Raw genomic sequence first — 61,965 nt, 5'->3', positions numbered from 1 at the left:
CATGGAGCTAAAAAGACAGCAGCAGAAGGCTACGTGCCCCAGCTTTGCCACAAAAGTGATGAAGCTTTTCAAAAGAAGTAGCAACAAAGTAGCTCCAGCCTGTAGTGTCCCAGTGAAGTGATCCAACCTGAGCATCCTCAACACCCCTGCCTCAAAGGAAACAGAAGCGCCCTGCCATCATTGGGATGTTTTCTACAGTGGCCAGGGTTCTCAGCAAGCCCTTCACCTCCTCCAACAGCAGTGAATCACAGGAGGACTAACTCCTACATCCAGCCTTTCCTCAAGAACCTTTCTTTTTTTTTTTTTTTTTTTTTTTCTGTACCAATTGTCTTATTATTAACTATCCCTGGTAACCTCGCATAAATGCCATCTGTAGTTTATCAAGATGAATGCACAGTCTTAAAAAGGATCTGTAAGTTTGGTCCAATCACTTGACAAAGTTGAGCTGAAGCTTATGTTTTAGCTCTACTTTGTCAAATGAATGTTATGTCCTGAAATGGCCACTGGGTTGGGTTGAAAAAAACAAAACACACACATACATCCTTTAAGGGTGAGGGCAGCATGGTCGCTCAGGGTTTCCACACAGAAAAAACATTGATGATTCCCGTAGAGGCCTCGGCTATCTCTGTGTGGAGGCAGCATGTTCTCCTTATGTTGACAGTGGGTTTTCTCCAGTTTCTCAGATTCCCTCCCACATTTCAAGAACATGCAGCTAAATTGGAAAAAAAATCCAAGCATGTGCATTTTGCCGGGGCTTTAGTAAATGCTGATAATAAATACTCATGTAAATAAAATGCTAAAAATCGAATGGACTGTTGTGACATCTATTTTGTCATCTTCATGTCAACTCTTTCTACTACAGGTTACTGTGAAAAGATTAAATGTTAATTTTAAAAATATATAATGTAGATATAGGTGAGGAAACTCTTATGCTACTCTATAGTAACTATTGCATCAGTTCCATACGATACTGATTCTGTCAGTGTCATTGCCATAGATAACAAAGAATCTATTCAGAAAAAGAAGCACACATACACTGCTCCGGCACAACCAGCAATTTACATAAAGAGTACTGTGATGTTTTGAAAAAAGAGTTTCTCGGTTTCTTTTCACTGTTTGACTAGCAACAGTCAACAGATGTAGACTGTTGCTATAAACCTGGCATTGGTCTCCTCTCTCATGCAGCATTCTCCTCTCCTTCTGCTATCTCCGCAGTCTGTTTTGCAAGGTCACAGTGAATGCCCAGTCGAATGTGATTAGGCCTGTCAGTTTAACTACTTTTTGTTAGACAATATTGTCCCTGGAATAACTGCGATGATATTATGCCACTAATAATGAGGGTACACCCTTTCAAAGAGCAATGGACTTTAAATTCTTAAGAATATTCAGACATTGAAATGCAAAAAAATGTATAAAACATAGAAAAAAACAGGCAGTATTATATGATAATGGATATAATCTTAACCATTTTTGCTGAGCGCAAAAAGTTAACCTTGTAATTATTGTGACAGGCCTAATTGTGACTGGTTTAAAAAAAAACACTGACAGTGTTGTGGTGATAGGTCTGGCTATGTGAGACTACTGTATGACTGTATGAGTGTCACATGCATGGCTCCGATTTGGCCAACACGTTTGAACTCTCAGCTTTTTAATTTATTACCTCGTCTAAGGAGGTTGTTTTCAGTTTGCTTAGTTTTTTGTCAGCAGGATAACAGAAAAACTTACAGACCAATTTTTATAAAACTTGCTGCAAAGATAAAGCATGATCAGAGGAATAATCCATAAAATTCTGGAGGAGATCCAAATTACAAGGCAGATACACAAATTATGTTTCACTTAACATTGTGAGGTAAGGCATGGCCTTGTCGGAGGTCAGTGCTCTCTGAAAGCCCTTTAGATTTATTATGTAACAAGAATTATTTTGTAATAAACACAGCATTTTCAACACATATATACAGTACATCATGTGCATACGAGAAACACCAGGCTGATCTTGTGGAATAGTGTTGTGCAGATCTGTGTATAAAAATCATCTAATTTTACTCCACAGCCTGCACCAATAAATTGCAGAGAAAATAGCATTCAGTAATGACGATTTCACAGCACCTTTTCATTGGTATTCTATTATTAGGATTGTGTCAATTTTATTCAGTCAATCTGTCCACCAATTCCTCTCCTATATTTGGGATTTGGAAGTCTAACAAGTGTCATTTTAAGTCAAGTAAAGCCATGCAAGATCAAAGGCATTTCTTTTTTTTTTAAGCAGACTGTCCTGATCTTCATTTTGTTTCAGATGACATACAGCCACATTTGCAGAATGCAGTTCTAAAACACTTTGATGAATTTGATGTTTCTGAACATTTACCCTAATAGCACTCTTCCTCTTTTCAGTGTCTGCTCAGAATGTCTGTCCTATAGTAATTATGCCTATATATAGTTTCTCAGCAATTGTTTTGGCAGACCTCAGACATCAAACTTCACAGAAGTTCCATTTTGAACAAGAGATGGTAGTAAAATTTGACACCTATATACATCATCTAAAAGGTCAGGAGAAACTGGATTTAAACAGTTTCGACTATTTTTGTTCAAACCAGATGAAGAGGGACACACAATTTGACCTTGCAATTAGTAGCGCAGTTTTACAGAAATAGTTTTATGTGACTTCTCTTTAAGTAAGTCACAAGGGTGGCCAATGGATGTATCAACTGTGTGTGTTTGTGTCTGTGTATAGGACTGGAGAGGGGGCTTACATCAACTGATTTTGACCTGAATATATTCTTTCAGCACAATCAGTGCAGATCACTACCCTCAGGCTTGCAAAGAGCTCTAGCTGTGTATAATTTTCAAAAAGAGTCATTCCTTAATGAACCGATCAGCAATATTCTCTTTCACATTCATCCCGCTCAGTGAATTACAATCATCTCTGGCCTCTGAATGTTTCTGTTGAAACTCTTGTGCTTGTGTTTCTTCCAGTACACATCAATGGTAGTTTCAAAGCTGTAATTTTTGACTGGTAGAGGGGGAAAAAGTAGTCGAAAACAAACTCACAGCAACAAGCCCCAGTATGTCTAGTTATCAAGTCCTTATGGATAATGTACTAAATTACTGCCTGATATTATTAACACATCAAACTGAAATGCAGCAACATGAACAACCCACTGCAGTCCTCTGTCTGGCTGACTGCTGAGAAGAAAATCTACCGGTAGTCATTGAGGCTTGTTGGATGTGTGACTTTTTTCACCAGCCTCTCTTTCACTGCAGCTCTCCACTAGTTCACTCTGGACAGGTACTGTATGTCTTATTTAAAGGGAACTCAACCACACACACCAGAAACAATGAGCTGAAAGTGGCTTGTACAGCTGCAGAATGGGCAGCGACAGTGGCAGTACCAGAAACATTTTCACATTAGAGTTAGCCACTTCTTTCACAATTAAAATTTAAAAATAATTAAACTGTTACATATTCAAGGTAAGATGATAATGGTTCCCACCAGATATTCCCAGCTAGTCTATGGACATTAATTTTACATTTTATTATGATTCAGTCTACTTCTCTCTTGCCATTTATAGGCTCTGAACAGCCAATCATAGCGACAGACAACATATAGTAGAGCAGCCTCCCCATGTGGATCTACAGCAGGTAGCCCATATGGCTACTAATTATAGTTTGCCATTGAACATTTCAGTGTGTCCAATTCAGGATGGGATGGGTACTTCACTACTGACCTTTCTGTAGATCTGAGAGGCATCAGCTGTGAATAGCAGTAACAATGCCCTCAGTGACATTACCATTGTGATGTGAACAACATTTCACAGATCATGGAGCAGGCCTGTCAAGCTGGGATCACTGCTACTGAGAAATGATAGACGCCAAACTCTTGTCTTTACAACTTCCTGTGCCGTAAGCCCACTGGCTTTTATTAACAATAAGAGATCTTTTATTGAAAAGTTTGAGCTTGCAAATGATCTTGCTTCTCCAAATTAAACCCATAAAATCTGCTCTCTCTCTCTCTCTCTCTCCTGCTTTGCTCTCTGGTTGCTGTGTGTTATAATGGTGGGGCTGCTCTCAAACCCAAACACCTGAAGGTGGGGGGAGATAGCACCGCCATGTTGACCATATGGCCAGCTTATTATGCACTGGCAGAGCATCTTAATGAGAGTCCACAACCTGACAGAGACATTCGTTTAAGCCCACACTATACACATACACATCAACACAAATGCACGCACACACTGGCGCATTAACATGAAGGCCCATTGCTTCATAGATGCAAACATACACAAACATACCATCACTCATGAAGTAGCTACACAAACAAAAAATATTGTATAGAGCCTGTTTCCTTTCACACATACACACAACTGAAAACAGTGAAAAGTCATTGAAGCAATAGGCATCTGCAAAAATCAAAGCCCTGTACTGACACCCAGTGGCAACAGTCACACACTAAATTTGTAACTGACAATTGGCAAACAAAGTCAGCACTAAACTAAGCTTTGTGTTGTTCTTGTGTAAGAGATATCGTTAGTGCGTTATTACATGTTAGAATGGTATACATCCCAGAAGAAAAACCTGAAACCTGACCATGTTTATCAAAAGTGGCATAAATGTTGAACGCTATGGCAAACGAGCATGTTTATATTAAGTGTGAACCCATAAAACTGTGTTTAGGTTAAAGCAACAACAACGGAGTACTGGTTCCCATGGTGCCGGTTAAGTCATAAGCTTTACAACCAGAGTGAGATAAAGAAAAGATAAAACGTGCCATCTCATGCTTCCATTGGGCCTTTGCACATCTACCAATATAAAAACATTTCATACATAACACTACTATACAAAGCTCAATCCACAGCACTATACTAGACATCTAGGAGCCGTATATAAGGATGGGACTATATCAACAGGATTCTTATACTGATGTATAAAAATAATAAAAAGCAAGCATTGTTTATGTATGACCCCCCAAAATCAACACCAACTCTTTTGCCCAAGGTTATCTTTATTACAGAACACTAAGATAAGTCTTGTCCTAAGTTAATTAAAGAGAGGGAGAGGGAGAGAGAGTGTGTGTGTGTATGTGTGTGTGCGTGCGTGTGTGTGCGTGTGTGTGCGTGCGTGTGTGTGCGCGCGCGCATGGGCGTCAGTGTAAGCGAACCTTGTACCTTTTTAGTGCCACACATAAAAACTGAATATGTAACTTGTAATTTTTTTGCTGAAACTGATTTGTCACACCACACACACGCACACAGTCATCTGGGGGCACCTGGATCTGACCGTCAATATGGGCGTGTCTATCATAGGTTAGTGATAAGTCATGAAGACAAAAACATGAGCACAGACTAGCAGACAGATTGACAGAGACATCGACACAGTTGGTTTCGAGTCCACTCGACAATTAGAAACTTTTCAAAATAGGAACTATACCTTTTTCATCCTCTGCGGATGAAAGTTTGCTTATATTTAAGTTTGGAGGAGATTTGGAGTCTGAGGTGAACTGAAGGTAAAGAGAGAAAGTAGCAAATGGTGGATTTCTCAAGACTTGAGGATAAAGATCTAATCAGCAGAAGAGTCAAAAAATATCAAGGTAAAATTTCTCATTTTCCATATATTTAAATTAGATCAATGCTGAGCATAATTTAAAGAAATTCTATCCATTGTCTTGTGTTAATGTTTCACTTAATATTATACCATAGAAATCCGTCCTAAAAAAACTTTTCTTCTTTGACACACAGACTTCACATTGGCCATCTTGAGGAGTTGAGCAGACAAGCATGGATGAAGTCAAAGGAAGATTACGCAAAGTACAGGGAAGACACGGGTAAAAACCAACCTACACTAAATGTTACTTTTTTAAGTTCATCACATTTCATTTGTGCTGTATTTGGGGTGGTGACTGATGTAATAGTTGAGAGACAGAGGATCATGATGATCATAAGAAAGTCGCTTAAGAAAGCAGCCTTCTGAGTACTTTTGCGTCGTATCAGTGCAAAATCCACATAGAAAAGATTTATTTTAATTCTAGCTCAAAATCCATTATATCGCCTGCCATATCGGTAATTAGTGAACTTTTCCACCCTAAATTTGATATCTGTATCAAAGAAATCACATCAGTCAGGCCCTAATTTTTAGTAGACTTAACATTAGTTCTGTGATGTGGAAACATGATAGCTTGTTGTAGGAATAATCTGTGGTAATATTCATAAAAACAATTACATTTTTTAATAGGCATACAACACAAATTTCTGTATTGCTATTTGCGGGGAAGTAAGCAGGACTTACAGAGGAAGTTGATCCCTGTCATTTACAACAAAGACAGCGTTGTATTAAAGCAATTTTGTACACCTGAATTACTAATGACTTAACAATTAAATCATTATCAAAATAGTTAAATTTCTATAATAGCTAAAGCTGATTAATTTTCTGTGGATCACCTCATCATAAGGTTTAAATACCAAAACGTAATGTATCCTGTACTGTACAAATCTAGTAAAAACTGATGAGGATGAATGACATTTAATGTTTGACATTTAACTGAATATCTAAGTGAAAATAATATACTATTACAAATGTTACCGCATGATTTCATACAAATACAGATACTGTTGGTAGGCTATATGTTCTAGGTACATTATCCGTTCATAATGTACACAAATTATGTGTTCAGATTTGTTTACATGAAGTTTACTTGCCAGTCCACACATGACTTAGATTAAGTATTCTCGGACAAGTAGGAGAAATATTGTTCAAATATTATCTGTTTTTATACAAATAATGTCATCAGAGCATTTGTAAATTTATGATAGTTTGTGCTAAAATGTAGGCTACTTTTGATGATATTATCTTCAAAATAAAAAAGTCCTTGACTTGAGGGCATAACAATGCAATTTAAAAAATATATATATATTATGCAGTGTTGACATGTCAAAAAAACAGTTCACCCTGGTCGACTGTTGCAACAAGATCAGGAACTGAGTGTCCACGGTCCCATTGACACATTCAGACAACTGAATACAGAGTTGGAGGCAGGACCCCATTTATTCCTATGAAAATTACATCTATGTGACCCATAGAGCAACAGACTATCGACTTCTGCCGACTTAACCAGCTACTTCTGGTTGAGCACTCTGCTAACTACAACATTAAATGATTTAAACTTATGGCTCCCCTACGTTTTCAAAATGTTAATGGACCAAATAAAAATAATTCTGACAAAACAAGTCATGTTACCATGGTTGTGATATTAAAAACAATGTATTTAGTCAGAAATGACCAAAGAGTTTGTCCAGATAGCCCAATATAGGAATAGCTGTATTGTATTGCCATAATTTGTGAACATTAATTGTAGAGAAGAAGTAAAAAATACTATTTGGCTTCAATATGTATTTAACTACTGGAAGGGAAAGAAAATTCACAGTGAATCTATTTCCTCATTTATTTAAGGACAGCACAAGTCATCCATTAACTAACAAAGATTACAGTACCAAAATGTATGCCATAAAGTTTTTAAGTTGTGACTGGATGTATTGGATTAGAAAGAAATACAGTCTTCACACCACTCAGCTTTAAACTAGGCAGCAATTCTACTTCCTATCTGTAGGCACACAATCAAAATATATTAACCTCTTCATCATTGTTAGGAGGATAATTATTAGTGAGGTAGATATTGGTAATGGATATTATCATTAAATTGTACGCACAGTGATATATCATGAAGTATTGTATTACCAGCTTTTCACTGATATAATTTACAGTTTGAGGAAACAGTTAATTTCCCTTGTGCACCGCTGTGCTTCTCTTTATTGCAGTGGCTGATATCATCCCCGCGGATACAGACTGCTGTTAGGGGAGTGCTGCTCCATTTAAAATGTTAAATACGTACTACAGTTGTAATCACATTCTGCATGTTGGTATCTCCGAGGTCAAAATACTCTGCTATCCTCTGTAAGAATAGGAGAAGATTTCAAAGGAAAACCACTTACATTTAACAACCAGTCATGATTTAAAAAACTCTGAACAACAAATACTTAGGTATTATTTGTTAAGTCTGAAATACTTAATATTACTACTTAATATTTATCATTATCGGCCAGGTAGAAAAATAACAGTATCTGGGATGATAAATAATAACCATTAACCCCTTTAAGTTGTAATGGTCAGCCAACATGCGCAGCTGACGTATTTCCTCCAGAGGCTATAATAGTCTCTTAATGCTACAGACAAGATATTAGGGATGTAAATCACAATATGATATTAGATCGATTCACTGGATCGATATGAGACGATATCATATGCCCATTTAACACAAACTGTTACATTTACATCAACTCACAATAAAAACTTAAATATGATTTTACCATTTTATTTCTGAGCTCTTCCAGATATTTAAATGAAAATCATCCATTCTTTTTAATACAAAGAATAAAAATAGACCTTCTGCCAAACTGCATTTAAGTGCAAATGTTTTTATTGGTAAACTTAAAGAGCCGGTGATAATCATTCAATTATGAACATAGACCATTCCCAATATAGAACCCATCTGTGTGCTCAGTTTACTTCTCAAAACAAAAGAGGGAGACTGTCAAAATAAAACCGTGTATTAAAGACGGCAATATGAATCAATGTTTGGGCATTGCGTCGATGCAGTTCAATGACAGATTAATCGATACATCAATCTATATCGACCTCTTACAGCATCATTAAACTTTACAAACGTAAACTTTGGGCAAGGGTATGATTGATATTATGATCTTATATAAACTTTATGATACTGATAATTAAATGGAAAAAACTGCCTTTCCTTCAGCTTTTTCGCAAAAACGTAATTTAGATATATTCACTCTTCTATCAAATCAGCAGTGTTTGTGGCTATTTATGTAATGAGTACTTATTTATATGCCTCATTAAAGAAAACAGCGTGTCACTGTGTACACGTGGCTGAGGAAATACTGCAGAGCAGGTTGTTTCACCTGGACTTGCTGGTATTTTTGATAGTTGCCATAGCAATATCAAAGGTCACAAAGTGTTATCAATTCAAGGGAAGAGAAACCACACCCAGATAATAGTTCTGTACTTGACATTAATCAGCCAGCAGTGGTGGATGGCTCATATGGCTGACAGAAACTCAAACGTCAACTCAAATTGTACCAAATGATGAACCTTGACCCTCTGAGGAAATGTATATTTTTTGATAGACTAATAAAATAATCATAATTATCTATTGAACCTTCTCAAGATGTTACCAACATCCAGCTCCACACCCTGATCATGACCTGCATCCAATCATTAAAACTATGACCCTTATACAATAAAAAACATTTATTAGCTACCTTGTGACAGGCCAATGCACCCTCTTGTTAATAACTTATCCCATATGTCAAACACTTATTCACTGCCACATTCACAGTCACTTTTCTTCTGAAACTCTGACCTCTACTTTTAGGGCATTAAACTACTGTAGGACATTCAGCAAACTACACAACATAATGTTTTCTCATAAAGTTTCACATAGATGCAAACTGGTTCCTAAAAACACGTTTCAAACTCGAGCATAAGTCTATAATTCAATGGCTGTTACTAGCGTTCTGCCATCTCCATCAATTGAGTTGACTCTGGCCTTAATCATAGAATAACTGTGATCATTCAATGTATGTGTGTTCATGTGTGTGTCTCAGGGATACATGGGATCCATTCCAGCTGAACCCAATAGGATCTGAGAAGGAAAGCAAGAGAATATGTTTCCAACTGGCCCAGTACCTGGTGGCTGTTATTGTGGGGTTAGCCGTGTTGACCAGTGCTGTTATCGCTAAGGTAGGATTATCTGTCTGTCTGTTTGTCTATTTATGAAGTTATTCATTTATTTATCATTGGAGTTGAGGCACAGAGGACAGAGATTCCTGGCACTTAATGTGAAGCCTCAAACTAAAAATATTGGCTGCAGAGAAGCATTTTTTTTGTCACTGTCATTTGTTTTCAGTGCAGTAAAGTCCATGTACTGGTAATATAAGGAAGACTGGGATTTACTGGCAAACCTTTCCTGATTACTTTTAAGAACATGTCATTTCTTCATTGTCATCATTATCGCACACAGCAATAAGGAAGTTCATCAGGTTCATTCATTCATAATTTTCATGAAAGTGCTTTGAATTGCTTTTGATCACTTGTAACAGTATTGCTGGCTCGGTGACTTCTTTCGTTGGTTTTCTTTGATAAGTGCACTGTCAGTACTGCTCTTTCTTTTTCTGCATAGTCATGATGTCTACTGCTGTATGCGAATTACAGAATAATATTCAAATGCCTGTTTTATACATGTTCATTCTGCCATCAGTGTTTAAAGCTGTTCCTCTGTTTAGAATTTTGGAATTAGAAATAGTTATTGCAAGATTCCACCGCACCTGAACAAAAGCAACCAATCAGAGCCATGTAGTCTCTAACAAGGCTGTCAATCGTGTCAATGATGGCTTGTGAACCGCAGTCAAACTGTCAAACTAGGCAGCTCTGGTGAAATATACCACATGTTAAATATTTTAGTGTGTTCTTAAATACTAAAATGACAAAGTTGACTGCCAAAATGGAAACAGTCAAGCAAATTTTCTCAGCAGAGAGGAGAGTTAGACAGCTGCAGGAGTACGGTAGTTCTCACTACATCAAATTCTGGCTTTTTTTGCTAACTACAGCTACAACTGTATCAATTCCTGTAGCCTACATCTGAAGGGTGTTTTTCTTGGGAAATAGGGCTGTCAGAGCCATTTGCCATTAACCACAAAGCTGAAGGAAATGTTTCTTTTTCCCTGTGGAGACAAAAAATCTGTACGGTAAACTTTGATAGTTTACAAAAACGTATATCTTATGTGTCTCTGCCTGCCTGTCCATAAAGTAACATGAACATTAGTGCCTTTTATGGCAGGGCGGGGCGTAGAATCCTTGATCCCTTTGTACCCAGCTCTGTCTGGTTGTTATTGTATGTGTATCTCTGTCTCCCTCTTTGCAGATGTCATCTTCATTTTCTCTCTATCAATCTTTGCAGTATGTACATGTGTTTGCATTGTCTTCATCTCCGCTTCTGCCTCTATTCCTTTTCAGTTTCTCATCTTCCTCCTTTGGCCTCATCTTTCTTTCTCTGGATGATGAATTGCAGGACTATGATCAGTCATAAAACAATGCATTCACTGCCTACTGTTTATCACGGTCTACTGTTTATGCCTTCAAAGTAAATTGATTATTGCTCAACCTGATTAACTTCCTTATTGGTGTGAGCATAAATGACGACAATAAAGCAATGACATATTCTTAAAGGTAATCAGGAAAGGTTTGCCGGTAAATACCAGTGTTTTTTATATTACCAGTACATGGACTTTACTGTCACTGCACTGAAAAGAAATGACAGTGACAAAGTCAAATGCACTCTTTAAGGTGTCCCTCTAAAATCTCAATTAAAAAAAAAAAAGAAAGAAAAAAACGTGTAAATGCAAATTGTACATTTACTTTTGGCCATATGTGTCATCAGTCCAAACTCTCTAGGTTTCTTTAACATACTCTTGTTCTCTTTTCAATCAGGGCTCTCTCTTAGTGTTGTCAACGTTGTCCAGTCCATACTCCATGCGCGACCCAAAAGAAAGACAGTTCTACATGCTGATGTTGGTTTTCTGCCTTGTCTGTCCCAACTTCCTGGTGTTCCTAAAATCACTATGGAAGTGTGCCTTCAAGAGCTTTGTACAACCCAACATGAAAACCATGGCATCGGTACGTTTTTTCTTTTCATTTATGTATTCAGCTTCTCAGATTATACATTTCTATGAGGTAGACAATTTAGGTAATACTGTAAAATGGGTCTGCATTGTCACTCAGCTTTATATATATATATATATATATATATATATATTATCTTACAGGTGTGTGTGTGTGTGTGTGTGTGTGTGTGTGTGTGTGTGTGTGTGTGTGTGTAATTAGCAGATCTTGATCATAGTATGCCAATGGGCATGTTGTCACAGTGTTTCCCCTACAATTATATTAGATCACAAGAGAAGTAATTTAAGGTTACCTGTCCTATAGAACAGGTATATAATTTGTCATTTTATTAAACAAACTAAATAGCATTATGTTATTTATCTTATTTACAAGATGCCCCCCCCCCCCCCCCCCCCCCCCCCCCCACCACCACCACCAAAGAGCTGTAAATCTAGGGGAAACACTGTGTCATGTCTCAAGATACACTTAAATCTATGCACTTATCATACACATTGAGATTCATACTTGTAGTTCTCAAAATAAGTGCACACATAGGAAAAGATACTAATTTGATTTCATAATTTTTAAGGTAATCCATGCTTTCACCCACCCTAAAGCCAACAGAAATGCTGCAGATATGTTCACTTGATCATGTGTGTCTTTGCGTCTTTTCCAGATTTGTGCCATTGAGTGTCTGGTGTCTCTTGGTACTTCAATCCTGGTGCTAATCGTTATGCCTCAGTTTGACGTGTTGACGAATCTCTTCATCAGCGGCGGAGTCTGTATTGTGTCTGCCATTCTGCAGATAGTATACAGACTGCAGAGAGACAAATGGAGAATCCTGTTCCCAATCTGCTCCCTCATTCTCACAGTTGCTGGTAACTCTCTTTTTCTGTTTACTATTCACAATACTGACTCTCTGCCTGCCTTTCTCGCACAAAAAAAAATAGCCTTTGAAACTCTGTCAGCTTGAAGATTATTTTTTGTTTAACAGCCATGTTAACATGTCTTTCCAAGTTCTACATTAGAACTAGGAAGGGGGTAAAGCGGTAAGAGGACAACAATCTGTTATCATCTTCCTCCTACAGAACATGTTATGCTGATTGTTTTTGCTCTGTTGTCTGTCTATTGTTTTGAACAAATTTCTGTTATAGTGTGCATTTTCAGGTTTTGACTGAACTGAGGTGCCTCTAATTATCTGTCAAGTCAGCTCTTTTCACTTTTTTATCCATTTTTGTGTTTTCCAATGCAATGTCTAGTTCAGTAAACCTGCCAGCCTCATTATGACAACTGTCTCAGATGGATTATGTAGGATTTACTAACTGGCATGACAACACTGACAAGTTCTGATCTGAGCATTCAAATACAAACTGCAGGTAACAAGCTTCAGGAAAAACACTTCAGCAGCTCACAGCTTTAGAAAACATGTTTGAAGACTGACTTTTAGCAGCATGTGAACATTTTCTTTTATTACCATATGCACAAAAATGTGGTTAGGTCCAGGCAACAATTTGGTTAAAGTTGGGGAAAGATTTTGGGTTTAATTGAATGTTAAGAAACACGTTTTCTTTCCAGACCTAAACCAATTGTCAGTTTTCTTCAAAGTGTATTTGCTGCATTTGTAAATTGTTGTTTATAAATCTGACTGATCAGAAATTTAAACTTTTTTAATTTATTTTATTGTCAACTTCAATATTGCATAAAGTTTTTAGCTTACACACAAACTCACTGACATGATGAGACCAACAGAGCTACTAACTGCTGAACTACTTAACTCACTGATTAACTGTCAAATTAACAGGTTACTGCCTCCTGGCGACCGACTACTATGTTCGTGTAACATCACATGTGGATCGACAGGAAGGCGACTGCTATTACTACATTGGAATTGGAATTTTCTCTTCACTTCTCATTTCCCTGTGCTGGTGGGAAAATCCACTACAAGCTACTCATCGCATGCAGGTATGTTTTTCTATTGCTCTGTATTCACTGCCCCAACCTCTAAATTAGAGAAATACTACTTTTTTTTTTCATTTTTTATAAATCAGACAACAAACTGCAATTTATCCTACCAATTCATCCCACTGTAGACTACAAATTAATGATTCATAAGCTCCCACTAACCCCTAGGCTTAAAAAAGAAAGTTATTGTAATTGATGCAACTTAATTTTGTATGTCTGTACTGCCCTCGTGGTATTTTTTGTCAAATGTTTTTTCATGCATTCTGATAGAGCTTCAGCTGGATGTCGAAAGTGTTTCATTTGTAATATATAAATATATTGACTTAACATAATCAGTGAGACTCTTCCTGTCTCTTTCTTTCCCCCTGCAGGAAACGCTGTCAGAATTGGAAGGTTTCAGGGACTTTGTGTTTGTCATCAGCAGTATTCTGAGGATAATAGTGATAGGTAATTATCTGCCATCAATGTCTCCATCAAAATACAAAACTCCCAAAAAAAACATGCTGACAAAATAACACAAGCTCTTGAAATGTATTATCACCACCAACATCATTGTGTTTTGCCAATCTTTCTCGTCATCTCATTTCCAACATTCACACTGGAAAACAAACAGATTTCTGTGATGTTCGAGGTGCAGATGGATTGCGGAGGATGTTTTCCAGCTGTGATGAAGTCTTCAATTGTTGTTTTCAATTTTGTAAAGCTATGCTTTCTATTCTGCGCAACACACCACTTTTATCCCTCTATATATAAAAGCCTGATTTCCATATATTTACTTGAATCTCACTGTCTCACTGTTCTAACTACATCAGTATACTCGATTTCACAAAGAAATATACATACATACATACATACATACATACATACGTGTGTATATATATATATATATATATATATATATATATATATATAATGTGTAACTTCATTAGATTATTTCTTTTAAATCAGTGATATATAGTGATATATCGTATTCTGTTGTAGGAGGGGTATACCTGCTCTACCATGTGTTTTTTGAGAAATCTATCGTCTGGTCGGAGTTTAACCTGACGAATGCTGACTGGGAATTACTGCAAATAGGACTGGTGCTGTTTTTCTTACAGGTAGGTATAAGAAAGACAGAAAAAGTAAACAATCAAAACAGTTAGAGAGGCGGAGACATGCTGTAGGTACATGGGCTCTATGAGTCATGGTATCTCACTGTGCTCCCCTTGGGGAATATTCACTAAGGATTTGAAGCCTGTCCTTAGGTGCTAAATGGTCAAAATGTTTGTCTATATCCACTGAAGTAAAATTAAAGACAAGCTGCACTACATGAAAATGTGTGTTTGAGCTCATGCAATAAAGATTATTTAATTAGGTGAAGGAAGAACTTAATGCAATGCAGACAGACCACTGTGGCAGACATCTCAGAAAACAGGTGTAAAACCTCTGACACTGTTTTGGGGGACACACTGAGGGAGCAATGCAACAGCCTGTTATTTTTTAACATGATTTTCCCCGTTTTACTTGCTGTAATTACCTCCTGATTTAATATTTTTCTCACAGTAGGTTCAGTCTAGATTGAAGCACGTAATTAAACACTTATTAATCAGGTCTGTTAGATGTACTTCCTGCTCTACATTTGAGTAGTTCTTTAGTTTTAGTTTATTAAAGTTTTAAACACATTTGACTCTTAAACACATTGATCCTTTATAATTCCAGCATGTTTAACTCGATCAGTAATCAGAATCAGATCTTACTACCATTCATTTACATATGTAGTTTAAAGTAACTTGTTCATTGAAAAATATTATTTTGCATCCCTGACAGTAATTTGCAGTTGGCTTTATTAATGTTTAACCTTGCCTCCTGTCAGGCTTTCTGCTCAGCAGCCTGCCACTGGTTTGGTGTGGTCGCCTGTAAAATTCACGCAGTCAGGATGAGTTTTGCACTTCCAGTATGTTCCACGGGACCTGTAGTGCTACTGTTGGGAATAATACTTTTCCTGACAGAGGTAGACAGATTGGATGGAGCTCAACATGGGAGCATCACAGGTGACTTTAATATTCTAAGATACTGTGCATTGTTTGTACTCTGTTTAAGTGTACTTTTGTTTAGTCCAAGTTAGTTTAATTTAGTTATTTTAGTCATGCATCAGAAACCTTCTCAGACATCTGTGAATTGTGAGAAATCTTTGGCTACAAGTTTCTCAAAATTCTATAATTTATACTGAATTCTCTATGTAATAAAAGCATGAGACATCATTTCATTTATTACCAGTATTCTAAAAAATGTACCTATGTTTCCATTACAGAGTTCTGTGAAAGCTTGGCAGGCTTGAGTCACAAGAACACTACCCCTGTCGTTTTACTAGAATTAACAAGGAGCATTTGTCGAACTTCTCTCAACAGGTACATTTGTGTGTGTGTGTTCGTGCTAGGTTTACTTTGTGTGAATGTGAGCCATTGTGCTCCCTGCAATTTATGCAGCCTTGGTGGAATATAAATGTGCTTAATGTGTAATTTGATTGACAGCTACTACTTGCAATGGCCTTTTTCAATGCTGGCACTGGAGGGAGTATGTATGTGGTCAGGCTTCGTCACGTGTACCTACTACGTATGGAAGATCAAGGTATCAATACACACACACACACACACACACGTGCATACACGCACACACACACACACGAATGTCACATGACCGTTATTATCTTTGCCAAGCTACTGACCTGGTTTTTATTAGTGTAGTATGAGCAAGGGAAGAACCCATTAAATTTTTTAAACATATTTTTTAAAATTCACATTTTAAGATAGGAAATTTATGCTGCAATCGTTTCTATGAACAATATCCTGATCATATTTCATATTTCATCTGACTGTTTTCTTTGTTCTTTCTTGTGAAACAAATACTGGAAACAGTCTTGTTGAAACACTCATTTTCATAATTAAATTGAATATAAATACAATATGACTTCTGAGCACTGGAAATGGGACCATCCAAGGAACACATGAATGCACCATTAGCCTTGGAGGAGGTCTGTGTGGATTTCTACTTTCCTTTGTGTAGCTTATTGTGTTGAAAAGTTTAAATTTAAAAAGGTCTACAGCAACATCCTGCTCCAGAAGCAATGGACAACAAACCTATAAATGTTGATCAGCCAGAGAACAGTTTTCAGTGGAACTACTATTTTATCAAAAAGAAGAATCCCAGTCAAAAACTTCAAGGTCTAGCAAATCTATGTCTGGAAAGAGAGGCTGCTTTTAAAGTTTTTGAATGTAATTTTAAAGTCTATGAGCACCAGAAACAAAATCCTAATCACATCATTGTATTTGAGTAGCAGTATACATTGTGGACATCAAAACCGAAATTCCACCAAAACTATATGCATGGCTAGATACAAATAAATCAGTGTGGATTTTTTTTATTTGTAATTTGGATAAAGAGACCCCTTATAAAATGGGTTCTGTGTTAACTGCAAGGAATAATTCTATTTTATAGCCTACTGCCAGAGTCAAACTTAAAATCACAACAATACACGGCACATTTTACTGGTTATTTTCATCAACCGAGATCAGATAGAAAGACACAAACCTAAATGCCTCAATGTTTCTGTGTCTCAGGTCCAGCGTATCGAGAGAACCTCTCAGCTGTTTGTTCGTCGACTCTATGAATCTGCCTTCATTGACCTGTCTCTGTTACTCAACACCAAGATGAAGCTGCCAGGAGCCAAAAACCAAGAAAAGTGAGAGGGGTCTGAGGAAATTTTCCCTGATTATTTAGATTTGTATTGTCATTTAATTATGGTCATATTTTAAGCAGGTACATGGGAAACAAAAAATCTGTGATGATGATTAAGAATCAACAAAACGTGGCACATGGCTGATATTAGCACCACAAACCTTTAACAGTTTTCTAGACAGCAGACGCTCATAGTGTTAAAGATTTCAGCTGAACACCTCTCCCTTCCCTTCTCTGCCCCCCTCTCCTCTACAGCCATGATGACATCCAGAACTGTGTGATATATCTTTGTGCCACCATGTGGCATGAGACCTATGATGAAATGCTGAAAATCCTCACCTCCATGTTCAGGTTAGACACACTTCAATGGATTTGAATTATTTTTATTATTGACTTTTATGCTTTGAAATTGGTACAAAAGAAGAAAATGCTAATAATAGGCTTTTGCAGTATTGTTACAGTTGTTTGCTCTTGTTTTAGGTTGGACCGCTATCGAGGTGATCCAAAGGAGGAACATAATGACTGTTTTGACTTTGAGTGTCACATTTATGTAGATGATGCCTACATGACTGAAAAGGGCACAGAAAAGAGGCTGGTTAACTCTTATGTTACTGACTTGATCCATGTTGTCATAGAGGTTTATAGGTGAGATTATCCATCAAGCCGCTAACTATCGTTACGTTTATCTATCCATCCATCCATTCACCTTACCAAACATCAATTCATCCATTCATTTAGGGTGTTTACAAACAAAGAACCAGATGATGTGTCAATCATTGAGGCTCCCTACGGCGGCAGGCTAATGTGTGTTATGCCAGAAGGCAACATGCTGTATATTCACCTAAAAGACAAAGGACTCATCAGGAACAAGAAAAGATGGTCCCAGGTATGGTGTAATAGCCGCTTTTTTTCCAAGTTAAAACTGTAAATGATGCTAAAGGAAATCTTTATTTCTACAATGGTTCTTTTAAAAGGCACAATGAGTAGAATTTTCCTAAAAAGCAATGTATAGAATTTCATCATGTCTCAGATGAATCTGATTCTGGATATTCACACTACATTACTCTAAATTACTTTCAGATTATGTATATGTACTATCTACTTGGTTGGAAGGGATACATCGTCAAGAACCCTCAGAAGATCCAAGTAAGATTTTTCTGCACTTTGTCTGAAAATGTACATGTTAGTATACGTATGACAGTTTGTCTATACTGTAAAAATATATATATTTATACTCAAATCTATTGAATATCTATGCTGTTTTGTCCAGCACCAGATTAACCCAAGGAGAGAAAGTATGATCTCCCTCTCTGGAGAGATTTATCTGTTGCCTCAGTATGACAATGACCAGAAGAGAAAATTCATCTCAGATGACAACACTTACATCCTGGCTCTGGATGGAGACACAGACTTCCAACCTAAAGCTGTGATTCTGCTTGTGGACAGGTCAGAACAACTGTTTTTCAGTCATTGTTTTGCAATTACCTTTTTAAACACAGTGTAATTAAAAACCAAATTTTTTGACAGGTTGAGGATGTATGACAATGTAGGTGCAGCGTGTGGTAGAATCCATCCAACTGGTATGGGTAAGTAGACATTGTTTTGGCCTCTATAGCAGACGGTATTGTAGTTTGATCAAACAAGGTTCAAGTTGGCTTCAAGACTAAGATGTTGATTTTACTTTAAATTGCTTATTCTGCACAGCTTGCATGTAGAGTCAGTTCAGAGAAACCACGATGGCAAGAGCCGGGGCTATGTAGAAGCTTTCACTCCATTAGTAGGGCAGAGCAAAATATTTACAAGACTGAATTTCTTAACTGATTGTACCTCCATATTTTTCATCCGTACCTTGCAAATATTATTCATAATTTCAGAGTTTTGTTTCTCAGGTGGGACTTCCTTACATGGTATAGTCACTAATTGGAAAGGTTTATTTTTGTGGCATTAATCTAAAATATTTCCCATTTAAACAGTCCTGGTTCAGTTTTGAGCATTGGTGCTATCTGGGTGTATTTTGCATCCTCCTTATACAGCAAAAAATAAGTCAAGTAATTTGCCAGAAGTAGGACTGGAGATGGCCTGGTTAACTATCTGTCTGCACGCGATGGACTGTTACTGTCAGCATATACCCAAAGTACAACTGGCATAGACTCTAAATTCTAACGTTTTTATCTCCATAAACAGATTCTACATATGTACGTATGCTGAATCTGTTGGCAACGGGACCATAGTTTGGAAACCAATCATGTTTTAGTTGGCTTTAGGTGATTACAGTAACAATCTGTGTGGAAAGCAAAAGAGGCACAATGCATTGGTTAAAACACAATCTTGGAACCCATCGCCTATCAATTTAGCTTTTTAGTAGATTAGCTAACCTAGTTTTAACTGGCTATTTGTACAACGATGCAGTTGTAGACTTGTAGACACCATCTCTCAACTCTAACTCCATTCTTATGTCTCAAGTTGCAAATCGGACTGTTAAAAATGTCCATTGCACAGAATTCTTGTCTTGGATATTAATTTTCTGGAGAACTGCTGGCTACATGGGAACCCCAGACATATCAGCCCCTGCCCCAAAAGGCTAAATTAGCATCACACTGATAGCCAACAGGTTACCAGATTGCCCTCAATATGACTAATTTAAAAGGGAGCATTTGTACATTTTCACTGCTGAAGATTGTCCCTTATTTATCTCATCTTTTCCTTCCTTTTTTCATTTTTCTTTATTTCTTACTATCAATCTATCCATCACCCTGCCTGCCCTTCATCCCAGGTCCCATGGTGTGGTACCAAAAGTTTGAGTATGCAGTTGGCCACTGGCTACAGAAGACAGCAGAGCATGTGTTTGGCTCTGTGCTGTGCAGTCCAGGATGTTTCAGTCTTTTTAGAGGATCTGCCATAATGGATGACCATGTATTGAAGAGATATACAACAACTGCAACCAGAGCTTCTGAATATGTGCAATATGATCAAGGTCGGTTGGAAAGTGCATTTTAGTTTTAGTCTCTTTAACTTTTCTTTTGGACTGTTTAGATCCATTTCGCACATTTATTTTTTGTCTTGTGATTCCCAGGGGAGGATCGTTGGCTGTGTACTTTGCTACTGCAACAAGGGTGGCGTGTCGAATACAATGCTGCATCAGATGCATACACCAACTCACCACAAGAGTTCAAAGAGTTTTACAACCAGAGGAGACGATGGGGACCATCGACACTGGCAAATACACTGGACCTTCTGAGCAGGTTAGTGTTATTTATTTTTAATTGTGGACCCAGATTTTTTGTAACTTAATTAAATTTAAATTTGCTATCTTAAGGTGTTTTGTGATGTAGAATTGAGTATTAATTTAGAAAAAAACAAAAGTTTCCCAGTGTGAGCAGTAGACATCTTGTTTTGGTACTGTATTTGCAAATCGTTCTATATATATATGTTTTTCATGGCATCCCAGCTTTTTTGGAATCTGGGTTGTAAACCCTTATCAGCAGTTAATATATGACACATTGTACATTGTATTAATGTAAACATTTCTCTGTTTTTTGCAGTGGTTCAGAGACGGTGAAGAGAAACATTTCCATCTCTAGGCTTTACATCTTTTACCAGATGTTCACTGTTGGTTCCTCAATCCTTGGTCCGGCCTCTGTGACTCTGATGGTGGCAGGTACAGTAGATTAACTACTATTTCAAGCCCCCTTGCATCAAAGTCCATCTACTTACATCCAGGGTTTCCCTTTAATTACCTAGAGTGGGGCCGCAAGACTCTAATCTGTCCCGCCAGACTCTCATGTGCTGCACTAACGTCACATTTCAAGTTACTGAAAGTATATTTACAAGATTCATAATATAAAGTTATTTTGCGTTGTGTTGCCGTTGCCTCAGCCGTCAGTTAGTCAAAACCCCAACCCTCACCTCCCCATCCTCCTCCGAGGTATGCGCGCACATTCACACACTTAGACGCGCACTGAATTTACTGAGCTGCCCTCCCCACTTCTCAGCTTCAAAACAGAGAAACGTACCTCCCTGTCTGTATCAGTCCCATCCCCACATGATCTCTCCGTGTGTTTGTGCCTGTGTGCAAGCCGAACTAAATACTAGCAACCTGTCCGGGCCAGTTAGAGGTCCAAACACACTGTTGCATTATGCCGTTCGGTAGCCGTGAGTTAACATTAGCTAACAATTAAAGTTGTTTTAATCACCAAAAGCTCATCTGTGATGAATTACATCCTGTCGCTAGTCACATGCAGCTTTCAAAATAAGAGCACAGTGTTAAACAGAATCCACCACAGAATTGACAAGACGTCTGTCAAAATAAGATGCCTTAAATAAAACATAAAAGAACCCTTATTCTTGATTAAAATAATTCTTAAAATATGCAATCATTAAGATTAGTGTATATGATGGAATAGTAGTATTAGAATGTGTGAGAGGCACTACATTTGGGCTTTTATGGAAAAAGAATTCTCCAGGGGGACATGCCCCTGGACCCCCCAAGCCAGCTATTTTTCCACACTGGCTGGTTATTCCATATCCTAGTGGAAAGCATCTTGACGGCAATTAAAAATGTCACATTAGCATAACAATAAAGATTCTATAATACAGTATCTCCCGACTGTGAAAAATGTTATGTGAGGTGTTTGCTCTCATTTAGCTCTCAAAGTGCACAAGATTGATGCATTTTACTTTTGTATCAAATTTTCACCTGCCCAGACTCTCATAAAATCCTGTGGGAAACACTGTATATCTGCTTTTTATTTATTCCCCTCCTCTCTCTCTCTCTCTCTCTCTCCCTGCCAGGTGCTTTCCAGTTTGTTCTCAAAATTGCTGGTACACTTTCCATTATCATCGCATGCATCCCTCCTGTGTTCTACATCATCATCTGTTTTGTAACAAAGAGTAATACCCAAATAACCATCGCTGCCATTATGAGCGTTCTGTACGCATTCCTCATGACCGCATCCTTCTTTTCTATCATCGGTGGGTGAAAACACTTAAGGAGTTAGGTTACTGTTTGAATTATTTGTCAAATTATGATTGAGTAAATGTATATAAAACCCATAAATGCACATACACTCACCATGTTCTCTTTATTAGGTGACATGGTGGTTCAGGGCACATTCCTAACACCCACTGGCGTGTTTTTGGTGTCTATGACAATAATGTATGCAGTGACAGCTTTACTACACCCAGAAGAGTGTGGTATGCTTATATTACATTATTATAAACATTACTTTCACTTTTTTATGTACTCTTGAGTTCATCGTTTTATGTTGTTATGTTGTTGTTTTATGTTATGTTACCTTATGCTAATAGCTTTACATTCTGTTATATTATGTCTTGTCCTCCAGGGATGATCATCTATGGTCTGATGTATTTCATCTGCATCCCCAGTGGATACCTCCTATTGACCATCTACTCACTGGTTAACATGAACAATGTGTCCTGGGGCACAAGGGAATCCAGCAAGTAATGCACAGATCCTTTTTATTGCACTGATCCTTTTCATTTTACTGATTTTATTATTAGAATGAGTGGTGGTTATTTCAGCAGCAAACTATAATTTTCATTATTGATTCATGTTTTTATCACTCAATTCTCTTCTATTACAAATGTAATCATCCATTAATCTAAACCCTATGTACTAGTTGATTACATGACTTCCGATTTTTGCACTAATGATGTTAGTTGTAACAGTAAAGCAAAGTACCATTTATTTTGGACCAAAAAGTGATTTCTGAAAAAATGTCCTTTTAGCAAACCAACTAAAAACAGCAAAGAAAATGTGATTCTGTACAATTATGTAGAATTTAAGTTGCTTATCCGGTCCGGGTAATTATGGGAGCAGGCTATTGTTGACCAGTGATTCAGTTAGCCAACAGAAGTTTGTGACAGCAGGGAGTTGATCTGCATTCCCATTAATAGCTCACTGTATTTTTCTATATTTTCATTTATGTTGAGTTTTCATCAGTATGTTTCTTCTAACTGTCCATCTTTATATGTGTCTGTCAGGGGAGAAGGAGAAGTGAAGAAAAACCACAATCTTCTGTGTGACAAAAACTGCAGACTATGCTGCTGGGATGTGAAGTTACAGGTACTGTTACTAAACTTCTACTGACAAGCCTTTCAGTGGATGAATAGACATATTCATTAATTTTATCCTGTTGCAGGTGACACAGGAAACCGAGAATCTGATGCTTCAACAGATCACAGGCCAGATGTCAGCGCAAGCCACTCCCGTTCCAATCACCAGTCAGGACTCAACAACTCAACAGGCAGATGCAAAGACGGAGCCTCAAGCCAAAGTCAATACAAACGAAGAGGACACTGTGGAAGAAGAAAAGAAACCTCAAACTGACAAACGCAAAGGGAATGTGGCAAAAGACAGTGACTATACTTCCATTAGCAGGTATTTATTTTTATTTTTGTTTCTCTCTTCGGCTTATCAAAATCTATTTGGTCACTAAATATTTCAGTCAATCCATCAGACACCTGTATTACCATTTAGTTAATCAGGTGTTCAGTTATTTTTAACACACCGGTGCATGCAAAATCACCACTATACTGCTGACTTAAATAGAGATTACCCTCAGTGTTTGTGGGACAAATGCACATACACTGTAGTTGTGAAATCCATACTACCCAACATTAATACAAATGTGTGTGTGCCTGTGTGCAGTGATGACAGTAACAAGACAAAGACATCATCACAGAGTGTATATGACAAAGATGACGCTGGGGATGAGGATGATGATGACTCACGATTTCCTGACCATGACGGAACAGATGAGGCTCGTGTCAGTGGTGAGGAGCACCTTACTGTTAATATTAGTTAGTGTAATCAAGGGTGGGCGATATGGCAAAATCTTCCATCACACCGTATATAATTTTATGGAAGTGGTATATATCATGATGCAGTAAATTAAATGAAGAAATTATTTAAATAACATACCATACTTCCTTATTTTATTCATTGACTTGGAACATCCATAGGCTACCAACCTACAGGTTTTTTAATTCTTGAAACCGATATTGCCTTTTCTCCCTCCATTTACATGCTAAAAATGACACAATGATAACAAATGTTACACAAGTCTGAATTTAAACAAAAAAAGAAACATTTATTAACAAAACATATTAACAGTTGGATAGCAAACAATGTGTATGTTGTTATAGGCCTCGAGGTGGTGGCGCCTCAGATGAGTCAACACATTTAGTGTGTTTTTCGTGTTTTGATATATAATTTGTAGTCGCGGGACGAAATTGTGTCCGGAAGAGGAAGAAGAAAAAATCCACAGTATATATATCTATATATATAGATATATATATCTATATATATATATAATTTCGTCCTGCTACTACAAATTATATATCAAAACGTGCGGTTTGATCAGGATCGGTGTGCTATTACTTTTCTCTACGGAATCTGAATTTTTCGTGACGTAAGTCACGAAAAACTGCCCAAAATTTTACATTGAATGGGAATATGGGAATGGGAAATGTATGGGGATACAAGTGAATGGGACGGACGAAAAAAAATTAGCAAAAAAGAACAATAATTTGAGATTTTCAAACATCTACTTCTCCGGCATAATTTCCATGCCCGTTTAAACTTTAAACAGTAGACACAAGTCTTGTGTATCAGTGTATTAATCCACATTTCGATAGGTCATATAGTTTTTTTATCAATCCCTGTTCAATGACCATGATCATTTTTGGAGAAATTCTGAGATTATAATGGGTGTGTATTGCATGGAGTATATGGAGTATGAGTATAGAGGGAGCGATAAAACTGTCAAAAAATACATTTGAACACTGCGCTCCAGGCCGCAAATTCCACTCTACAGAAATAATTTATCCATAGAAACGTAGGAAATTTTGTCTTCTCACTCACAATCCTCTGGTAAAGATGTCAGAGTTATAGTTTGGGCGTAGGACGCACAGATGCGCCACCAACACACACCAACAGCCTCATTGACAGCCATATTAAAAACGTAGGAAGATTTCTGTAAAAAAGCATATTTAACAGTTTTTCAAATCACTCTTACAAAGCTATTTCTTAATTTTTCTTCACAAAAAACATATATAGTTACAGATAAGAAATTTTCTAGTTATTATTTTACGACTGTACACTGTACAGTATACAGTATCAAATGCCATATCACCTGACCCTACCTGTAATTCATGCATATGATTATGTAGATTTCAGTATGTATAATTATACTTTACATAACATAACACGTGTGTGTGTGTGTGTGTGTGTGTGTGTGTGTGTGTACGTGTGTGCGTGTGTGTGTGTGTGTGTGTGTGTGTGTAGACTGGGTATTGCCAGTCAAAGAGGAGTTTTTGAAGAAACTGACTTATGCCAACATGAAGAGAAATCTTGAACAACAAATACGGTAAATATTTCAAACATTTTACAGACAAATGCACATTTTGATTTGTTCTTAATCACCAGGCTTTCCTCAGAATTTTCCACAATACGGCAATGGCAATGTTTGCAAAAAAATAAAACGTAAATACCACAACAAAATGTGTCTGCTGCCAGCAACAACTTTGTAATGCAATGTAGACATAATTGGCTGTCTGCAAAACAACAGTATGTTTAGTAACTTTAAGTAAAATTGAAGGCTTGTATGAGGACACCTACATGACCTGTTTGTTTTTCCAACACTTGTTAAACTGAAACACTGGACACACAGTAACACTGTTGTGTCAACTAAAACTGTACAATTGCAATTGTATCATTACAGAATTGTTTTATTTTTGTGCCTTTTCGTCCTCAGATACTCACTCCGTAACAGAGATGATGATGATGTGTGTGAGGAGTTGGTCTCAATGTTAAAAGACACTCTTAATGCAGAGCTATGCGATGTGGGGCCTGAAGATGTCCTGTCAGAAACCGATCTGGAGGAGCTACAATGTACACTGGAAACTCAGGTAATATAATACTAAAAAGAACAAGAATACCACAAAAACAATTGATGTGGTTAAAAACAAAGAAATAGTACTAATGCATCTGAAAATAGAACGCTATCGTTAGCTTTTGTTTTTTTCCTCTTCCAAACTACCCATCAACCTCTAATTTTCTTCTTCTTTTTTTACATTTTCAGCAATATGTGTTCTCACATATCCATTATGAATAAAATATACCATTTTATGATATTACATTGGAACAAATGTTTCAGAGGATTTTAATTTTAACAAACAACTTCGAAGAGGAGGAACAAAAAGAGGAACAACTAAATCACTGAATAAAATTGACTTTCTCCATCTTCCAGGCTCGGCATATCCTTAAAACCAGTCACATGGAGAAAAAATTAGAAAAGACAGTAACCAGAGCAATCCAGAAAACACTTACTGCCCCGCAAGTGCAAAAACTTGAAGAGGTAAGATGCTGATTCAGCCCCTGGTTCTACGGTAAGCAACTACTGGACAACAGCTAGCAACTCAGTGTCAGCTGGGGAGCTATTAAATATTTTCTTTCAACAGACAAAGAAATAACAACTCAGACACTAATAGTTCATACCGGATAGGTCTGAGAGGGTAAGGTGACAAAACCAGGTATATTGATGTTTTGGCAGCTTTACTTTTTGAATTATTTCATGCAACAAGGTGGAACAATGAAATAAAAAAGTAATATAATAATTATCTGAAATATTATGTCATCTTTTTGATGGACTCAGTCAGATAAAAATCGATACTGCCTTTTTAGCCATTAAGTTGGACATGTGATTTAGTTCCACTTTTGGGTGATTTTAAATAAATCCTAAAAATGATTGTGTGCATGGATTTGTGTGTCTTTAGAGTGAGCACGACTTCTGGAACAAGTTAATCGAACGCTACTTGACCCCTATTTCTGAGAGTCAAGAACATAAGGACGCAGTCAACAGAGAACTAAAGTCACTACGCAACAAGGTCAGCTGTCTGCTTTTCTGTTTATGCAAAAGTGTCTCTTTTTTGTGAATGTGGCATGAATCCTGTGTCATATAGGACTTATATTGTGTTAGGACTGTTTATTTTCTAATAATTCATTACAATATTAGTCTGTATTGGTAGCCAGCTTAAACTCGTTCTACCACATATACAGCCCCAAATTCAATCCTCACATATAACACATTAACGTTGCTTTAAATATTTAAATGTCCACTCCTCTGAACTAAAACAAACAGTTGTCCTCTCTCTCTCCACTTCGAGGATGACCTACTGGAACACTGACGTCAATTAAGTCGTCGACACGCAGTGTTGAGCCGTGCCATTACATTTTTCTTACCCTTTTTTATGGCTACCCCAGACAAAGAGGGAAGAGCAGTGCCGGTGTCAATATCAATATTTGAGCTTTTAAAAATCTGACAACGATGCTGGATGCTTTCAATTTTTTTTGTAAACATTACCATTTATGATGAATGTTTGGCTATCAAAACATTGCATGATCTAGTGATTGTGACATTTTACATTTGAAATACAATTGGTCATTGCAGTCTTGAACAACGTGAACAACCTACAGTATGTAATGACACTTTCTAATTGTGGCATTTTGAGTGCAAGCCCTGACTTGTCAGTCAGTCTGCTCTCATTATAATTTACAAGTTTTTATACTGTATTACTTAGAAAACATCCATAGGTGACCCTTTTTTGGCATAGGAATGAAAATAAGCAACTGGGATGTTGTAGGTCTTTCAGGGAGGATAATCCTAAAATTTGAGTCCATTTTGTATGCACACACCCATTAACATTGCAGGCACTGCATGCTATTAATTATAAGTATGAAAACCTAATTGTAAGCATTACATTTTCCTTCCCTTCTCACAGGCGGTATTCCTGTATTTCATCCTCAACGTGCTATGGGTGGTGGCTACCTTTTTCCTACAGGCCATTGGAAATGATGTCATCAGCATCAAGATCCCTAAATACTTTCCAAACGGAACTGAATCTGGAGAAATCCTCAAGGTTAGGACAGTCTCAGATGCATGTACTGCAGAGACAGATAGAATAAAAGTACCCCTGTAACTCCTGCTAAAAGTAATCACCATTCAATTTGTGTTCACAGGTGGAGCCTCTCAGTTTGATGTTTCTGTTGTCTTTTGCCGTTCTTCTCCTTGTCCAGTTTCTGGCCATGTTGTATCACAGGTACACATAAACATTTTGTCCATGTGCCCACACCCACTGTATTCTCATTACTTCACAATCAGTGAAGTGTAATATCAGACTTTCAGCACAATTTTTCTACTTGTGTTTCATCTAAGTAATTCTCTGTTTGCAGAGTCTACACTCTGATCCATGTGGTTTCCTATCGCAGCACAGAGAAAGACTACAAACCGAAAAGACCTGTAAGCAACAACATTCAAACATACGCACGCATACACATAAAACTGCAGCGAATTTTCTTGTCTTGTCAGGTACAGTTCTGACAGAGGTTTGATGATATGAAGGAACAAGCCACTTGGACCCTTCAATATAACAAAGAAAGAGATCCAAATTGCCCATAGCTTGCCATCATGAAAACAGAAGAAAGAAAAAGCATAATGTACACAAAAATCTAAACCATAATTTACTTAAACACAAATGACAGCTAGTTCAGACACAACATTATAATATATATGCCACACTACACCACATTCTGCAGGTTTTTTTCAATGTGATGATAACATGAGGACAACTCTTGTTTCAATTAGAATACAATAATACATGCATGACATAATGACGGTAAACGATTTATCTATCTAAAAGCACCCAGAGTTCACACCAAATGGAATGAATCCCTTTAAGCAGAGACAATGCAGACAATAACATTGATACATAAATGTTCACAATTAAACAATTTTAATTTATCACGGTGAAAAAAATATATATATAACGGCGTTAAATATCGGCCATCGCATGCCATGCTTGCGAAATCAAGGAATCTGCCATTTAAAAAAACATATCTATCTGACCACCTTTACAAACTGTCAAGAGTCACAGCCTCACAGGTGAAACATAACTGAAATGTCAACAACAACAAATGGCAATTGTAAGGTAATTTGTGCAGTGTGCACACATTAAACACAACAATAACGTAACAGTACTGTTACTGTACAGCAATAAAGGTATGATAATTCAGACAGCACAGAGCGAGGAGGGGAGAGGAGGAGAGGAGAGTTTGTATCAGCTACCGGTGCTGCTGTCCTCCATGGTGACACAGATGCCAGATAGACATACTTCCCCAATGTAGTAATGTAGGCTTAGGCTACTTCTTGTCAGTGGTGGAAAAAGTATTCAGATACCTTACTTAAGTAAAAGTACTGATACAACACTGTGAAATTACTCCACTACAAGTAAAAGTCCTGCATTCAAAACTTACTGAAGTAAAAGTACAGAAGTATCAGCATCAATATGTACTTAAAGTATCAAAAGTAAAAGTACGTCTTATGCAGAATGACCCCACTTGGATTGTTTTATATATTCTAAAAATATATTGTTGGGTTATTATTTTTGATGCATTTATGTACGGACCGCTTTAATTTTCCCAAGGTAGGGCTCATTTTTACTACTTAATATACTCTTATGATGTTCAATTTAAAACATGTTAACATGTTAGCAAACATTTCATATGAATCATGTTTTTATGTAAAATCTTGAACTGAAAAGTAACTAAAACTGGCAGCTAAATATAGTGGAGTAAAAAGTACAATATTTGCCTCAAAATGTAGTGAAGTAGAAGTATAAAGTAACATAAAATGGAAATACTCAAGTAAAGTACAAATATCTCAAAATTGTACTTAAGTATAGTACTTGAGTAAATGTACTTTGTTACATTCCACCACTGCTTCTTGTCTAATATATATTTGAGTGTCCAAGTCTTCCCTGTCATATGTTCCGTCTTCGTCCTCCTTATTTGTCCAGGTTTAGGTCCAGTTTTGCAGTCGGTTTGAGCAGTTTAATTTTAAGCGGTTAACGTTAGCTAACTTAAGTAACGTTAACGCTAGTCTACAAAAACACGTAAGCTGGCTAGCAAGTTAACGTTGCTGATATTATTGCTGCTGGAAAAGTTCCTAACTAACGTTACCGAGTTTGTTTCAGTTGAACGAACTGGCGAACTTTCTCGACTTTATTTACATTGAACGAATACACAGATAGTTGCTTCTTTTCACCATTTATACGGCGTGAAGCTACGAACCACGGGATGTCAACGTCAACTCCACCTGTGTTTTCAGGTGCAATACCATCTGTCACCACAAAGGCTATTTGACGTTTGCCAAAAGTTGTAATCCAGGTGGCGCTGTTTTGCTCTGGAAAAAACGGGTATAGATTTACAATATACCATGGAAACCTGAGAATATAAAGTGAAAAGCTGACAATTGAGAATGACACTGATTATGAGATTTTAAAAATATTAAACATTGATACATTATCAAATTAATCCCAATCAGGTTTATACGTTATGCAGATCCATAATTTAATCCAGTGGTCTCCAACCCAAGGTGCAGGCCCCCTCCCAAAGGTCACAATAAAAACATTTTATTTTTTATTTTTTTTTTTTTAATCTAACTCTTAAAAGTAAATACAGCTGTCATTGTTGTAGTGGAGTTAAAACTATAATATGTAGCACTGAAATATAGCATATGCAAAACACAACAGACACAGCATGAGATGTACACATAAATCGATCAAGTACCAATCATGTGCCCAACTCTACACAATATAGGCACACACAGTGGTTAGTAATTAAACTGGTGGCTAACTGCAGGTGAAGGCTAACCACAACAGTCTTCGTTTAGGCAATGACACTCATACAAACAACCTCAAACCTTTTTTTGATACACTTCTGACATTGCAGTCTAGGTAAAATCATTTCAGCTTCCACTCATTTTTTTTTTTTGCCTTCCTTTCACCTAGGAGGAAGATGAAGACTACTCAGTAATAGAAAACCACTCTGCCAATGGACTTGTCATTACCAGTGAAGATCTGTAGGACAACCAGCTGTAACCAGTGAAAGCCAGCGACCAGCAAACCACACAGCAGTGCTCTTACCACCTGCTAGTAAAATACTTATTTTTACAGCTTTCCCATGTCTAGTGAGATTTTAATTGATTATAACATAATCAATCAGCTTTATTGGACAATTTCTAATGAAGAATAATGAACACGTAAACTCAGTTTTTTACACAATGTGACTTCTGGCAGGACTGTTCTTATTATCAAGTGTTTTATTTTAATCGATTTGCTCTTAAGACTTGTATTTATTGTATCTATGGTGTGGTTGAATGCATTTGGACTAATTGAGTGTTCTTATATGAATTTAGGGTCTAAAGATAGCATTATTGTACAGACTCCACATCAGAATGTACAATCAATTATGCAGTTTAAAACTAATTTTTAAAAGCCTTGTAGAAGATACACTTCATTATCAGAAAGTTTACAGAAATCTGTGTAACTTGGTGATTTCTTTTTGTTCTTATGTCCACATCAAAAACATTAAGAATCATAATGAGCTAGATATAGGTGGAGGCAAACCCTGTTCATTTGCCCAAATTCATATGAGCTCCTTGTCAATTCAGTAAAAAAATACACTTTAATGCGTTGCTCCCAGGAAAGAGTGCCAGTCAAGATTATTAAATGCGATATTTGCACGTTAATACTTTAAAACATTTTATTCTTAAACCTTGTATTTTATGTATTTCTATGGATTGTTTCTGGTTTCATTTATTCTGCATTTTCTTTTTAATATTGTGTCAAGATTGTAGCAGTGTAATGATGTAAAGAGAATTTTCTAAGATTAATGTCAACTCCCTGGAAAATTGATAAGTATAAATCTGTGGTCAATATCTTTGTGTTGTAAAGGGAAGATATAACTACATGTCAGAAATAAAGATATCCCACAGGCAATAATCTTTTCATCACATTAAACTGCTCTGCGAGTAACACGAATACTTTGTCCTTTAACTGGATACAAAATATTTTCTTCTTCTAAATGTTGGACATAAATGTCTTAAATTTCATTTCTATGGCCAAAAGGTGACAAAAATAATTCTGTCTGGTGTGCTTTCCTGACAGTCTCAAGTATTACACTAAATTGAGTAATCCATTCATGCACTTATGTCTATCTTTTTAAAAGGCCAGGTGGTTAAAATTTAAGTACCAAGAAGCAGTCCACATTGATATTTATAGTTCAAAACATTCATGCTTTTACATATGCTTATTTCACATACCTTTAAAAAGAAGAAACACAACCTGAGTTGACCTTTTTTTAATGAATAAGTCTTTTCATTCAAATGAATGGAAGAAGTAGATACAGTTATTAAATAGAGGCAATTGCAAAGCAATCATCCAATACATCTTTGGGGAGAGAGGTTTCAGCTGAGGGTAAGGCAGCAATCTGACACTGAGCACAACTGTAAAGGTTAACACCCATTTCATGGCAGAAACACAGCACCTCCCACATGACAGTGTCTGCAGTACAGTGCACCTCCGTGGTTCTACAAACTTGCATGTTTACAAGTTGTTAGGCCAGAGTAAGGTCCCTTATATTTTGGACTAAGGCTCAATTCTGATTGCTGTTACCATTCCCCAAACACTAAGTACAAAAAGATTAACACTTTACCCAAAACTCAATTGATGACACATAATTCATTCAATCATGTCACATCTTCATATAATGCCTATATTTTACTTGAAGTTGACTTGTTCCTTTGCCATTCAAGACATATGAATAGCGCACTAATTCATGTAGTAAAAATGTCATTTCATGAGTTTTAATTATCGTGTCACCTAAAAGAAGCACACATAAGGCCTCACAAGATGGCTGCCAGTGTTCCTAAATATACTGTTCAGAAAGTTTTCAGAAAGTCTGAAAACAAGTAGGAATAGCTACTTGGAAATAAATTTAAAAATCTGATAAAATGAAATTTTTACTTTATTTCCAGAGAGGGGACGTTGGTCATTTAATGTTCTGTATATGAACGTTATGAATATTTGAAGGTTACAATTCAGTTTGTGCCATGATGAATTTGCACTGATCCCCTTCACTGACAGCCAGGACAAACCCTGCCAGCCCAGATGAGTGACAGTCCGTGTTATCAGTCCAGAGGTTGCCACTTCAATAATCGAAAGCTTGACTGAAGTTGCGTTTATGTCCTCCTCTGTTGTTGCCGTAGCCTCCACCACCGCCGCCACTCCGGAATCCGTTACTGCGACCGCCGTTTCCCCCAAAACTCCTCCCTCGTCCCCCTCTGAAGCCTCCTCCTCGATTACCTCCAAACCCTCTGTCACGGTTATTGAACTGCTTCTCTTCCAGCTCTGGGAGCTCTGTAGCCACGGATATCTGCCAGCGGCGGCCATCCTTCCAGCCGTCCTGTAGTAGGATAAGGTGGGGTGAGAAGGACATTAGCAGGACGACCACAGTCTGTCAAAAATATTCATGTTTTCCTCTGGCCTATTTATCTTCACTAATTTAAGCATACACAGTCCACCACACATATTGAGCAAATGGAAGTATTCACAGTTTTTCTCACCTGAACCTCCTTGACTTTGTCAGCTGGGACATCAAAACAAACTCCCTGTTAGAAACACAATAAAGGAAAGATGGTGAGTGTCTGTCTCACTCCGTTTCTGAGAGGAGTCAGTCTATGTGCCATCAGAATCAGAGACACAGCAGGCATGGTCACACCTACTGGAAGGTTTCACACATTTACTTTTTGCTAACAGATGCTTTGCCGTTTACTCACTGTGGATAATTAGTTGTGTACTATGTTTAGTGTGCCTGTAGTAGATGAATCCACACTTAAACTAAACAATACTGTCAAAGAAATGACATACACATAATTGCTTTTCTTAATTGGTCTTTTCGGTTACCACCTGGTTTGCCCATTTACTTTTTCATTTTGCTGTCTGTTACTTTCCATTATGAGGGCCTGTGGGGGCCTTTTGTGGCAAAAAAATCGTAATTACAGATCTAAGAAAAGTACTCTTTGGCTGTTATCTGACCCAACTGTTTGTAGCCTACCTCCCTGCTCAATTTATAACTGTATACACCAAATTAGGTATACTTTTCCTAGTACAGCGATTACTCAGACCCCTAGTCTAACAAGCAGTGGCCACAGTGGCTTCTATACTAAAACACACCTTGGTTTTTAATTGAATAAACAGGAAATGTAACAAATACAATTCTTTAAATTGGATGTTAACCGCAGCAGCAACTCAATATTGTAAATACCATGTTTACATACCGTTTTGCCTTTGAGGAAGGTCATTCTTTGAATGTGGTTCTCGAACTCTTCTCCAAGCTGTTCCTTGATGGCTCTCCAGGCGTAACCCAGATTATGCATCTCCTGAGAACACACCATCTGCATAGTGGTGTAACCCTGCGAAAACAAACAGAAACAATAAATTAGTGGAATTATGGCTATACACCGCTTCAATTTAAGCACAACAAATTGGTGATGGAAGCTAAATTGAGGACAAGCAGAATATTTGTATGGAAGTAACAGGAAAACAGGTCACATGTGTGTCTGGTTGTGACGGCTGTATGGCTGCTGTTAATTTACTGTATGAGTTTGTGTGTATATAACTGTTTTGTGTGCCGTCTTTAGGTTTTCTTCAGTTTTTTTGGGAGTGCATTTGTATGTACTTACAGCATCAGAGTTGAGCAGAGACCGCTGCTCCAGACTTGTGGCTCCAGAAATATGTGCCAGGGCAGCAGCTAGTGCTTCTACGGCTCCTCTCTCCTCAATCAGCTTCTCAGCTGACGCTTTGAAGTACGCGATGGCTGTAGTTGGAACAGAATCCAGAAACCTGGACACAACACAGAAACAACATCATCCCAATCTGCCACAAAATTCGTTACTGTAAGAAAATTAGTTTCACATTAAGGTATCGAGATTCTGGAGAACATTTTTTAGCAGGTTGCCCAATTATTAACAGTAGTCATTATTAACCAAAAGATGTGGCTGACAGTCCAAAGGTTTAAATAGTAATCAATGACAGTAGTTTCATACTTCTAAAAACATTAATAGATATGGCTGCACCTGGCTCGTACTCTACAGAATGACCTACCTGACAGCATCTTTGCTTGATGACTTGATGATGTCATTGGCGGTGGGAACGCCAACTCGTCTGAATGTGATACCCTGGAAGCATACCAAATAAAATTCATTTAGGTTGATACTCATATACAAAAGGTGCCATTTTACACAGTATTTCCAACTACGTGAAAAAATCTCTAATGAAACACTCTCACTCCTTTTCTGTCTTCACTATCTTTAATTTTCCCTTTCTTCTTGCCCATGTTCTTCTTGCATCCCATGTGTAGCACAGATGTGACTGAAAGCATTGTTTCTCCATCCCCCTCCCCCAAAAGAGTTCATAAAAGACACGTACCGCTTTGTTTTCTACGTAGCGCAGCTGGTCTTCCTCTTTTCTCTGGTAGAAACAGATGCAGACTCCAGTTCGGCCTGCTCGGCCCGTACGTCCTGAACGATGGATATATGACTCCACATCCTGACACCAACCACAGTAACAGAAACATTTTCAGAGAGGATAAAAGGTGACAGGCCTTTATCTTTCATATTTTATGGAACATTGTTAATAGCTGCAATTAACACTCAATTCATCCAGTAACTAATTCTTAATTTATCATTAATCAACTGAAGCGCATAATTGTACTGCAGCTGTTTTCCATTTTCAATTCAACCAAATTTATAAATACACTGTCCTATGTGAATGGAATCTGCACATATTTATAAATCGACATTACAAAGAAATGGCACATCTGATAAAAGCAAATGTATACTCAAGTTGTGAAATTCACATCACATCACACCTTTGGTGGAGAACTCTGGACCACCAGGTCGACTTCAGGGATGTCTAATCCACGGGCTGCAACGTTAGTGGCAACCAGAACCTCAAAAGCTCCATTCCTGAAGCCCTTCAGCGTCGTCTCTCTCTGTTTCTGAGGAATATCACCATGGAGGGACTGGGCACTCTGATAAACAAAACAAAAAAAAAATCTGAAATTACTTCTTTATTCAGCACCGTTTCTAGAGGTAAGGCAACAGCACTGGTGGGCAAATTAATAAAAATGTCAGCTGTTCGCTTCACAAATTCAAAAGGTCTAATTGCGTTATTATGGATCCCACTGCAGTTCACAACCAGACCCGCCCTGTGACACTAGGATTGGTCAGCACGGTGCTTTACATCCTGTGTAACAGAGTGTCATGTCGCCGCATTGGGTCTTCTCGTCATCTTTGGAAGAAGCAAGCAAAATGCAGCCGTAGCGTATGTAAGAAGTTGTTTATTAAAGGATATTTCACTTAATCAGGCAATTAAACCTACATGAGACCTTGCGTAATTATAAGTTTACCCTAACCCTGAACTTAGTCCGAAAGTTAACATTACCCATTAGTTTTGCTTAATAACTGATCAAAATCCTTTACCATTCCCACCAAAGTTAACAAAACAAATGTTTCTCTGCCATGCAGCGGGGAGTCCAACCCACGGCCCCGTGTTTGACGGCCCCATGACTTTCAACCTGAGCTAACCAGACAGTTGAAAAACTAACCCCCCATACACTTTTTAATGTTAACCACAAGACCTTTGAGCCACAAGGAGGTAAGGCATGGGTTTTGCAGAACGGGTCTTGCCGTGAAGTGCAGTGGGATCCATAGTAACGCAGTGTAATGTTCTGAAAATGTATGAATGAAACTATTAAGTCTTTGAATGAGTGTGTGTCTACCTGTTTGATGGATGCATTCATGGAAAGTTCGTTGACGTCTTTCTTTGTCTCACAGAAGACGATGGTTCTGCCGTGGCTGCCGCTGTAAACCTGGATCACGTCCCCGATCACGGCCGCACGCTGGGACCAGTGGCACGCTATGGCCAGATGCTTGAGTGGTAAGGAGAGACAGAGGGAAACAGAAGGAGAAGGAAACAAATCAGCGAGAAGAGAGACATTTTCATTAATACAGCTGGCTGAGTTAAACTTAATTACAATTCCACTGGTGTTGATGATGATAAATACTGCAATTTTATTGCAAATGAAGGCTTGGTAAATTGCACCCATCACCAATTTCACCTCTGCCAACTGGTTCTCTCTCTTTCGAACACGAACATGAACACACACACTCTCACTCTCACACACACACACACACACACACACACTTACTTCAACAGTTGTTGCAGCTTTCTGTGTTTTCTTGCCAATCAGATCAACATGTTTGCAGTCTGGTCTCATGTACTTCTTGGCAACATCGTAGACCCAGGGGGGGCAGGTGGCCGAAAACAGAAGAGTCTGTGGGTTGGACTCGGATTCTGGAGAGGAGCACACACAAACACATTTAATTTTATACCAGCCTTTTATCCACTTTAACATACAGTATATGACACATAAACCAAAACACTACACCTTTTACACATACATACACACAGATACAAAACAATAACAAACCAAAAGATCATCATGAAACACATGCACAGATTTACTTTACCTTTCTGATATGATGTAGATAAAATCTCTTCAACCTGTTCTGCAAAACCCATGTCCAACATTTGGTCCACTTCGTCCAGAACAACGTGTTTCAGTTTAGAGAGGTCCAGTTTGTTGTTCTGGAGATGGTCTTTGATGCGACCAGGGGTGCCAATCAATATATCGATACCATTGCGGATAGCATCCACTAGACAGGAGGAGTGGAGAGTCTTATTAGTACGGATATGAAGTATGTTTAAATTGCACACAGAAACCACATTAAAAAAATCCAAATGAAAACTTTTGGATGCATTTAAGAAGTCCTGTCATGCATTTCCTATATATTTAAACAGCTAACCTGAAAAGTACCATTTCAGATTTACTGCAAAGAAGATATCTGTGTTTTTGCACAAGACTTACGCTGTGGGTTGTATGAGCTGCCTCCATAGAAACAGGCGAGAGACAGTTTCTTGCAGATGTCTTTGAAGTCCTTTGCGACCTGGATGGCTAGCTCTCTGGTTGGAGTCAACACCAGGACCTACAGACAGACAGGAACAACACTCAGTCATGAGAACAAACGGATACTGGGACCAATTCTGCTTTTCATTGATCGGTGGGAAAGTGTACAGTATGTGCGCACCTTGGGAGCTCTGCCTCTGGCGAACTGCACTGTTTCCTTCTGGAGCTTCTCCACCAAAGGGATGGCAAATGAGAAAGTCTTTCCTGTTCCTGTTCGGGCTTGGGCAATTACATCCTCTCCATCATACACCGGGTTAAATGTCTTCACCTGAATGTCAAACAGGTAAGAGACGCCCCGAGCTGATAGAGTGATAGGAGAGAGAGAGAGAGGAGGGGAAGAAAGTGGGATGACAGGACAGGGAGAAAGAGAGAAACACATGATTATTTGTTATTTAGCATCCAGCAGCACCAAAGCTCAGGTAACACTCCAAAGTGCACTTTCACTACAAATACAGTCCCATCTTACATGAACGAATGCACTTATCTCAGCTCATAGTGGTGATCAAATGGGATTCAGATTCAAATGTTCATTATTTTAATGAACACATGGTGTACCTTATAATACTTTTCCACAGCAGACAAAAAATGTCCATCAATATTAAAAATCATGTGTTTTCAATTAAAAAAAAAAACACATATGTTATAAAGTGAAGTTAATCTGATATGTTAAAACACAGACTATGCACACTTTTTTTCCCCCTGCAGAGCAGCAAATGTTACATTTTGAACATGTACCAGTACACCTCTGGTCCACAGTGGTAAAAACTAAGGCATGAAAATGTATGATGTTTACCTTTAAGTTTATTAATGGTGACTTCAGAGATCCTGAAGTTAGAGAAGGCCCCTTCTTTCTGCTCCGGTGTCTCCTCCTGAACACATAAAAAGAGTCGGACTATAAATCAAATGGTAGAATTCAATTTTGCATAATGTTTGCACAATTGCACAATTCAAAAATGTTGAAAACATATTGAGTAGTGAAAGTAGTGGCTTTTCAGTTCTTTTGTGGTTGTTTTGTTATTTGACATTTTATAAAAGTTCTAATATCTTCTGGGAGCTACCCATTGTTGTAAAACAAAAAAAAAAGAAAGAAAAGAAAGAAAATGTATTCCTATTCTACAAGTTACGAGAACAGTTGAGCTTAAGGTCAAAGAATCTCATAAAGTAGTTATCTTACAGAATTATAACTGTTATCATACAGTAAATAAAAACACAAACTCTGCACTTTGAACTGAACACAATCAGTCTGCAAGTCGTACCGTTTCTTTTTCGCTGTCGCTGCTAGCAGAGTCTTCACTTGACTGGGCGGGTGTCTGGATGGGTGTCTGAACAGGGGTGTTTGGGGTGGAATGTCCGTTGGTTTCTGCCTCTGCAATTGCTTTCTTTTGCTTCTTCTTTTTTTTCTATATTCAAAAAAGAGTTAAGTGTTATAGAAGGCGCAGGACAAATCATCCAATGCTTACGAAACAACTTGATGGAAAATAAATATAGTTTGTTATCCATTAAGCTCCAACACTGGATCTTTTAGGTAAGGAAATCTAGCCAACACAGCACTGACCTCTGTATCTCCTTCAGCGTTCTTCTTCATCTTCTTTGGTGTTTCAACACCGTTACTGTTGCCGTTCATGTCTGTTGCCTCATTTGTGTGGCCGTTCACTTGGTCCACTGCCAGCTTGTCTTTTTTCTTTTTCTTCTTTGGTGCTGGAGGTTCACAGTCTGGGTCGTCCTGTTCTTCCTGGTCCTCCAACTGCTTCTTCTTCTTCAGCTTCTTGCCCTCCTTGGTCTTTTTTAAAAACATTTTAGAAGAAACAAGGTGGTTATGTACGGTATCATTTCAGATAGGCGGATTATAACAAAGCTCAGAAGCTTGTTTCACTCCTGTCTCAGTGCATTGTGTTGGAGCTAGTCTCAGATGTTACTGGTATTACAGAAAGCATGTTATTCACTTTGACAGTTTTGCAACTAAACTATGTGATTGGCACATTAGTGGAAAAAGAGGAGGTTTATGGAGATAAATGGCGATCCACACTAGACTGACATAGGACATGTCCACCAGATACCACATAATGTAATAAAATGAATACCTTAATCGAATGTATATCATTATCCCATCACATTGCTGTTTTAATTAAAAAAATATAAAACTTTAAATAGCACCTTTAAAAACAGAGTTTACACAGTGCTTTGAGAGACAAGACAAAAGAGGAATATCCAGATGGCAATATAACAAAGAAAAACCAAACAGTAAGGCCAAAAAAAAGCCAAAATTAATATTGCCTTATAGTTAAGACAAAAGATACAATTTTACATAAATATGAACCACAAGGTTAATACACAAGTTAACACTGAGGGTAAACTACACCAATAAGGTATGCACAACCAAAGATACATGAATGGTATTGCTTTTGATCTACAAAACACTACCTATTAAAACACTACGCTACTACTTTAAACACTAATAAGTATTTTTATTCCTCCAGTCTTCTGTTTTTTTATTTATTTTTTTACCTTTGACACTACATAGAGTACACAATAAATCAAATACATATTAACAGTTTAGCATCAAAGTTCATTCTTGAAGAACTTTAACAAAACAATTCTTACTAAAGCCCCCCTTACTGCAAGTGATGTTTTGTGGAAAAAACACCAATAATCAACAATAATAATCATTAGCAGCAGGCGAGTTAAATGACTATTTTTTTGTTTTGAATACTTGACTAACAGCTGTAGGGCCCAGCTGTATACACGTCATCAGGTCGCGCCCACAGCGCAGATACACACGCACGTCAGCAGCATGTTAAAAGTTTTCCACGTTGTCTTGCAGTTTATCCACGTGATCTATAGATCAGCTCACTAACACATGGGCACGCCATGTGACTTTCAGCTAGGCTAACTTCACAGCGTGTGCTAACATTAACTTATCAGTTAGTGTCGTTCGCTTTATTAATTCATACCGCTTTAGATTTCGCTGTGTTAATAACATTTCACCGTTAGAGCCGCTAAATAACCCTGTCTTATGTCGTTTTCCTAACAGTTAGCTGACTGGTTAGCCGAGGGTTAGCTTGTTCAGCACATGTTGTCAAACATGGAGCAGCCGGGACGGGACGTGGCTCGCTGCTACACGGTTATTTCTGTCTGTCCGCGGAGACAGGACACATGCCGCTCACCTTCAGGGTCGCCACCTCCACAACAGTGTCCACGTCGTCTTCCATAGCTTGATCTTCGGCTTCAAAGATGATTTTTGTCGGCATTTCTCTTCCTGATGGATCCCCTCAATGTAGACACGCAGGCTAACCCACGGGCACGCGGATGGAAAGGAACGCGCAAAGTAGCGCGGCTGGCGATGGAGCGTGTTCACGAGCCAGACATAGAACTAGAAGTGATAGAAGAAAGTTCAAGTAGTATTTTATACAGTCTATGAAGATGACGCTTTGTGGGCATTTGAACATTGCCAGAACAGATAGACAATAATTGCAGTCGGGGAATCACATGAAGTAAATCCATATCGTTTTATATAATATAAATAATTATAGTTTTCTTGGCTGCAATTTCGTAAATGAGCCAAAAATGGTATGCATTTGGTAAAGTGAAATTAAATAAACCAAATCTGTCTATTTTAGTTTCTATAGATGAACTTAAAGGCAAATTTTGGTATCTTCATATACATTTTAGCATAGTTAATAATAAAATATTTTGTTTTTCAAAAATAGTTAATCCTGCTATGCCTCTCATGAAAATGAGAATTGTCAAAACAAAAAAGATCAGATTGGGGCTGATGAATGTCCACCAAACCACCTTAAAAATATTTCACTTTTCCATTTGATGAACTCAACATAGCAGAAACCCCACTGCCTTTTGGCATTCCTATATATTCACCTTAAATGCCTAAAAGAAACCTATCAAAAAAAGTAAATTGAAAGCTGTTCTTGCAGATATTACTTTGGAGTAAATATGTAGTTTTCATCCCATTTGAAAGGTAACACTCTGGAGTGTATTCCCCGAGAGTCATAACTGGCTAACTATGAGTGCTACTGTTTTTGAGTGATGGTTGTTGGTTGGAACACACATGCATAAACTGTTCGAAAAGTTGTCTATTTAAATCCCACCCTTAAAGCTGTGTACCGTTGTGTTCGAAAGTGTATTGGCTATACAAAACGCCAGTCATCAGCTCACTGGGCTGTGAGTGGTTCATGCCATACATGACCAAAGGTAGGCGGGTACCTTCTCTCAACCCGGAGTCTCATTGGCTATTGTAGGTCTATTAAAGGGCTCTGGCTAATACGACACACTAGTTGCACTAAATCAGGAGGCAGGGAAGGAGCGTAGATCGAACCTTCCTATTGGTTACGATGATAACTATGCATCTCCGCACAGGAGAGGACTTTGTTTTTTTTTATGTATTTAAGGTGTATATAATGTATTTTATTATTTATGTATATGTCTTATTTTTATTCTTTATTCAGTTTTTTTTAATATCTTTGTAAACTCCCCTGTCTGTATCTTGAGCTGCTGTGACAACTAAATATCCCAACTGCGGGATAACTAAAGTCTTATCTTATTTTATCTTATGTTTATAACGTTGTAATAAGACCCAAATGTCCCGCAGGCATTAGTTTCAACATGGTCATTATGATAACTTCCCAGAAAATGGTCCCGTTCTTTAAGTAATTTGAAGTACACGTACAGTTTGTAAGTGAGAGGCCTTTTCATGCCATTTGATGATCTTTTGCAATTGCAGCCATTGGTTTTCAAGAATGTGTCTGCTTGTCTTTACACCAAAAGTCCAAATGAATTTAAATTAAATTGTTAATGTTTTTTACTAAACATATCTGCACTGTAAATCATATATTCTGTGTGCTTTAAGAAAGAAAATAGTTTTTTTTTGCAAAACCCTATTTCAAAAAGAGATATGAATGACTTCACATTGTCCCTCCTTAAAGCATTTAAAGGGTGATTCTGAACTAAATCACCAAAGTCACATAATTACACAAACAAACTGCCTGATCTCGGCAGCCATAGAGCCATTCTGTTGGGTAAAATTACTGTTTTTCTCAATGTAGTCTGGTTTCTTTGAGACATCACACAACTGCCAAAAGTGTGTACAGCTGGAAGATGAAGTGGCTAAACTAGATTTTTTCTAAATATAGAGAAATTTAAGCTAAACCTATTTTCATGTAGAGTATATAAACTGTACATTTTCATTAAACATGAACAAATGCAATTTGGTCATTTACAGTGGATTGCAAAAGTATTCATACCCCTTGGATGTTTCACCCTTTTGTTGCTTTTACACATGAAATCATGGTCGATATAATTTGGCCTTTTTAAAAAGAATTTGCAAAAAAACCCTCTTTAATATCAAAGTGAAAACAGATTTTTACAAAATAGTATAAATGAATTAAAAATCTATAAGTTAAAATAAATGATTGCATAAGTATTCATACCCTTTAAAATAAGTGAACTAATTCAACAAAGTTCCAGCTAGTTGATGCAGCAGAGTCTCAGTTAGTGTAATGGAGATCACCTGAGTGCAGCTGATGTGTGTCAAGTGATCGTTGTATAAAAAAACATGTGTCTGGGAGGTCCAGTCTCTGGTTCATCACTATTCCTGCTACAATTGTACCATGAAGACAAAAGAACACTTCTAGTAACTCAGAGAAAAGATCATTGAACAGTATAAGTCAGGAGATGACTACAAAAAAAAAAATTAAACTCACTGGACATCACAAAGAGTTCAGTTAAACCATCATTAAGAAATGGAAGCAGTATGGACCTTGTTTAAATCTGCCTAGAGCTGGCCGTCCTCACAACCTGAGTGACCTGACAAAAAGAAGACCCTAACCCGAACGCTTCCAGGGCCTGCTGCTAAGAAGTGTCCCAAGAGCATGATGCTGCCACCACCATGCTTCACGCTGGAGATGGTGCGTTTGTGGTGATGTGCAGTGTTTGGTGTTCGTCAAACATAGCGTCTAGTCTGATAGCCAAAAAGGTCAGTTTTTGTCTCATCAGACTGTAGAACCTTCTTCCAGTTGACCCTGGAGTCTCCCACATGCATTTGGGCAAATTCCAGGCGAGATTTCATGAGCTTGTTTTCTCTCCCATACAGCTCCGGCTGGTGAAGAACCAGGGCAACAGTTGTTGTATGTATAGTCTCTCCTATCTGAGCCACCGAAGCTTATAACTCCCGCAGAGTGGTCCAAGGTGTCTTGGTGACTTCCCTCTCCAGTCTTCTTCTTGTTAGGTCACTCAGATTGTGAGGACGGCCATCTCTAGGCAGATTTAAACCATACTGCGTTACTCTGAGTTACTAGAAGTGTTCTTTTGTCTTCATGGTACTATTGTAGCAGGAATAGTGATGAACCAGAGACTGGACCTCCCAGACACATGTTTTTTTATACAACGATCACTTGACACACATCAACTGCACTCAGGTGATCTCCATTACACTAACTGAGACTCTGCTGCATCAACTAGCTGGAACTTTGTTGAATTAGTTCAGTTATTTTAAAGGGTATGAATACTTATGCAATCATTTATTTTAACTTATAGATTTTTAATTCATTTATACTATTTTGTAAAAATCTGTTTTCACTTTGATATTAAAGAGGGTTCTTTTGCAAATTCTTTTTAAAAAGGCCAAATTATATCGACCATGATTTCATGTGTAAAAGCAACAAAAGGGTGAAATATCCAAGGGGGCTGAATACTTTTGCAAGCCACTGTATTTGTGATGAGATTTAATGCTCATGGCTGAATTGCTGAGACACCCTTTAGGCTGATATATTGACCTGCTGAGCTCATAACTTTCCATAGCATAGAAACACTAATTAGATGTAACTGAACCAGTTCAAAATCCACATGTTGTTTTACCTGCCAATAAGATGCAGAAAAGGATGTCCTGTTCAAATATCACTATATGAACCCCACCTCTCTCTCTTTAAAGTGACCCTCTGTTCTTTCTTTATGCTCAGCACAACTTCACCTGAGCAGTAAAAGGTTATGTACATACCTGAAGTACTGCCAGTGTTAGTCTACAGTGGAAATGTCCATCCAACCAATGCTTTTAGTTTAGTATTGTTTCTGTTATGTTGTATTGCTAGTTTTTTAATAGTGTTGCAGTTATAGATAGTGTTTAAATGATCTAGACAGTTAAAATGTTGTACTACATTTCCAGGATCCACATTTTTTCCATTCTCGCCTGTCTTCTCGTCGTCTTTGGGTAAGACTTTTACCTTTTTTTTTTTTCTTTACCACACTACAGCTTATTATCAAGGGGATAAAAGTAAAAAAAAAAAAACTTTACTCATTTTGGGATTAGATTTTACTGAGAAAGGTTAACATCTGCATTCATTTACACATTACATCTGCAAGGTTTATTATAAAGGGAATAAAAGCTGAACACAAACTATACAAGACAAAAATGACAATATTTTAAAGCTGGTTTTAGCCCAACTTTATGCTAAAATGTATCTAAAATTTCAAAAAATACACAAGCCCCTTGTTCATGCAACTCGTGGCTATTTTATTCATACATTATTCAACTAGTGCATGCAATCCAATCATTGATTAATTATCATCACTAACTTGCTATTGTGCTGTTTACTGTTATAAACCCAATTTCATCTCAGGGACAATGATGATTGAACTAAATCCAGTTAAAAGTTATATCCCTGTATACCTCTATAGTATGCAGTATATTTCTTTCAGTCATCACTTATGACCCACTAGAAGTGTGTTGCAGTGTCTGTATCTGCAAAGATCCTGCCCTATGCCTCTTTCCTTTTGATTTTACTGTGTTTGAGGTCTAGTGTGTACTGCATCCTGCACCCATGGCTAACTCACTATCTGATCTGCATTCTTCTCATTTTTTGGGGCAAGAGTGAGTCATAAATATACAAATATATAATGAATACAGCATCGGTTAAACTAAAAAATACGCACAAACAACTACAACAAAATTGGATTATAATTATTATTATGGACCTGTATCATTTGGGAAGTTACTACCATTGTATTTCTTTTTTACTGGCTGTCTCTGGTTAACTCGTCTGTTTACATTCACAGGGCCATCTATAACTATATAGCACATAGCAGCATCCCATCCTTGAGGTAAGGAGTATCAGTTTAAATGCATGTAAATGAACTAGCAACTCAAGAAAGAAAGCTTTTAATAACCCTGAGTGCAGGTACTACCTAATCCTGTCCTGTCAACAGCCCCTAGATGTTTCAGACTGTAGGAAGTTTATGAAACCGTACACTTTTGTCATATAACATTTTATTATTTAAATCCTATCATATTATAAATAAATGTTGTGTGTTTCCCTTTTAAGCTTTTGTCCAGATGTCCGCTGGAGGATTGATGACCTTATAATGGAAACTGGGTGAATATACACTTTGTTTTTAACTAACAGGGAGGAAAAGCTGGTTCAGTTATCCAAGTACATTTACTCAAATATCGTACTTAAGTACAATTTTGAGGTGCTTGTGAACTTCTACTCCATTACATCCTAGCGATAGATATTGTACTCTTTCACTGCATTATTTTTTCTGACAGCTGTTGTGTTCTATGGTATTTGTACTCTTACTGACATAAAGGATCTGAATACTTCTTCCACCGCTGCTTTTACAGTTTTTATGACTCTGTGTCACATGATTGGCCTGTTGTAAAACATTCACACAATCTCCACTGCTCTTAAAAAAATGATCATAAGATGATAAATAATATGAAGGTGAAACATGTTTTCCAGCAGTTCAGATTTTTGCATTGCTCTGCTGCAGGTTTATCATCATTACAATTTTATGCCTCAGACAGGGATTACATTGGGGATTTACAAAACTGTTATCATTGTAATCAAAGATTCCTCATTTATATTAGATATTAGATAGATATTGCCACAAAACGAAAAGCTTTAGCACTTTTAAACGACAATTTTTTCTAAAAGTCCCTCTAGCTTTTTTCTTGCAGTCGACTGATTAATTGGCCAACCGATTACTTGAATGCTATGTTGAGATAACTGACATTAGCCAATGCCTGCGCTCATGAGCCCAATTACAAAACATGTCTGAAGACACATCTGCAGGAAGCTTTGTGGCTGTATCAATTTCGAAATTTCGAAGACAAGAAGACAGACAAGAATGGCCAAAACGTGGATCCTGGAAATGTAGCACAACATATCAAGTGTCTTGGTAATTTAAACACTATCTGTCACTGCAATATGATTTAAAAAAAATAGAAAGACAACATCGCAGGAACTATATCACACTAAAAGCATTGGCTGGATGGTAATGTCCACTGTAGACTAATACTTCAGGTGTGTACATAACCTTTTACGGCTCAGGTGAAGTTGTGCTGAGCATAAAGAAAGAACAGAGAGGGTCTCTTTAAAGAGAGAGAGGTGGGGTTCATAAGGTAATATTTGAACAGGACATCCTTTTCTGCATCTTATTGGCAGGTAAAACAACATGTGGATTTTGAACCGGTTCAGTTACATCTAGTTAGTGTTTCTATGCTATGAAAAGTTATGAGCTCAGCAGGCCAATATATCAGCCTGAAGGGTGTCTCAGCCATTCAGCCGTGAGCATTAAATCTCATCACAAATAAATGACAAAATTACATTTGTTCATGTTTAATTAAAACATGAAAATGCTGGTTGTAACTTTACCTGAGAGCAGTGGTGTACTGGCCACCTGGAATACTGGGACAAATCCTGTAGGGCCACAACATCACATTCCCTGTGAAATTACTAGTTTCACCATCAGAATTTAATAAGTTTGTTCCAAAAACATGTGAGGCCTAGAATAGCCACAAGTCTTTTATTCCTCTATAAGAGCTAAACAGGTTTTTTTTATCAGATGCAAAACAAAAACAACAAAAACATGATATTGGCAATATATATATCTGCAACCAGCATTGGCCAGTGAAAAAACTCTTATTAGGTCGATCACTAATCAGGTCTACTGATATTGATTCTTTTTGTGGGTTGTTGGAGTTGTTGTCTGTCTTTGTTAATTGTTGCTTTCTGTATTTTCTGGACTCTTATCTTTTTGTATTTTATTTACCTCTGTGGCTCCTCTTTGGAGAAGTAAAGATACATTTGATTTAATCTTTGCTCTTTTTTTCCAGAGTGAAATATGCTCAGCCAAGCACAATGAAAGGGTAAGATATTAAAACATTATGGTATCTTATTCAGCTGTGTAAAATCAATACCTGACAGCCTTATTATTAGAATACTGGATAGTGATCATCTCCCTCTGACACTCTAATCACACATTTAAGAAGAGGGCTTCACTTAATTTAAATTTTGTGCGATTTTATGAACTTAGTAAGTGTCTTTGGAAATGAAGTCACTCTTGGTGAAACCAGACATTGTGCATGTTGTACTGAATGCTTTTGCACATGCCACAGGTTATTAAATTATAGACATACAGACCCAAACTATGGATATTTGCTGGACTAAGACCTGAACACTGCTAAATAAATAAATACATTTAAATCCACAATTTATTTGTTCTCCCTAGACGCACTGATGTGAACTCAGTGACAAACTGGAATGCTCCTTTGGTTTGGGAGGGGACGTTTGATCCGGTGGTTATCGATGCAATCTATAAGAAGATGGACCCACGAGTTGCTGTGGTGGTGTTTGCTGTTGGCAAGTAGGTACACAGGATATTCAAGATGAAATACAAAATCTTCTTACACTAACTGATGATCCCACTGCTTTGCTTCTTCCCATCTGAACAGGTACACACGTTTCCTGAAAGGCTTTCTGGAGTCAGGTGAAAAGTTCTTTCTTGTTGACTTCAGGGTAACTTATTACGTCTTCACAGACAACGAACAAGATGTCCCCAAAGTGAGTTGTTGTTTATTAATTTATAATATATAAATGATGGAGACACACACAATAGTGCACAATGCAATATGATTCCCCTGAAAGGAAAGATTGAGGATGCCGTACACTGTTGGCTTGGACCTTTAATACAGTTGAACATAACATTATCTTTGATCAATTAGGTTTTTAGTTCATTGATTTGTTGTGATCCAGAAACCTCCACACTGATGAAACCACTTTAAATGATAAGACTGGTGTTTTTATCATTTGTAATAATTCCTCTGAAGAACCCAAAAGCCAAATAACTGTTTTTTGTATGTGTTTGTCAGATTAAACTGGGTGAGGGCCGGAAAATCTCAGTTATCACCGTCCCTAGTGCCAGCCGCTGGCAGGACGTAGTACTTGGCAGGATGAAATGGGCCACCATTACTATTGACAAACAGGTAGGAAGTGAAACGCACAGTTTTTATTCGTAAATCAGTAGAGCTCTTAAAAGGAAAAACAATAATATAGTTCACTGAAATGTTGTTTATTTTTTCCAATTGAGTGTCTTCATGGTGCATTCAGTCTCACATCCCAACTGTGTTCAGATACGCAATGAAGCAGACTATCTTTATATGATGGACATCGACAGCGTCTTCCGAAACCGTTTCGGAGCCGAGTCTCTCAGTCAGCTGTCTGCTGTTCTTCACCGGGGCTACTCCCAGGTTTTACCCTTTTATCCTGCAGTATATTCATTTAAATTTAATGGGATTTTTTCTCTATTTTGTCTAAATAATCTCATGTGATGTATTGTCTTTACTATATATTATTTTTTCAAATTATATTGCCTCATTTTCTGAATTAACATTACCATACTTACAGCTCTTAGTTAAAGTCTCTCATCCCATTTAATTTTTTTTGCCCAATATATTTTCCTCAGAACACAAAGAGGGATCTGTTTCCTTATGAGCGTCGGCCTCAGTCCACAGCCTTCATTCCTTATGGTGAAGGAGATTACTACTACACTGCTGCTGTCTGGGGTGGATACCTGGAGGACATGTACAAGCTAGTCAAGTAACAACAAACAAATTATTTTTAAACTTACTTTTATGCTATTTCTAACTGAAGGACAATGTAGAGGGGATAGAGATAATAATAATATGACAGCATGAGAGCTGACAATACAGTGGACATGTAGATACCTGACGGATAAAACAACTTAAAACTGCCCTTAAAAAGCTGATGTCTTGTTCAAAACCTTCATTTCTACTGTGAATATTTTGTTTTCTAAAAAAATGTTCTGTGTCCTTCTGACCTTTTCCCGATTAGGTCAATGAACATTAATTATTTACACAAACTGTCTCTTTTTCTCCGTATTTCACTTGATAATAACCAAAATCATGATCAAGAAAAACCATGGAAAAAGGATAGATATCAGCTCTTAAATTAGAATATTATGAGCTATTTTTGTTGTTATCATTATATTTGTCCAAACAAATGTACCTGTAGTTGTACCAGGCATTAAAACGAACAAGAAATTGAAAAAAACAAGGGTGGTCTAATAATTTTTTCCATGTCTGTAATGCACTTCAAATTGGACTTTTTAAAAAAGAAAGTCTACATCAAATTATTCAAAGTTAAAATGCATGAAGTGGCCCCAGATGTATTGTCTTTGTTGTAAAGGGTCACTGGCTCAAAAAAAGACTAGGAGACCCTTATGCAAGCCTCCCGTTGGTTTTTGAGATGAATGCCACAATTAATTTACCAAGTTTTGTTTCAAAGGATTATTTGGAAAAAAATTTTTTTAACTCCATAACAACTGTGTTCTACCTCTTTTTTTTGATCAGTTACTGTTACATGCAGTCGTTGGTGGACGCTGACAATAAGATTGAAGCTGTGTGGCAAGAAGAGAGTCACCTCAACAAGTAAAGTGTCACATTTCACTCATTCAGTGATTTTACTGTTCTTGTTTTTAACGTTCATGTTTCAAGACAATCCAACCTCAAAATATCCTCATCTGTCTTTGTACACTCGTGTCTGTCTGCCAGTCTGTTCACATTTCTTAAACCTGTTTTCTTTCATTGATTAGGCTCCATTAAGTTTCTTGTCATCTGTTCGGGGGCAATTTAGATCTCATCTAGAGCATTTGTTAGGCAAGATACAGACTATTCATAACTATCCTGTCTGTGTCATGCAGGTACTTTCTGCACAACAAACCAACCAAAGTGCTGTCTCCAGAGTACCTGTGGGCAGACTATGATGTGGTACCAGGACATGTTAAGGTCGTCAGGATTTCCCAGATAGTCAAGAACTATGCAGAAGTTCGACCCAATGGTGGAAACTGATTCTATCAATTGTATGCTGACCATTAAATTCCTTTAAAAAAATAATAGGTGGGGTAAGCTGGTATGTTTTAAGGCTATCTATAATGCACTATTAACTTATATATATCATGTCATCATCAGGGATTGAAACATCAGCCTTAAAATCAGTGGATTCTGACGAAATGCGACTGTGCTTTGTGTTGTGGAGTTCTTCACCTCTGTCTCGCCTGTTAGTCATCAGGACATGCTTTTTAACATTTTTTATCATCAGTGGTATTTCTTTTGTTCTACAACAACTCTGTTGTTCAAGTGCACCTGTATCTTCTAGATTCTCTGGGATGTACTTTTTGCACTGCTTCTGATTTTATTGTTGTTCTTTTTGATGCATTACATTCTATGAATTGTATTATCTGTTAAGACTGGAAATGTTATCACACTGAAAATATATTATAAAGTTTACTCAACTCAACTCAGCTCATCTTTATTTTACTTTTATTTTAAGCAGGGTAAGTTTCTGTTCATGAGTTATATGTACAAGTATTTGCATGTATGTAACTATGTGCATTTATGTACCTTTTCCCAAAAGCAGTGTTCCTCCATGATCTTCCAAGATCAGAAGATTGACTAGATTTACTTTATTTCCGAAAAACATCTGTGCACTGTATGTTTTACACTCAATTTAGCTACCTTTTAAATCAAGTGTTGACCAACTTTGTGAATTTTGCAATTCAGAAAGAAAACATTCTTAGCAAACGTGTAATTTAAAAAAAAGTATTACTGTGTTTTCTTTGGTAATTTTGAGGTAGGCCTTGATATGGGGTAAAGAAAATGGTCACTGATTTAAAGTTTGCAAAACCCTATTTCAAAAAGAGATATGAATGACGTCACATTGTCCCTCCTTAAAGCATTTAAAGGGTGATTCTGAACTAAATCACCAAAGTCACATAATTACACAAACAAACTGCCTGATCTCGGCAGCCATAGAGCCATTCTGTTGGGTAAAATTACTGTTTTTCTCAATGTAGTCTGGTTTCTTTGAGACATCACACAACTGCCAAAAGTGTGTACAGCTGGAAGATGCAGTGGCTAAACTAGATTTTTTCTAAATATAGAGAAATTTAAGCTAAACCTATTTTCATGTAGAGTATATAAACTGTACATTTTCATTAAACATGAACAAATGTAATTTGGTCATTTATTTGTGATGAGATTTAATGCTCATGGCTGAATTGCTGAGACACCCTTTAGGCTGATATATTGACCTGCTGAGCTCATAACTTTTCATAGCATAGAAACACTAACTAGATGTAACTGAACCAGTTCAAAATCCACATGTTGTTTTACCTGCCAAGAAGATGCAGAAAAGGATGTCCTGTTCAAATATCACTATATGAACCCCACCTCTCTCTCTTTAAAGTGACCCTCTGTTCTTTTTTCATGCTCAGCACAACTTCACCTGAGCAGTAAAAGGTTATGTACATACCTGAAGTACTGCCAGTGTCAGTCTACAGTGGAAATGTCCATCCAACCAATGCTTTTAGTTTAGTATTGTTTCTGTTATGTTGTATTTCTAGTTTTTTAATAGTGTTGCAGTTATAGATAGTGTTTAAATGATCTAGACAGTTAAAATGTTGTACTACATTTCCAGGATCCACATTTTTTCCATTCTCGCCTGTCTTCTCGTCGTCTTTGGGTAAGACTTTTACCTTTTTTTTTTCTTTACCACACTACAGCTTATTATCAAGGGGATAAAAGTAAAAAAAAAAAAAAAAATTTAAAAGACGTTTAGAATGGAAGTTTCTTTCCTTGTTTAATGTTTTTGTTTAATATAATTAAATCATTTTGCATGGTAAAGGTTTTTAATAAAATTTCCAAATATGACTCATGGATATTAAAATGATTTAAATTGGTTAAATATTATGATACATTTCCAGGACTCCTATTCCTTTACTCATTTTGGGATTCGATTTTACTGAGAAAGGTTAACATCTGCATTCATTTACACATTACATCTGCAAGGTTTATTATAAAGGGAATAAAAGCTGAACCCCAAAACAAGATGAAACACAACAAAAACACCAAATTAAATGAAAACAAGCTTTAGGATGTTTCATATAAAACTATAATATACATATAACATATCTCATCAATGTGACTCTTTTGACTTGAGTTGTCCACAGTTGAGTTCATTAGCACCTATATATCTGTTGATGTTTAACCTGTAAAAGTTTTATTTTTGTAGCTCATTTACAGTGTGAGTGTTTCAAGTACAACTGCTGCTCAGGCCCACCTGTGTGTTTATGAGGGTTCAAAGTTTTTGACTTCACAAGAACACAAATGAACACAAACTATACAAGACAAAAATGACAATATTTTAAAGCTGGTTTTAGCCCAACTTTATGCTAAAATGTATCTAAAATTTCAAAAAATACACAAGCCCCTTGTTCATGCAACTCATAGCTATTTTATTCATACATTATTCAACTAGTGCATGCAATCCAATCATTGATTAATTATCATCACTAACTTGCTATTGTGCTGTTTACTGTTATAAACCCAATTTCATCTCAGGGACAATGATGATTGAACTAAATCCAGTTAAAAGTTATATCCCTGTATACCTCTATAGTATGCAGTATATTTCTTTCAGTCATCACTTATGACCCACTAGAAGTGTGTTGCAGTGTCTGTATCTGCAAAGATCCTGCCCTATGCCTCTTTCCTTTTGATTTTACTGTGTTTGAGGTCTAGTGTGTATTGCATCCTGCACCCATGGCTAACTCACTATCTGATCTGCATTCTTCTCATTTTTTGGGGCAAGAGTGAGTCATAAATATACAAATATATAATGAATACAGCATCGGTTAAACTAAAAAATACGCACAAACAACTACAACAAAATTGGATTATAATTATTATTATGGACCTGTATCATTTGGGAAGTTACTACCATTGTATTTCTTTTTTACTGGCTGTCTCTGGTTAACTCGTCTGTTTACATTCACAGGGCCATCTATAACTATATAGCACACAGCAGCATCCCATCCTTGAGGTAAGGAGTATCAGTTTAAATGCATGTAACTGAACTGGCAACTCAAGAAAGCAAGCTTTTAATAACCCTGAGTGCAGGTACTACCTAATCCTGTCCTGTCAACAGCCCCTAGATGTTTCAGACTGTAGGAAGTTTATGAAACCGTACACTTTTGTCATATAACATTTTATTATTTAAATCCTATCATATTATAAATAAATGTTGTGTGTTTCCCTTTTAAGCTTTTGTCCAGATGTCCGCTGGAGGATTGATGACCTTATAATGGAAACTGGGTGAATATACACTTTGTTTTTAACTAACAGGGAGGAAAAGCTGGTTCAGTTATCCAAGTACATTTACTCAAATATCGTACTTAAGTACAATTTTGAGGTGCTTGTGAACTTCTACTCCATTACATCCTAGCGATAGATATTGTACTCTTTCACTGCATTCATTTTTCTGACAGCTGTTGTGTTCTATGGTATTTGTACTCTTACTGACATAAAGGATCTGAATACTTCTTCCACCGCTGATTTTACAGTTTTTATGACTCTGTGTCACATGACTGGCCTGTTGTAAAACATTCACACAATCTGCACTTAAAAAAATGATCATAAGATGATAAACAATATGAAGGTGAAACATGTTTTCCAGTAGTTCAGATTTTTGCATTGCTCTGCTGCAGGTTTATCATCATTACAATTTTATGCCTCAGACAGGGATTACATTGGGGATTTACAAAACTGTTATCATTGTAATCAAAGATTCCTCATTTATATTTGAACAGGACATCCTTTTCTGCATCTTATTGGCAGGTAAAACAACATGTGGATTTTGAACCGGTTCAGTTACATCTAGTTAGTGTTTCTATGCTATGAAAAGTTATGAGCTCAGCAGGCCAATATATCAGCCTGAAGGGTGTCTCAGCCATTCAGCCGTGAGCATTAAATCTCATCACAAATAAATGACAAAATTACATTTGTTCATGTTTAATTAAAACATGAAAATGCTGGTTGTAACTTTACCTGAGAGCAGTGGTGTACTGGCCACCTGGAATACTGGGACAAATCCTGTAGGGCCACAACATCACATTCCCTGTGAAATTACTAGTTTCACCATCAGAATTTAATAAGTTTGTTCCAAAAACATGTGAGGCCTAGAATAGCCACAAGTCTTTTATTCCTCTATAAGAGCTAAACAGGTTTTTTTTATCAGATGCAAAACAAAAACAACAAAAACATGATATTGGCAATATATATATCTGCAACCAGCATTGGCCAGTGAAAAAACTCTTATTAGGTCGATCACTAATCAGGTCTACTGATATTGATTCTTTTTGTGGGTTGTTGGAGTTGTTGTCTGTCTTTGTTAATTGTTGCTTTCTGTATTTTCTGGACTCTTATCTTTTTGTATTTTATTTACCTCTGTGGCTCCTCTTTGGAGAAGTAAAGATACATTTGATTTAATCTTTGCTCTTTTTTTCCAGAGTGAAATATGCTCAGCCAAGCACAATGAAAGGGTAAGATATTAAAACATTATGGTATCTTATTCAGCTGTGTAAAATCAATACCTGACAGCCTTATTATTAGAATACTGGATAGTGATCATCTCCCTCTGACACTCTAATCACACATTTAAGAAGAGGGCTTCACTTAATTTAAATTTTGTGCCATTTTATGAACTTAGTAAGTGTCTTTGGAAATGAAGTCACTCTTGGTGAAACCAGACATTGTGCATGTTGTACTGAATGCTTTTGCACATGCCACAGGTTATTAAATTATAGACATACAGACCTATGGACTATTATGGACTATATAAACTATGGATATTAGCTGGACTAAGACCTGAACACTGCTAAATAAATAAATACATTTAAATCCACAATTTATTTGTTCTCCCTAGACGCACTGATGTGAACTCAGTGACAAACTGGAATGCTCCTTTGGTTTGGGAGGGGACGTTTGATCCGGTGGTTATCGATGCAATCTATAAGAAGATGGACCCACGAGTTGCTGTGGTGGTGTTTGCTGTTGGCAAGTAGGTACACAGGATATTCAAGATGAAATACAAAATCTTCTTACACTAACTGAGGATCCCACTGCTTTGCTTCCTCCCATCTGAACAGGTACACACGTTTCCTGAAAGGCTTTCTGGAGTCAGGTGAAAAGTTCTTTCTTGTTGACTTCAGGGTAACTTATTACGTCTTCACAGACAACGAACAAGATGTCCCCAAAGTGAGTTGTTGTTTATTAATTTATAATATATAAATGATCAAGACACACACAATAGTGCACAATGCAATATGATACCCCTGAAAGGAAAGATTGAGGATGCCATACACTGTTGGCTTGGACCTTTAATACAGTTGAACATAACATTATCTTTGATCAATTAGGTTTTTAGCTCATTGATTTGTTGTGATCCAGAAACCTCCACACTGATGAAACCACTTTAAATGATAAGACTGGTGTTTTTATAATTTGTAATAATTCCTCTGAAGAACCCAAAAGCCAAATAACTGTTTTTTGTATGTGTTTGTCAGATTAAACTGGGTGAGGGCCGGAAAATCTCAGTTATCACCGTCCCTAGTGCCAGCCGCTGGCAGGACGTAGTACTTGGCAGGATGAAATGGGCCACCATTACTATTGACAAACAGGTAGGAAGTGAAACGCACAGTTTTTATTCGTAAATCAGTAGAGCTCTTAAAAGGAAAAACAATAATATAGTTCACTGAAATGTTGTTTATTTTTTCGAATTGAGTGCCTTCATGGTGCATTCAGTCTCACATCCCAACTGTGTTCAGATACGCAATGAAGCAGACTATCTTTATATGATGGACATCGACAGCGTCTTCCGAAACCGTTTCGGAGCCGAGTCTCTCAGTCAGCTGTCTGCTGTTCTTCACCGGGGCTACTCCCAGGTTTTACCCTTTTATCCTGCAGTATATTCATTTAAATTTAATGGGATTATTTCTCTATTTTGTCTAAATAATCTCATGTGATGTATTGTCTTTGCTATATATTATTTTTTCAAATTATATTGCCTCATTTTCTGAATTAACATTACCATACTCACAGCTCTTAGTTAAAGTCTCTCATCCCATTTAATTTTTTTTGCCCAATATATTTTCCTCAGAACACAAAGAGGGATCTGTTTCCTTATGAGCGTCGGCCTCAGTCCACAGCCTTCATTCCTTATGGTGAAGGAGATTACTACTACACTGCTGCTGTCTGGGGTGGATACCTGGAGGACATGTACAAGCTAGTCAAGTAACAACAAACAAATTATTTTTAAACTTACTTTTATGCTATTTCTAACTGAACGACAATGTAGAGGGGATAGAGATAATAATAATATGACAGCATGAGAGCTGACAATACAGTGGACATGTAGATACCTGACGGATAAAACAACTTAAAACTGCCCTTTAAAACCTGATGTCTTGTTCAAAACCTTCATCTCTACTGTGAATATTTTGTTTTCTGAAAATCTTTTCCGTGTCCTTCTGACCTTTTCCCGGTTAGGTCAATGAACATTAATTATTTACACAAACTCTTTTTCTCCGTATTTCACTTGATAATTACCAAAATCATGATCAAGAATAACCATGGAAAATGGCTAGATATCAGCTCTTAAATTAGAATATTATGAGCTATTTTAGTTGTTATCATTATATTTGTCCAAACAAATGTACCTTTAGTTGTACCAGGCATTAAAACGGACAAGAAATTGAAAAAAACAAGGGTGGTCTAATCATTTTTTCCATGTCTGTAATGCACTTCAAATTGGAAATTTTCAAAAAGAAATTCTATATCAAATTATTCAAAGTTAAAATGCATGAAGTGGCCCCAGATGTATTGTCTATGTTGTAAAGGGTCACTGGCTCAAAAAAAGACTAAGAGCCTCAAAACAAGGAGACCTTTATGCAAGCCTCCCATTGGTTTTTGAGATGAATGCCACAATTAATTTACCAAGTTTTGTTTAAAAGGATTATTTAAAAAAAAAAAAAAAACAATATTTAACTCTATAACAACTGTGTTCTACCTCTTTTATTTGATCAGTTACTGTTACATGCAGTCGTTGGTGGACGCTGACAATAAGATTGAAGCTGTGTGGCAAGAAGAGAGTCACCTCAACAAGTAAAGTGTCACATTTCACTCATTCAGTGATTTTACTGTTCTTGTTTTTAACGTTCATGTTTCAAGACAATCCAACCTCAAAATATCCTCATCTGTCTTTGTACACTCGTGTCTGTCTGCCAGTCTGTTCACATTTCTTAAACCTGTTTTCTTTCATTGATTAGGCTCCATTAAGTTTCTTGTCATCTGTTCGGGGGCAATTATATCTCATCTAGAGCATTTGTTAGGCAAGATACAGACTATTCATAACTATCCTGTCTGTGTCATGCAGGTACCTTCTGCACAACAAACCAACCAAAGTGCTGTCTCCAGAGTACCTGTGGTCAGACTATGATGCGGTACCAGGACATGTTAAGGTCGTCAGGATTTCCCAGATAGTCAAGAACTATGCAGAAGTTCGACCCAATGGTGGAAACTGATTCTATCAATTGTATGCTGACCATTAAATTCCTTTAAAAAAATAATAGGTGGGGTAAGCTGGTATGGTTTAAGGCTATCTATAATGTACTATTAACTTATATATATCATGTCATCATCAGGGATTGAAACATCAGCCTTAAAATCAGTGGATTCTGACGAAATGCGACTGTGCTTTGTGTTGTGGAGTTCTTCACCTCTGTCTCGCCTGTTAGTCATCAAGACATGCTTTTTAACATTTTTTATCATCAGTGGTATTTCTTTTGTTCTACAACAACTCTGTTGTTCAAGTGCACCTGTATCTTCTAGATTCTCTGGGATGTACTTTTTGCACTGCTTCTGATTTTATTGTTGTTCTTTTTGATGCATTACATTCTATGAATTGTATTATCTGTTAAGACTGGAAATGTTATCACACTGAAAATATATAATAAAGTTTACTCAATTCAACTCAACTCAACTCAACTCAACTCAACTCAACTCAACTTTATTTTACTTTTATTTTAAGCAGGGTAAGTTTCTGTTTATGAGTTATATGTACAAGTATTTGCATGTATGTAACTATGTGCATTTATGTACCTTTTCCCAACAGCAGTGTTCCTCCATGATCTTCCAAGATCAGAAGATTGACTAGATTTACTTTATTTCCGAAAAATATCTGTGCACTGTATGTTTTACACTCAATTTAGCTACCTTTTAAATCAAGTGTTGACCAACTTTGTAAATTTTGTATTCAGAAAGAAAACAGTCTTAGCAGACGTGTAATTTAAAAAAAAATATTACTGTGTTTACATTTGTTAATTTTGAGGTAGGCCTTGATATGGGGTAAAGAAAATGGTCACTGATTTAAAGTTTGGTGTATTTAATGATTTCAAATCCATGGATCTAAATGGACTGGCTCCAAATCCTGTTTTTATCCTTTTATTGTCAACTCAAGCAGTATGGCACTTACAATCACTGAAGTTGTAATTAAAGATTTGACAAAAAATAAATGTTCAATTTTATTTTACATTTAAATTTCAACCCGGAAGTGATTTGAGTGCCCTTTATGGACTCTTTGGGTTGTACTCAGTTTTCAGCAGGCCCACGTTTTTCTTTCTTCTATTGGTTTGTAGCAGCTATCTTTGCTCAGAAGGGTTTTATTAGCGGCATGGATACTTTTCTTTACATCTTATTTTACAGCCTGAATCTTATCATTTTAGCTACTGTTTCCTACAATAGTAGCTAAACATTAATAATCTCGTCCTTATCACCCCCACATTTTTTGTTTTTTTTAAACTTTATTAAAACAACATGGTGCAATACAAGACAAAACGCCAACAAAACGCCGTCAGGAGGTTTCAACAATACAGAGGCAAGCTTTCATACAAAAACATTGTAAAGTGTACATAAATTCAAAGTTTTTATAGCTTTCATGTTGGTAGCTGTCTTAATAGACTTAATATATTGTTTGGTTTCATTTTCAAAGACAAAGAGAGTTTTTTGATTAACGTTATGGATATGCCATTTGGCTAACTGTATCATGAGATTGATGATATAGTATTTAAGTATTTTATAGTATTTTTTCCTTTTGCAAAAGGAAAGTCAGTGAAACCAAACAGTATATGTTCAAAGCACAGGGACAAATGAGGTTCAATCGAAAAAGAAATCAGGTTACAAATATCTTCCCATAACATAATTTAGCTAAGAAAGGGCAAAGACCAAAATAAATGAAAAACATCTTCAGGGTGTCATTCACAGAAAGAGCAGTTAAAGTCTATGTCTTTCTTAAATCGTTGTAAAAAAAAAAAAAAAAAAAACTTTAGATGGGTAAATTCTGTGAATTATCTTAAAAAATACTTATTTAACCAATTTAAATTTAACAAATTTAATCAATTTAAATTTTTGATTATATATCAAGCAGGTAAATTCCAGATCTTTTTTCCTGTTAAGGTTATTAATAAGGTTACTCCAGTAGGTTGTTACATATGGAGTTGATACGACTTCTTTCTGAAATAAAGACCGTATATTACGGTTACGATTTCAAGTTGGGTTGGATCAAAGGGCAATAATGATGGATTTTGTATGAATGTACTTTTAACTAACATAATTACACCTAGAGAGATTGAATTTATGATATCACCTCCACATACGGCCTACAGAGACAGGTAACATATATATCTATGCCTGGTAACACCCGGGGGCTGGGGCTGCGCTGAGTAAATTGCGACAGTGTCGTAACGTGCCAATGTTATGGTCGTAAATTGGAACAGTCGTCCTCTGAGCTGAGTTTTCGGTCGCCCTTCAACACAGAAAGAGTGCTCCTCTCGGCCAAAACAGACACCAACCCAGCGTTAAACCATGGCAGGGGTACTTGCACGGAAAGCTATTGACCACCTGAAGAGCAAAGAGTTCAGGGATTATTTGACGAGGTATGTAATTTGAGCTGTAAGATTTTCTATTAGCACACATGCTAAAGTGTCGTTAGCATGATCGAGTGACTAAATTTCAGCTAGTAAGCGTTGGCTCATGTTGAACAGCCCGCTTAATGCCCCGTTATGCCCAGACAATGTTTTAATAACAGTTTATGACTATTGTCAACGATGTATGCCTTCCCGTTTGTTACATTTGGCGTCGTTTCTGTCGTTTCTCTGCTAGTTTTCAAGGACGATTGCCTTTTCCGTACATAACGTTAGTTAGTGCTCACTTAACTTGTTTCTCCACTTTATGAGGTTGACTGGAAAGAATGAAGACTTTGGATAAACGTCATTATTATTTTTAATTAAACTTCATTTGAGCGACATGTTTTCAGCTGCTCTTAAAACACCCAAAACAACTTGCAAACCTTGAAAGTAGGTCGTAGTTTTAGAGAGGTTGCAACTACTTGTGCTTTATTGTTATGGAGTGTCAAATC

The 61,965-nt window shown here is 37.1% G+C and overlaps 5 protein-coding genes across 5 annotated transcripts in view; 4 read left to right on the top strand and 1 right to left on the bottom strand.

Moving 5' to 3' along the window:
- Positions 1–5,771: 5,771 nt before the first annotated feature.
- On the top strand, positions 5,772–31,444 carry chs1 (chitin synthase 1). The gene is made up of 34 exons (XM_059353405.1): positions 5,772–5,818; positions 9,672–9,807; positions 11,554–11,739; positions 12,401–12,602; positions 13,526–13,686; positions 14,058–14,133; positions 14,668–14,786; positions 15,542–15,719; positions 15,980–16,076; positions 16,200–16,296; positions 17,286–17,407; positions 17,659–17,754; positions 17,884–18,048; positions 18,142–18,289; positions 18,484–18,549; positions 18,674–18,849; positions 18,931–18,989; positions 20,177–20,377; positions 20,477–20,645; positions 20,946–21,061; positions 22,195–22,374; positions 22,492–22,596; positions 22,746–22,863; positions 23,407–23,488; positions 23,565–23,803; positions 24,074–24,198; positions 25,712–25,793; positions 26,181–26,334; positions 26,676–26,783; positions 27,202–27,312; positions 28,207–28,344; positions 28,445–28,524; positions 28,658–28,724; positions 31,273–31,444. Exons 1-34 carry the CDS (start codon positions 5,772–5,774, stop codon positions 31,345–31,347), a joined length of 4,281 nt encoding a protein of 1,426 aa, XP_059209388.1. The 3' UTR covers positions 31,348–31,444.
- A 1,163-nt stretch (positions 31,445–32,607) lies between these two features.
- ddx21 (DEAD (Asp-Glu-Ala-Asp) box helicase 21) lies at positions 32,608–41,677 on the bottom strand. The gene is made up of 16 exons (XM_059357131.1): positions 41,518–41,677; positions 39,909–40,133; positions 39,610–39,753; positions 39,147–39,222; positions 38,475–38,653; positions 38,255–38,372; positions 37,857–38,042; positions 37,535–37,680; positions 37,106–37,255; positions 36,194–36,355; positions 35,752–35,871; positions 35,428–35,501; positions 35,007–35,166; positions 34,602–34,736; positions 33,888–33,932; positions 32,608–33,727 (listed from the first exon to the last, which is right to left on the bottom strand). Exons 1-16 carry the CDS (start codon positions 41,599–41,601, stop codon positions 33,473–33,475), a joined length of 2,259 nt encoding a protein of 752 aa, XP_059213114.1. The 5' UTR covers positions 41,602–41,677; the 3' UTR covers positions 32,608–33,472.
- A 5,808-nt stretch (positions 41,678–47,485) lies between these two features.
- On the top strand, positions 47,486–51,684 carry LOC131988272 (globoside alpha-1,3-N-acetylgalactosaminyltransferase 1-like). The gene is made up of 10 exons (XM_059353381.1): positions 47,486–47,511; positions 48,474–48,506; positions 48,869–49,003; positions 49,092–49,200; positions 49,509–49,622; positions 49,770–49,886; positions 50,102–50,235; positions 51,009–51,086; positions 51,359–51,517; positions 51,627–51,684. Exons 1-9 carry the CDS (start codon positions 47,486–47,488, stop codon positions 51,504–51,506), a joined length of 894 nt encoding a protein of 297 aa, XP_059209364.1. The 3' UTR covers positions 51,507–51,517; positions 51,627–51,684.
- Positions 51,685–53,149: 1,465 nt separating this feature from the next.
- LOC131988264 (globoside alpha-1,3-N-acetylgalactosaminyltransferase 1-like) lies at positions 53,150–59,074 on the top strand. Its single transcript, XM_059353368.1, has 11 exons — positions 53,150–53,178; positions 54,493–54,537; positions 54,759–54,809; positions 56,003–56,035; positions 56,419–56,553; positions 56,642–56,750; positions 57,059–57,172; positions 57,320–57,436; positions 57,652–57,785; positions 58,578–58,655; positions 58,927–59,074. Exons 3-11 carry the CDS (start codon positions 54,799–54,801, stop codon positions 59,072–59,074), a joined length of 879 nt encoding a protein of 292 aa, XP_059209351.1. The 5' UTR covers positions 53,150–53,178; positions 54,493–54,537; positions 54,759–54,798.
- Positions 59,075–61,304: 2,230 nt separating this feature from the next.
- Positions 61,305–61,965, top strand: part of mpc1 (mitochondrial pyruvate carrier 1) — a 4,148-nt gene continuing 3,487 nt past the window's right edge. The window contains exon 1 of the mRNA XM_059359344.1: positions 61,305–61,487. Coding sequence (XP_059215327.1) covers positions 61,413–61,487 — 75 coding nt within the window. The 5' untranslated portion in view covers positions 61,305–61,412. The remainder of the gene's footprint in view (positions 61,488–61,965) is intronic.

The sequence above is a fragment of the Centropristis striata genome, chromosome 2 (assembly GCF_030273125.1).
Source record: "Centropristis striata isolate RG_2023a ecotype Rhode Island chromosome 2, C.striata_1.0, whole genome shotgun sequence".
Taxonomy (NCBI): Eukaryota; Metazoa; Chordata; class Actinopteri; order Perciformes; family Serranidae; genus Centropristis; species Centropristis striata.
Note: the sequence above shows the minus strand (reverse complement) of the source record. Positions and strands in the feature narration are given on the sequence as shown.

Bases quoted from the DNA above. Each gene is read 5' to 3' on its own strand.
- ddx21 (XM_059357131.1), bottom strand. From the start codon at position 41,601: ATGCCGACAAAAATCATCTTTGAAGCCGAAGATCAAGCTATGGAAGAC. The intron at 37,681-37,856 runs GTAAAGTAAATC...GCTCCTCTCCAG, and splicing joins ATCTACATCATATCAGAAAG to AATCCGAGTCCAACCCACAG. The intron at 37,256-37,534 runs GTAAGTGTGTGT...TTACCACTCAAG, and splicing joins AAGCTGCAACAACTGTTGAA to CATCTGGCCATAGCGTGCCA.
- LOC131988264 (XM_059353368.1), top strand. The intron at 56,036-56,418 runs GTAAGATATTAA...TGTTCTCCCTAG, and splicing joins CAGCCAAGCACAATGAAAGG to ACGCACTGATGTGAACTCAG. The intron at 58,656-58,926 runs GTAAAGTGTCAC...TGTGTCATGCAG, and splicing joins GAAGAGAGTCACCTCAACAA to GTACCTTCTGCACAACAAAC.
- LOC131988272 (XM_059353381.1), top strand. From the start codon at position 47,486: ATGGCCAAAACGTGGATCCTGGAAAT. The intron at 49,004-49,091 runs GTAGGTACACAG...CCATCTGAACAG, and splicing joins GTGGTGTTTGCTGTTGGCAA to GTACACACGTTTCCTGAAAG. The intron at 49,623-49,769 runs GTAGGAAGTGAA...AACTGTGTTCAG, and splicing joins CCATTACTATTGACAAACAG to ATACGCAATGAAGCAGACTA.
- chs1 (XM_059353405.1), top strand. From the start codon at position 5,772: ATGGATGAAGTCAAAGGAAGATTACGCAAAGTACAGGGAAGACACGG. The intron at 23,489-23,564 runs GTACTGTTACTA...ATCCTGTTGCAG, and splicing joins GCTGGGATGTGAAGTTACAG to GTGACACAGGAAACCGAGAA. The intron at 23,804-24,073 runs GTATTTATTTTT...GCCTGTGTGCAG, and splicing joins GACTATACTTCCATTAGCAG to TGATGACAGTAACAAGACAA.